Below are 71,123 nucleotides of genomic sequence, written 5' to 3'. Positions count from 1 at the left end.
GGACATAAACCCCTCTAGTCTCTGAGCCACACAGCCACGAAGATGTGTGGTTTTTTCTGCATACCAATTCAAGGTCCCCCAGTCACCGATGGCGACATAAAAACGGCACTCAAATTCCGTCATTCACTTGGCAATGCGGCGATCCAGGCCAAACAAAATGTAACTGTCGACTCGCTCATATCTGGCGTTTGTGAGCACGATTTCCAGATGCAATGGCCGTCAACTGGCTTTCCATCGATGTTGTGAAGGCTCGATGATGCAATCAAACAATGACATAGTGAGGTGACGATATTTACGATGACGACTCATAAGGTGATGAACATGCAACAAATAGAGAAATTGTGCGGTCTGGAGCAGTCTTTTCCACTTGAAAGTACACCAACGGTGATAAATGACGGCCGAGTGTAACGGCCGTCATATGGCTCTCAGTCAAGTTGCGCAAGGTTCGATGATATAATAAAACAATGACTTATCGAGGTGACGATATTTACGATGGCGACGCACGAGATGATGCAGATTTACTTAATAAAGAAATGGTGCTGTCTGGATCAGTCTTTTTCACTTCAAAGTATACCAATAGTTATAAGTGAGCTTACTTCATCATATCTTATGCACGCTTCAATGCCCTCAAACGTTGTACTCTCTCAGTAGGTACCAGGACATGTGGAAATGGTATCAGGAAAAGCGATAAGGGGAGCCAATGCGGCCATCGGATTGCCGTCAAGACAGAACAATTACATCTTTTTAGCGCCAATGCCTCTTGCTTTTATCGCTTTCATCAATTATCATCGACTGTCATCATATTTTCATCTCATCGCTTTTCAATCAATTTTACATCAGCAACATTCGGTGCTCTATACACTATCAGGTAAGAGAATGTAAAGTAGTGGACGAGCCAGTGCCTAGGCTACGCGCTCGTGGCAAAAACTAAACTCGTCTTGTGCATGTCAGTCAGCTGATCAGTGCAAGTTCCTCGACGGATTGATGTGAACTGCGGCCTCTTGGAACAGGCCCTCTGACGGTGGGTTTTCAGTGCCGGTGGTTTGGAGGGCGGGGTGGGGATGGGGTGCTATGCCCCGTTTGGAAAAACGATGATGCAAAACGAGTTCAACAGATGACGTAGTTTCGATAGCTGTAGCCTGACTCGGGGAACTACAGAAGTCCTATTCCTAACGTCCACATGACGTAACTTTCAGCAAACAAACCATTGGACTTCAAATGGCACGCCTGAGAGATACCACCCCGTTATTTGATACTTTTATCATTTCTAGACCGTCAGTCATATATTTACGGGGCATGTTTGACACCAGCTGGTAGATTGCTCACTTTCCCGCATAGTTGGTTCGTTGTTTGGATTAGAGCTCTTTCGACCAGAAACGATCATTTCAGAGCTATGGGATTAAGAAAATGGTAAGCGTTAGGGCAGGCGTGCATACGCCTGGGGGGACAATCGCTGAGCTTAAACCCACGCATGTGCGCTGAGCACCCGATCGGGGTCCCCTTACCACGGGACTCTCGACTCACTCGTGGCTGCCGCATACAGCCTGCAGCGGAAAAGCGGGGCTTCGCGAGGATGCAGGACGAAACCAGATAGAGGTAAGAAGGTCGAATTTCCCGCATGGACTGTACACAATATAACTGCTGGCACTTGCTGGACTTGGACCTTTCTTCATTTCCTGTAAAACACGACTTACCAGTTCCAAATGAGCTCAGTGGTGTGCGGCTGGAAGGTGGCGGGCCAACTCACAACTCCCGTATATAGTGTAAGACTGTGCAAAGTAGAGCTGGAGCACGCGCTGAAGGGTTCTTTATCAGTCCTCCTGCAGTGTTATTTCCCGGTTCTCCGTACTTGCCCATGCTGCCATAACTTCAGTTAAGCTCATAATGATGCCTGTGAAGAGGAGATCAGTGGAAAGGCCGGCACGCCCGCCATATCTTCATTGGGTGTGTGCATAAAAGCCAGCCGTGCTTTCCACCAGCAACCAGTCCTCCACCCCGCCCTACAACATCAGGTGGGTGTTTGGAGCAGCGTCGCTGGCAGGCCTGGACGGCCTGTACAGTTATGAGTAGCTGAAAGACGAAAGTAGTTGCTCAAGTTTTGTTGCCAGCACTGGAAGAAGATTTTTTGTTTTTTTCTTGTCTGAGTTCATGCTCGGTTCCTGATGTCTTAAGGCTCCTAAAGTAGGGCAAATTAAACATTTTGGGCAGTATGTTTTAAATGCGTGAGGCCACGCCGACCATTTGTATTACGCAGTTGTACAAACAACTTTTTTAACGCATTTATGGATTACTAGCGCAGGCAAAATATTGGATATTTCATGCTTGTGATAATACAACTAGCGTGCATTCCCAGCTGGGCATAAGGGGAAATCTTGCGATCACCGTCTCCTGTGCTTATAGAGTCTGAGCTGTGTTTGCCATGTCATGCCACGCCGATGCAAGAGTTTTTCCTGTTATCACGCTGCGGTAGCCTTTGGTTGTTTCTTAGTCCACCCATGCGGAAAATTTTTGCCATTTTTCCAAACCGTTTCAGTTGCAGACGTTTTTACACTTATGCACTATTCCCAAAAATCAATTTCACGCAAAGTGTCAAGATTGGACGCTTTTACTGCTCAGAGGCGCTATAGCATGAATTTAATGAGCCGTGTCGGGTCGAATTACGGCATATTTAGGCGAACGCGTCGTCCATCGATCACTGTTGATAACCCACCATTGATTCAACTGAGGTGTCTTCTACTAAAGCTTTTTCCTTTTTTGCTGGGTTTGATCACACAGCAGCACAGTAATGTGATACATGATGCATTTGATGCATGACGATAAATCTAAGATTAACTCGACTAGGTCTACACATGTTGTGGCGACTTTGGGCGCCTCCATGCCGACTCAGCCAGGCTAGATGACAAAGTGAAGGGAATAAGTAAGCTGAGTATTCAAGGTTATTTAAAGCTTCCGACAATAGAAATACTGGAGGGTAACACATGTCACGTAAACACATGGCGGGATTACACCCGCACGAGCCCTTCAGACAATTAGACGAATGGGAGTGATCAGGTAGATTTAAATGGTACTTATTTCCAGATTAATAATGAGCTATACGCCTATAGTTTTATATCACGTGTGCGGCTATGATTTCCAAATTACGCGTGCATTGACACTAAAGATGCTTCAAAGGCATACACAGCTACAGGGATGGGTTCGCATCAGATGAATTTGAACAGAATATGAGAGGGGGCGGCCCCTATGGCCTGGTTAGAACTCCATTGTTTCTTTTCAGGTGGTCAAACTAGTCCGTGCGGGCATAACGAGAGGGAGTCCAAATTCGTACGTGGATCTTAGATGACATTCTTGGATTGTCAATACCAGATTTGTACTTCTTGTTCGAGAATTTGACTCTTGGGAGTTGGTTTTAAAGACGCCTAGCAATGTAAGACATTTGGTTTGCATCATTAATGAAAGGTTTGAGAAATGTGCTAACGTAAAGTGCATCTGTTCTCTTCCAATGTGTTTGGGCAGAATAAAATGCCTAACAGCCACACACTAAGAACACACTAGCCGTGGCTAATTCACCCATGCATTTACGCACTGGTTATGATGATTTGATTTGCAATTCGCTTCATGTTATTCGTTTGACACCTACATGATCTCTGAACCGATGTGCGCGTTACGTGTTTTTGATCTCAGCGTTTGGGGCCGTCCCATAATGAGAATGATGCTTGCGCCCATCGCTGTCACAAAGACGACTGACTTGCCCGTCCTGCTGACGTCTCGCCTGTCCTGCCACTCAGATCACCATGAAGCGGTTCGTCATCCTGCTGAGCGCGGTCTGCGCCGTCAGCTGCAGCAACAGCTACGGCAGCGGCAGCGGCTTCGGCAGCGGCAGCGGCCTCGGCAGCGGTGGCGGAGGTGGCGGCGGAGGAGGAGGCGGCGGTAGTACTGGTGGCGGTGGTGGCGGCGGTGGCGGCGGCGGCGGCGGCAGTGTCGGCAGCGGCGGTGGTGGCGGCGGCGGTAGTGGAGGTGGAGGTGGAGGTGGCACTTTCGGAGGGGCCTGCTGCGGAAATGAACATCTGGGAGGAGGAAGCTTCGGAGGTGGACATACTGGAGGAGGAAGTTTTGGTGGTGGACCTGTTGGAGGAGGGAGCGTCGTAGGTAGACCTGTAGGAGGAGGAGGTTTTGTAGGTAAACCTGTTGGAGGAGGAGGCTTCGTAGGTAGACCTGTGGGAGGAGGAGGCGTGGTAGGTAGACCCGTCGGAGGAGGGGGCTTCGTAGGTAGACCTGTTGGAGGAGGAGGCTTCGTAGGTAAACCTGTTGGGGGAGGATTTGTGGAAAGTGGAAGTCTTGGAGGAGGCAGTTTCGGAGGCGGAAGCCACGGAAGTGGGATCGTCGGTGGAGGCACTGGTCTCGTGGGCGGAGGAGGTCTCCTCGGAGGCGGCCACCACGGTGACGTGGGCGGCTCCGGCGGAGGTCTGCTCGGCGGGTCAGGAGGGTTCGGCGGCGGCTCTTCGCTGGGTGGAACGGGAGCCACCAGCCATCAGTTCGGAGGCTTCGGAATACCCGGCACGGCCACGGGATCTGCCGGCGGAAACGTCGTTTCGGGTGAAACGACAGGCCCGGGTGGCTCGACATCAATCACAAGCACAAGTGCCAAGGCGGAGGTCTTCGGCGGAGTCTTCGCTGGGCGTGATCTGGGGACTTGTGACGGAAACCGTTAAAGGCTCGGGCATTGCGTTTGAGATTGATGATCTTTAACGAGCAAATACTTCGAATGCGCGGCAATTCAGCAACAGCTCAATGCAACACGACTTTCATCAAGCCGTTATATGGAGATTCTTCATGTTATCAAAGGCTTCATACCACGTAACTTTTTTGACGTTATTACTCAGAGCCTGTTCTGAGACCATAGCTCACTCAGAGCTTTACCCTGTTCCACCGTCCGAAGAATAACCTTCACGTCCTCCGTTGGCAGGGCTCCGCCTTCGGCGGCGGCAGCAGCTTCAACGTGGGGAAGGCCAGCAGTGCCAAGGGCAGTGGCATCCTGGGGCAGTTCTCGACCTCCGACACTGGAGCTGTCTCCGTTCAGAGAGGTGGGGGAGGATACTACTAAACTTCTGACGCGGGAACCAGCACAGTAGTGGTGCACGGTGCTACCAGCAAGCAGCAAATCAAGACCTCGGTCAGCGACGTGGAGGGTAGTGTTAAGAAAAGGTGCATCGTTTTGAAACCAAACTGTCCAAACTAATCCTCAAAAGATGTAGCATAAGATTCCTCCAAACATAAGACAAACTACATGAGAATGTTCTAACCCCTGCCCTTGTGCCATTGCATTGGATTGTGGAGGAATACAAACTGGATGGCGGCAGCGGTTTTGTTGACACCTGTCGGACTGGTGACGCCTCGTTCTTCGCGGCATCCCAGTGAGACTCTGGCTGTACGAGTGTTGCGGTGCGCAGTCGGGCCGTACATGCCAGTGCCGTCACGAAAATACTTGCTTGGCGTTTGGAACAAGTTCGGATTATCCGACCTCTAATTACGAAAGCACCGATGCCGTGGTTATGGGTCTTGCTCAATGGCTGCTAGAGCAGTAGGGCCCCTATAAAGATCACTTCGCTCAACCAGGTACTGAAAACGGTTCCACACAAAGGCTATTTATTTTGTCAAGTTGTAAATGGTAGTCTTATTTTGTTTGCAAAGCGCGTGCAGATTATCTGAAATTGAGTTAAAAACGAACAGCAGACACAGTGTTACCCCGGCTATTGCGCACCTTGCTACAGGGCTTTCTCGGCTCAGTGGTTCGCTAAGCCCATGACACCTACGCAGGCTATCCTGCAGGCGGCGTGTCGATTCCGCCTTAGTATAATCATCTTTTGACTTTTTTTGTCCTGTCATCCTACCGCGCACGGCACCGAGTACTCAGTACTGAAGTACTGAGGTACATGGTACCGAGTTCATATCCATCCCACAGCATTCGCACGCGTACCTCTGAGCCGGTACGATTTTTTCTGGCAATTCGTTTCTTTTGGTTCTGCCTGTATTGGTCGGGTGTGTTTCCCAGGTACTCAGCCACCGTCTGAGTGATGTCGGACGCCGCTCCCCGCTGTGAGCGCACCAGTTTGCCTGACGTCAGCAGCTGGTCACTATAGCAGCAGCTGTACACAATGGCGGCCTTTGGTCACAATTGAGGGACACTATTCAACGCGACAGCACTCTTCATAATCTTGTGAGGTCTCCATCACGGCTAGCCTGTTGAGCATGGCGACAGCTGGTAACAGTTGTAGCAGCTTTCCAGTTATAACCATAGCGGCAGCTAGTTAACACGGCAGCACCATGATGGCAGATGTTCTAGCCGATCAAATGTCAAATATCATGATAGCTACCAAATTTATGTGATGAAACCATGATGGAATGTCCGGGTTTTCTGAGCATCAGGTAATGCAATACTTCCAAATCGTCTTATGACGTCAGAGGATCACGGCGCTGGCTGAGACTGCAGTGCCGGCAGAGGTCCACACGCTCGTGGCTGCTGAGCCCGGTGACTGCAGCCAAGGTCAGTATGACCGGATGCCGTGGAGGCATGGTGCATCCGGCCACGATGGGTCTGCGTGCATCCGGCTACAATGGCAACAGCCGCCCAAATTAACATGTGCGTGGATAAGGTAGTCGTTGGCAGCGTGATGAATCGACTTCTATCAGCGTATGAATAGAGCTAATTATAAATGACACTCACTGTAAAGCCCTTAACTTGGAGGTGACAGAACTAGCTGATTGTGGGAAAGAGGGAGGCACAATTGCAGGTATGGGATCATTTTTGGGTCCATTCTTTCCATTGGATGTTACATGTGTGATACCACTCTTAACCGCGCGTTCGGATGGGGCATGGGGGCTGGTCAACGTGACGTTCCCGAAGTTTTGTTCCAGGATAATCAGCGACCGGCGCGGCGTAACCGCGACAAATTTTAAGCAGGTGGAGGTAGCTAAATGGTAGAACTTTCGGCATACAAATTAGATGTGCCCTGAAATGTAACTTACGGCAGGTCAAAGTCAGACCATGGCTGCCAGCGTACGCAACTCCTGGGGAATCGTTCGATATGATTTGGCAACAGAGTTTTACATGAAGCCACACATTTTTGAGACTTTTTCGTAGACAATTAGCCCATTAAACGCAAGCTTACGTCTTATTTCATTGACTCTGGGTCAGGTATGAAGGTCAGAGTGATGTCAAACAGAACTGCTCTTTCACTGGAGAACCTGCTACATGGGATAGTTTATATGTTCATCTCATATTCTTACATTACTGGGACTTCAAAAGATATCCTTTTTTAATCACTATGTGTCGGAGATTACTAAACTTCAATGACTCGTTTGACCTTTTGCTTTTAGAAACATATCGTCTAACGCAATCGTTGCTCATCTCAACTAAAAAATCAAAGCAGCCGTGTACATTATCGGTCACCGTGACTTCCAACGACATTGCATAATATGAACAATGTAGGGGGCAATACAGCACAAGAAAGCAACTTCAAAACGGCCCTGTTATTGTCACAAACTGTGTTTTCACTTGCATTATGACATTTTTGACTTCCACACCTTTTTTAACGACGTCCTTTTCACCACAAATGCGCCACAGGTGAAGCGTGCAGCTGCCCAGCACCGACACGTTTCCAGAGATAGTTTTCGTTGCATAAGTGCAGAGCGACCGCCCTCCATGGATAAGATGCCATGTTAGGTTCATACACAAAATCGATCCAAATACTATCAGCAGACTGGTCTCAAGCGCAAGATGCTGCCAAGAAAACATTTTCGCTGGCGTGTGTGGGTGGGGTGCGGATAGCGGTGACCGGTGAGTGATGGAAACTTCCCCGCTCCCATCTGGCGTGGTAAAATGGGCTTTGTTTCAGTGGGTTGTCCGGGCGGACCCCAGCGGTGGGAGTGCCCAGTTAACAAATTGGACCGGAGGCGTCGAAACCCGCACCGCTGTTAAGACCGGTCTTCGTAATTCGTAATGGGAACGACACGGTTGTGTCGTCCGCGGCTGGCTCTGTGAGTGGACGCTGGGCACACCTTTATCAGTAATATTCATCTGAGAGGTGTCACCCGGCTATGCAGATGGCAAAACTGACGGAAACTTCCCGTACAGGTGACACTAGTGGCATCCACCTCCTTGCGTCGGTGTTCTCAGGACAGGGCAGCAAACTTGTGCATTGCGGACCACGTTTTGCGGAGCGGCTGCGCATCTTGCCGTGTTTTGGAAGTTTTTGGTTCGAGAAGCTCTAAATCGCTACTATAAAACAACTACCGTTGGTGGCGCTGCCGTGCCGTTCGGGGCAGCAGATCTCATCGGTGGTTTTGTGATGGTGTTCCCACCGCGCGCGGCACGTGATGGTCAGCATAACCACCTGTGCTGGACTCGGCGCTCACGTCCTCTGTCCTGTAGATTGTGTGTGTGTGTGTGTGTGTGTGTGTGTGTGTGTGTGTGTGTGTGTGTGTGTGTGTGTGTGTGTGTGTGTGTGTGTGTGTGTGTGTGTGTGTGTGTGTGTGTGTGCGTGTGTGGTGTGTGTGTGTGTGTGTGTGTGTGTGTGTGTGTGTGTGTGTGTGTGTGTGTGTGTGTGTGTGTGTGTGTGTGTGTGTGTGTGTGTGTGTGTGTGTGTGTGTGTGTGTGTGTGTGTGTGTGTATGTTCAAGCGCTTATGATGAGGTGCTCGAAGCGTGCGCAAACATCACCGCGCATTTTTAACGCGACTCAGTGTTTCTCTGTTCGAAAAGTGGATGGGATGCGTTTCTGTGCTCATATTTAATAGCATCGACTTGCCGGAGTAGAAAAGTGTTTTTTTTTTCGCCCGCTGACCCCTGAAAACTTACGTTTGCGGCACACTACCTTCCTCTATGTTCCCCCCCCCCCATGCGTTTTACATACTGCGCTAGAACGAACAGCTTATATGCGTGGACTCCATAACACACAAAATTCATAGATGCTGGGATTTTACATCTGTGGGCGAAACCACCCACTTTCGCAGCGCTTTTTTCATGATATAGTTGAAGGCTGAAGAATGGAGCAGCGTGCTTGACGGACTAGGTATATCATTAGATCTGTCCGCTATTATATTTGCTGGGTTGTTTCGTTACTGAAGACTGTGCACTCATCGGCCGTGGGTTTGGTACGCCGGACGGCTCCCAAGAGATCATACATCAGTACATTTATGCAATTGTTCTGACCGCCACTTTGACCCACCTTCCTGGAGCTATAAAGAAGCCATCAAAGGGAGTGTGGAAAGAAAATGGCGAATTCCAAAGCTGTAACTGTTTCTCACGGCAAATATCATCGTTTTCAGTAAAATAATGAGCCAGGTCTCATGCATCATTCCGCATTGGGTGGAGTCAACTGAAACAAAAATCATTAAAAAACACGTCGCAGGCGCGTGAGAATTTCGTGCATGACGTATGACAACATCGCATCTTCCGAATTTCAACAGCTTGTCTATCTAGAACTGTGTATTGTTAATATGTATTCACCCACACATTCATACCCACTCCTCATACTTTTAGTTAGGGGAAGGTGCATGCTCGCTGAAGCCACTACGTGCGCACTGCTCGATTTTGATGGTATTTTGGTCACGATTCAAACAAAAGGTGGCTACATTTGCGTGGGAGCATCCCAAAAGACTCCTCGTAATCGTCCGATTCACACCGCGACCGCATTCTCACCTCCTCAGCTTTCTACGATGGAGCTCAAAGCTGAGATTCGCCGTCATGGATGTAAGAGGAAGGGTATTCGAGAGTCTTGTGATATATTTCAATGGGCCAAACACCCGACAAAGTTTTACATTGAAGGCTTCCCGGTGTCAGGTTAATGTACTAGAAGCGCGTGTTTACCCAGAAAAATTATAAATCATGTGTTTTTCACAGTCTAGGCAAATTCATTTGCGAGTATGCTTCGGCTGCGGATCATCTTCAGCTGTACCACAACAGCAGCTGATATGACACTAGGTGAACAACATACAGATCGAACATGGTGTAAATAATGGACGCTGCGGTGAGTATGGGTGGCATTAGCCGTCGCAATAAAACCTATCTGTTGTAAACATTTTCACCCGTCGCGGTGCAGCGCTCGCTGCCGTTCTGGGATCGACATGGTGCAGGCGCTTGGAAGGGCAGATGGGCACCGTTCTTGGTGCATGGCGCGCAGTGTCCTAGAACTGCCGACTTTGAGTGTAAAGCAACACCCTATGAGGAGGAATTTTTCACTCCTCTTCCCCATATTTTATGTGAATTTCCCGCTCCTGCCTGACATTGTCTAATTGCACATGCCAAACGCGTATTTCCCTTTCTGAGGTTTTCAGATGTCATCCAAAACCGAGCTCACTTGAAACCACCAAGCCTAAACGAGGCTCCGCAGAACCTGGACACCCATGGCTATGTCCTGCCTCACCTACATCTGAGTCATGTCTATGTATGCACAGAGATATGGCGCCAGGTACCTCCAAGCCCAGAACCCCAGCGACCCAAGCCGCTTGCACGCATTAAGTTTGGTTTGTTTGCAAAATGCATCACATTCTGCAGTTATTCGCTAAATGCAAGGTTTTCACGCATCCCCTATTTTTTTGGTATCACCGCCCCACCACGAAAGCAGAGCCTGGTGCAAACACCAGCAAGGCCTGGTAGAGAATTTTACTCCACGCATTTCTTTTTTCCCGAAGAAACTTGACCACTAAATTGCATCACTCCCGAAATGCATAAGTGAAATGTTCAAGAAAAGTCCCCTAAATTAAACTTACAAGATGAATATCACCACTTGAGCACTTATGTTAACAGATTTTAGGTCAAATCAGCTTATTACAAAAATTTTCGAGAAATGTACCAGTTTTTCTATTTACTTGCTACTTTTGTTTTTCTTGGTATCCTACCAGTGTAACACCACTTTATTCTTTCCTTCTTTTCGATTGTCTTTAGAGGTACCATCTGCTGCCTAAGATTTTGACCAATTTCTCTGCAAGATGCTCCAACTGCAAACTTGGACGTATTTTATACATAATCGGATTAATTCGCCAGCCGCCCAAACATGTTTGGTATGCACCCAAGCGTCAACAATTCACAGGAAATGAATGAGACAATTGGAAGCACGGAACTTATTTTTACCACCATTTTTGCCCTCTTAAACCTTCGGTTAAACATTTTCTTGGTTCATGGCGGTGCTCAATAATGATAAATCGAAGCCTTTCGAGTGTCTGACTGAGCAAAAATGCAAGTTGAAACCAGCCAAAAACTTGCTTTAAATATCATCTTTTAATCACAAGTGCTGCTGTCAACAGATGGGTGAGTTGAGATGATGTTCATCATATGGGCTACTCTAAGTTAGGTTAAGTTGGTCAAGTGCATGGCAAGTAGCACTAAGAATTGTGCAACAATCCGTAACTCACAACTGCTGCCGTGATACAAACAGGTTACACAGGATGAAATGATGTAAGGCCTCTTTAAGTTAGGCATAGGCTACTTTCATGGAAATAAGCATCGGTATTTTGTAAGAAAGTGACAAAATGTTTGTTTTCCCTGATCCCATCTTAACAGAAGCCAGGAGTATGTCCATTGTGTTCGGCTTGGTGATGGGCTGATGCGTAGGAGTCCAAAGTTTTTTTTGTTAAAGTGTTTTATGTTTGTTGAACTTTCTGCTGTTTTGTATTATTGAATTCCTTTGCTTTGTTTTGTTTTAAAAGCGCTGTGGAAAGGAATTGAAAAGTGCAGCATCAGATTATTGGTGTTAATAATTTGTTATGCTCATAATGCTGTCATGAAATTACTATGCTTTAACACGCGCCTGGTTGGCCGGCTAGATACCCTTCGCTCGGGTGGGGAGGGTCAACTTGACCCCCCCCCTCTGAGATCTCGGGAACTAAGAAAGCTAGAGACACCAAATTTACAGGGGGGTGTCTTAACCTTGTGTGAACTCACTTAGGTTAAGGTTTTGGCTTCCTAGATCATGACTTTCAGGTAGAATAAGGTCAAACAAGGTCAAATTCCAGGTTGGTCTCCAAAGCACCCACAGAACTTAGGCAATTGTCTCCAAGCAAAAGGTCACAAGCGCATTTGAGGTCATTGACCTTGTGTGACCCATTGAAGGTCATGGTGACCAAAATGATACAAGACTGCTCTGCGTTTTGCAGTTGAATAAGCGACAAAGATTCGCTAGGCAGTATGTTCGCAAAACAAAACGCTCAACCCGGGTCATTTTAGGTCAATGGCCTGTTCTGACCTCCAAGAAGTGAACTGAAGATGTATAATGCGGTTCCTGCTGCCAATAAATTCGAAATGAACACCAGAAACTACCCCATACAGCAAGCCCTAGGGTAAGAAATCAGGTTGGCGTTGACCTTATTCTGACCATCATGCCGGAACTTAGGTCAACATAATTTGCTCATTCAATATTTGTGATGCCTAAGAAAGCATCTCAGAGATGTATGTCCTCGTCAAACACTCCGTTGTTGTATCAGATTGAACGATTCCCTAGAAATCGCCTTCGCTGAAACCATGGGCTGACTTTGAATTGTCATAGGTCAGCGACCTTGAAAGGTACATGTAAAATTTGTATGCCAAGCGATCCGCTATGTAATTTTCTACAGCTATGCAAAATTTGGTGCGGCTACGCCGCGCCGTTCAGAAACCATTCGGGAAAAGCCCTCGAGGGGGAGTCAAGTTTGCCCCCCCCCCCCACACCCGAGCCCGTGTTACTGTATTCTGTTTCACTTTAATGGCCTAAGATGTTAAAAAACGAAATGGTTTTGTCAGGCTTCCTGATATTACGTCCATGCCAACTTGAAGTAGATGTCTGTTTGCTGAAGCATCAGTCACGAGCTCATAAGTTCCATCTTTTGAGAATTGATTTTTCACTCCCGCACGGTCATTTTGCGATGGGATCTTTCACTCCTACCCTTGTTCAAAAACGATTCTAGCTCCATGCTGGCACGTGTCTCGGCAGCAGACGGCGCCAAGGTTCACCTGATTCGGAGGTCTCTCGCTAGATGGCAGGTGGCGGCAGCGCTGGCTCGGGAAGCGGAGGCCAACCGCCGAACGATGGAAAGAGCGCCGAATCGGGTGTTCCAGCGGGCATGCTGGGTGGTGCGCATGCGCAAGGGTAATGCTTACATCAGTCCGGCGCAAACCCTATGTAAGCCGTGGATGTCGGCTACTTGGGATACTCTACACCGTGGGCCCTCTGGGGTAGGTTCCTTGGGACGGGCTAAAGGGGGCGGGACCCTGCGACCTTTACGGGGTGGGGGTTCTTCATGTGTTTGTAAATAACTGTACGCGAAAAGCTGACTTGTGTAAATTGTTCGATTGATCTTGATTTATTAATCAGGCTACTTCCAACGCGAGTGGCTATGTTGGGAACTGGAGAGCAACGGATAAATAAGTTTGACAAGCATTCGAGCTAGGGTATGGATAATGATAAAATCCACATGTGCAGTGAGCATATCTTTCCCTTCCCGGTGTACCGTGCCTATGAAAAAACGATTCATCTCGAGCATGCCATTTTCAGACCGGGCAGGTTGAGACAGCAGCTTCAGACAAAGCAGTTTCAGCCAAAATAGTTTTAGGTACAGTAGGGTCAGACATAGCAGTCTCAGACATAGCATAGGCCCTTGCTATAATCTTAAAGGAAAAGTTTTGCATTGGAAGATATTGAGAGAAGCATCAGATATCATGTAGCAAGCCCACGTATAAGCACTGGCATGTTTTTTAAATGGAAAAAATGCTTTAGAAAACACAATTATCTTTTCAGTGAATGCGCTCTCGAACGCGTCGTGATTAGATTACCTCATCGTACCTTGCACAACATTGATTGAGGGCCAATTGGCAGTCATCGCATCTGGAAATGGCGCTAACTAACAACAGATATGAACGCCTCGACAATCAGATTTTGATTGGCCTTGATTGCCGTATGGCTCATGGAATGACAGGATTTGAATGACGTTCTTATGGCGTCATGATTGCCAAGCTGGCTTTGAAATGCTCTTCCCGGTATCTCTTTCCACATTTCCACGGGCGTACAGCTAAAAAACTAGAGAGGCTTAGATCTTAAGAAGGGCAGGATTTTCATCAGCACCGAAAGGAACCCCACATAAATGTGGAACACTCCCATTAAATAATGCAGCAATGCTTAGCTTAACACATGTAGTTTATCACATAGAGAACCGTAAACAACCGGACGGCACAGCCGTGGAGCGTGATATTCTTTTGTAGATGGATAAACCCTGCAAGAGGTCTTTCTCAAAACCTGGTATTGCCCCTGTACGTCATGAAATAGTGTGTAGGGTTTGTTACCTGCCATTTGGGGTCCTAACACTGCCACTCGCGCACTGACACCTATGTGCTAACCGCCAGAACTTGTGGCATGGCCAGGAAATGAAATATGTATGTAAATGAACAGTCCGAAACGACCAAAATCCCATTTTTAATGTTTGTGACGTTCATACGCCTTGCAATTCCTTTCATGCTTGCGTTGCATGCTTTATCGCCTTTAAAGTTATTTTAAACCGGTTACAAATATAGTTGGTGCCCGGTGAAAATGTCGGCTGTTCCAAATTTCTTCTTTAACAGAAAAGGGACTCTCGCCGGCTTGTTGTAGGCTGCCGCTACGTTGATGTCCGCTTTGACCGTCCACCACGGCACCGGCGCCGGGACGGCCCGGGCCCAAGAGCACCTTGCATTCTAACGGGTAGTCCGGCGTCGAGGAGGCGTTGGCACCTCGCCAGTCCAGCACCAGTGCTGCCACCAATGCACCGGTCACGACATGCGGTGGCGTTGGCCGAATCGTGAAGGATTTCGCGGGAGCGACACTTGCTTGAAAGGCGTGTTCCACATTTGCATGGGGTTTAACTGGCAAAGCCATTTTGAGCATCACTTGGTGCAGCTCACAGCCCGGCTCCCATTCAAATGGCATTGCGCCGATCCAGGCCAAACAAAATGATAATTGCCGACTCGCTCATATCTGGCGTTCGCGAGCACGATTTCCAGCTATAACGGCCGTCAATTAGCTCTCAATGAATGTTGTGAACGGCTCGATGACGTATCGAAACATAAAATTATTGAGGCGACGATATTTACGATGATGACTTACAAGATGATGCATGTTTATTTAACAAAAAAAAAAACGGCGCTGTCTGGTGCAGTCTCTCCCACTCGAAAGTATGTTAACAGCTATAAGTAAGCATATTCGTCATATCTTATGCTCGCTTCAATGTCCTCAAACGTTGAACTCCCTCAGTAGGTACCAGGACATGTGAGGGTATCAGGAAAAGCGATAAGAGGAGCCAATGCGGCCATCGGATGGCGGTCAAGACAGAACCCTAACATTCGTCTTGTGCATGTTAGTCAGGTGATCAGTGCGAGCTCCTCCACCCATAACTGTGAAAATACGGCCTCTTGGAACAGGGCTTCTGCCGGTGAGTTTTCAGTGCAGGTGGTTCGGAGGGCGGGGTGGGGATGGGGAGGTGCCATCCAGGATAATTCCCCCGAAAACAAAACTACCCGCAGTATCAATTTTGTATTTGATTTGGGTCAGGTATTTTCGTCTTTACAGGCCTCTGGTGATATATGGCCGTTATATATAGCGCTTGCAACGGAGTAAGTGGAACAGGTGTAAACATAAGCATTAAAAATCAAATGATAACTGTTGCAGCATACAAAGAAAATGCTAACGTCGCTTGACTGCGTGCAAGTTATATACTATAGAAGAAAACTTGTAAATCCTATTTTCCGTTGCATAGTTGTTTGGTTCGATGTTAATGATAGCAATAATTCCAAGTTCAGAAAAGCCTAGCCCTAACATTGGTAATGGTGGTTGGTTCTCCCCGAGTAGCTCTCATCGACAGAATACGTTGGATTGCAGCCAATGTGAACATTGCCGGCTGATTACACCAGCAATGGAAGTCTTACTAGTCGCGAGGTTTGGAAAACAGACGATACACAATGAGTTCAATAGACTTTAAACAAACACAACTTACCAATTCCACATGAGCTCAGCGATGTACGGTTGGACGGTGGCGCGCCAACTCACGACAACTCCCGTTTATCGTGTAAGACTGTCTGTGCAAAGCGGAGCTGCAGCGCACGCTGCATTGCTATTTCTCAGTTCTCCTGTGGTGTTATTTCCCGGTTTTCTGTACGTCCTCATGCTGCCATAACTTCAGTTAAGCTGATAATGATGCCCGTGAAGAGGAGATCAGTGGAAAGGCCGGCACGCCCGCCATATCTCCATTGGGTGTGTGTATAAAAGCCAGCCGTGCTTTCCACCAGCAACCAGTACTCCACCCCGCCCTACATCAGGTGAGTGTTTGGAGCAGCGTCGCTGGCAGGCCTGGACTGCCTGTACAGTTATATGAGTAGCTGAAAGACGAAAGCAGTTGCTCAAGTTTTGTTACCAGCACTGGAAGACGATTTTTTGTTTTTTTCTTGTCTGAGTTCATGCTCGGTTCCTGATGTCTTAAGGCTCCTAAAGTAGGGCAAATTAATCATTTTGGGCAGTATGTTTTAAATGCGTGAGGCCAAGCCGACCATTTGTATTACGCAGTTGTACACAAAACGTTTTTTAACGCATTTATGGATTACTAGCGCAGGCAAAATATTGGATATTTCATGCTTGTGATAATACAACTAGCGTGCATTCTCAGCTGGGCATAAGGGGAAATCTTGCGATCACCGTCTCCTGTGCTTATAGAGTCTGAACTGTGTTTGCCATGTCATGCCACGCCGATGCAAGAGTTTTTCCTGTTATCACGCTGCGGTAGTCTTTGGTTGTTTCTTAGTCCACGCATGCGAAAATTGTTGCCATTCCAAACCGTTTCAGTTGCAGACGTTTTAACACTTATGCACTATTCCCAAAAATCAGTTTCACGCAATGTGTCAAAATTGGACGCTTTTGCTGCTCAGAGGCGCTTTAGCATGAATTTAATGAGCCGTGTCAGGTCGAATTACGGCATATTTAGGCGAACGTGTCGTCCATCGGTCTCTGTTGATAACCCACCATTGTTCTACTGAGGTGTCTTCTACTAAAGTCTTTTCCTTTTTGCTGGGTTTGATCACACAGCAGCACAGTAATGTGATACATGATGCATTTGAGGCATGACGATAAATCTAAGATTAACACGACTAGGTCTACACATGCTGTGGCGACATTGGGCGCCTCCATGTCGACTCAGCCAGGCTAGGTGACAAAGTGAAGGGAATAAGCAAGCTGAGTAGCCGAGGTCATTTAAAGCTTCTGACAGTAGAAATACTGGAAGGTAACACATGTCACGTAAACACATGGCGGGCTTACACCCGCTCGGGCCCTTCAGACAGTTAGACGAATGGGAGTGATCGGGTAGATTGAAGTGATACTTAGTTCCAGATTAATAATGAGCTATACGCTGGTAGTTTTACATCACGTGTGCGGCTATGATTTCCAAATTACGTGTGCGTTGACACTAACGATGCTTCAAAGGCATACACAGCTACAAGGACTGACGTCTCGCCTCTGTCCTGCCTCTCAGACCACCATGAAGCGGTTCGTCATCCTGCTGAGCGTCGTCTGCGCCGTCAGCTGCAGCACAGGCTACGGCAGCGGCAGCGGCTTCGGCAGCGGCAGCGGCTTCGGCAGCGGTGGCGGAGGTGGCGGCGGCGGAGGAGGCGGCGGTAGTATTGGTGGTGGTGGTGGCGGCGGCGGCGGCGGCGGCGGCGGCGGCGGAATCGGCAGTGGGGGCGGAGGTGGAGGTGGAGGTGGAGGTGGAGGTGGAGGTGGCACTCTCGAAGGTGCGTGCTGCGGAGGTGGACCCCTGGGAGGAGGAAGCTTTAGTGGTGTACCTATTGGAGGAGGAGGCGGCTTCGTAGGCAAACCCGTTGGAGGAGGAGGAAGCTTCGTAGGTAGACCTATTGGAGGAGGAGGCATAGTAGGTGGACCTATTGGGGGAGGAGGCTTCGTAGGCAAACCTGTTGGAGGAGGAAACTTCGGAAGAGGAGGAGGAGGAAGCTTCGTAGGGAGACCTGTTGGAGGAGGAGGCTTTGTAGGTAAACCTGCTGGAGGAGGATTTGTGGGAAGTGGAGGTCTTGGAGGAGGCAGTTTCGGAGGCGGAAGCCACGGAAGTGGGATCGTCGGTGGAGGCACTGGTCTCGTGGGCGGAGGAGGTCTCCTCGGAGGCGGCCACCACGGTGGCGTGGGCGGTTTGGGCGGAGGTCTGCTCGGCGGGTCAGGAGGGTTCGGCGGCGGCTCTTCGCTGGGTGGAACGGGAGCCACCAGCCATCAGTTCGGAGGCTTCGGAATACCCGGCACGGCCACGGGATCTGCCGGCGGAAACGTCGTCTCGGGTGAAACCATAGGCCCGGCTGGCGTAACTTCAATCACCAGCACGAGTGCCAAGGCGGAGGTGAGTTTTCGCTGACCGTGATCCGGGGGCCTATGAAAAGAACCATTTTTAAGGTCCGAGCATTGGGTTTAAATCTGACAGCCTTTAACGATCAAATGCTCCGAATGTGCAGCACTTCAGCAACAGTTCGATGCAACACGACTTTCATCATAGCCGTCGCATGGAGATTCTTTTATCTTATCAAAGATTCACAGTGTCTAATTCTTTGACGTTATTACTCAGAGTCTTTTTTGAGGCCATAGCTCACTCAGAGCTTTACCCTGTTCCACCGTCCGAAGAATAACCTTCACGTCCTCCGTTGCCAGGGCTCAGCCTCGGGCGGCGGCAGCAGCTTCAACGTGGGGAAGGCCAGCAGTGCCAAGGGCAGTGGCATCCTGGGGCAGTTCTCGACCTCCGACACTGGAGCTGTCTCCGTTCAGAGAGGTGGGGGAGGATACTACTAAACTTCTGACGTGGGAACCAGCACAGGAGTGGTGCACGGTGCTACCAGCAAGCAGCAAATCAAGACCTCGGTCAGCGACGTGGAGGGTAGTGTTAAGAAAAGGTGCATCGTTTTGAAACCAAACTGTCCAAACTAATCCTCAAAAGCTATAGCATACGATTCCTCCAAACATAAGACAAACTATATGAGAATGTTCTAACCCCAGCCCTTGTGCCATTGCATTGGATTGTGGAGGAATACAAGCTGGATGGCGGCAGCGGTTTTGTTGACACCTGTCGGACTGGTGACGCCTCGTTCTTCGCGGCATCCCAGTGAGACTCTGGCTGTACGAGTGTTGCGGTGCGCAGTCGGGCCGTACATGCCAGTGCCGTCACGGAAAATACTTGCTTGGCGTTTGGAACATGCTCGGATAATCCGACTTCTAATTATGAAAACACCGATGCTGTGGTTATGGGTCTTGCTCAGTGGCTGCTAGAGCAGCAGGGCCCCTATAAAGATCACTTCGCTCAACCAGGTACTGAAAACGGTTCCACACAAAGGCTATTTCTTTTGTCAATTTGTAAATGGTAGTCTTATTTTGTTTGCAAAACGCGGGCAGATTTTCTGAAATTAAGTTAAAAACGAACAGCAGACACAGGATTACCCTGGCTATTGCGCACTTTGCTACAGGGCTTTCTCGGCTCAGTGGTTCGTTAAGCCCATGACACCTACGCAGGCTAACCTGCAGCCGGTGTGTCGATTCCGCCTTAGTATAATCCCCTTTTGACTATTTTTGTCCTGTCATCCTACCGCGCACGGCACCGAGTACTCAGTACTGAAGTACTGAGGTACATGGTACCGAGTTCATATCCATCCCACAGCATTCGCACGCGTACCTCTAAGACGGTACGATTTTTTCTGGCAATTCGTTTCTTTTAGGTCTGCCTGTATTGGGTCGGGTGTGTTTCCCAGGTACTCAGCCACCGTCTGAGTGATGTCGGGCCCCGCTCCCAGTTGGGAGCGCACCAGCTCTCCTGACGTCAGCAGCTGGTCACCACAGTAGCATCTGTACACAGTGGCGGCCTCTGGTCACAATTGAGGGACACTATTCAACGCGACAGCACTCTTCATAATCTTGTGAGGTTTCCATCACGGCTAGCCTGTTGAGCATGGCGACAGCTGGTAACAGTTGTAGCAGCTTTCCAGTTATCACCATAGCGGCAGCTAGTTAACACGTCAGCACCATGATGGCAGATGTTCTAGCCGATCAAATGTCAAATATCATGATAGCTACCAAATTTATGTGATGAAACCAATAAACGCCGATGCAATGTCCGGGTTTTCTGAGCATCAGGTAATGCTATATTTCCAAATCGTCTTATGACGTCAGAGGATCACGGCGCTGGCTGAGACTGCAGTGCCGGCAGAAGCCCACACGCTCGTGGCTGCTGAGCCCAGTGACTGCATGCCAAGGTCAGTATAACCGGATGCAGTGGCGGCATGGTGCACCCCGCCACATTAGCAAGAGCCCCTCACACAGCAGCGTGTAGATGCATGCATGCATGCATGCATTTGGTAGACGTTGGCAGGGCGGTGAATGGATTTATATCAATGCATGAACGAAGAAAGTTGCAGATAACACTCGCTCTAAAGTCCGGCACCTAGAGATGACACAATCAGCTGATTTTGGAAAAGAAAGAGGCACAACTGGAGGTAAGGGAAGCATTTCTGGGTTCGTCCCTTTCATGGGATGTTGCATATGCAATACCAATGTTTAACACGAGCTCGGTCGGAAGGGGGAGGGATGGTCAACTTGACGATCCCCGAAGTTTTGTTTGGTGTGGCGTAACCGCGACAAACTTTGCACGGCTGGAGATAATTGAATAGCAAAACTTTCGACGTACAAATGAGATGTACCTTGAAAGGTAACTTACGGCAGGTCAAAGTCTGACTATGACTGTCAGTGTAAGCAACTCTGGGCAATTGTTGGATCTGAATAAACGGTAGAGTTTTAGACGAAGCCATACATCTTTGACTGTCTCTCGACAATAAGCCCATTAAATGTATGAAAGCGTCTAGTTTCATTGACCCTAGGTCAAGGAACCTGGCCTTTATTACTAAGGTAATTGTCACTTTTCTCGCCCGTTGAATCGTTTGTTATTAAACATGAGTACAGAAGCGCATCTTATCTACTTTTGAGCCGGAGGATCACTGAGTCACGTTAAAAATACACGGTGACGTCTACACATACTTCGAACAGCTTGTCATAAGCGCTCGCACACATACACACACACACACACACACACACACACACACACACACACACACACACACACACACACACACACACACACACACACACACACACACACACACACACACACACACACACACACACACACACACACACACACACACGCACACACACACACACACACACACACACGCACGCACACACACACACGCACACACACACACACACGCACACACACACACACACACACACACACACACACACACACACACACACACGATCTACAGGGCAAAGAAAGCCAGTGTAGAATCCAGTACAACTGGTTGTGCTGACCACCGCGTGCCGTGCGCTGTGGAAACATCACCACAAAACCACCGATGGGATCTGCAGCCCCCGAACGGCGCAGCAGCGCCTCCAACGGCAGCTGGTTAGTTGCGGTTCAGAACTTCTCGAACCGAAAACTTTCAAAACTCCAGTCCGCTGGAAGCGCAGCCACGCCGCAAATTGTGGTCTACAATGCACACGTTCGCCACCCTACCCCTGTGAACGACGCAGCGCCAGTGGACGCCACTGCTGCCACTTATACTGGAAGTGTTCCGCCAGTGCTGCCACCTACACAACCGGGTGCCGCGTGTCAGATGAGCATCGCCGGTGGAGGTGGGCCCGACGACCGCACAGAGCCAGCCGCGGGTGACGCAACCGTTACGTTGTAATTACGAAGACCGGGTGATCCGGCGGTGCAGGTTGCCACTCCTCCGATCCAAGCTATCAAATGGATGCTCCCACCGCTTGGACAACCCACTGAAACAAAGCCCATTTTACCACGCCAGCTGGCAGCGAGGAGGTCTCCAGCACTCACCAGTCACCGCTCATACCCCCGCAGTAAACAGCACAATGGAGGCCAAAAATGCCACAGTGCAGGTGGAAATAGAGTTTACGCCGATAACAGCACTGCTTAAAAGTTGTTTCTTATGCTGTATTACACCTATAGTTTTCATTTTTCTACAATACCTTTAGAAGGTAACGATGACCAATAATCCACAAGACTATTTTGATTTTTGAGTTGAGATCAGCAAGAGGGATTACGTTAAACGGTATGTTTCTAGAAACAAAAGGCTGACGGGTCATTGCACTTCAGTGACCTCCGACCTACAAGAATTCCTAATGGTTCTGCTATTCAATTACCTCGAGCAAAGTTTGTCGCGGTTGCGCCGCGCCAAACAAAACTTCGGGGAACGTCAAGTTGACCAAATCCCCCCCCCCCGCCCTTCCAACCGAGCGCGTGTTAAACATTGATATTGCATATACAGCATCCCATGAAAAGGATCAACCCAGAAATGCCTCCCTTACCTGCAATCGTGCCTCTTTCTTTTCCAAAATCAGCTGATTGACTCTGGCCTTTGTTGTAATTGCCCTCTAAAATTCCCTCCATGTTTTCCTCAACGCGTTTTGCATACTGCGCTAGAACGAACGAGTTATTTCCTTAAACTGCGCGTAAGCAGTTTATATATGCCGGATTTTACACCTACGGACGAAACCACCCTGTTACGCGCCGCATTCCAGTCATGACATAGTTGGATGCCGGACGATAGAGCAGCATGTCTCATGGACTGGGTATGTCATTACATCTGTCTGTGATTAGATTTGTTGGGCTGTTCTGTTGTTGGGGACTGTGAAATCATCGGCCATGGGTGTGGAACGCCGGATAGCTCAAAAGAAATCATATGACAATACATCTATGCAATTGTTTTGAACGCCACTTTTATCCACTTTCCTCGACTTGTCAGGAGGCTCTCGCCTGGATTCTAAAAAGAAAATGTTGAAATCCAAACCTGTAACTATTTCTGGCAGCCAATGTCATCGCTTTCAGTAAAATGCTTAGGCCGGGGTAATGCAGGATTTAACAATAGGTGCACAAAACTAAAAAAAAACCCATACTTAAAACGCAGGTCGCAGGTGTGCGATAATTTTGTGCACGACGCATGACCAAACCGCAAGGTTTCGATTTGAGCAACTTGTGTATCTAGAATTGTATACTGTTAGAATGCATTCACGCACATTTTAAGAAACACCCGTCGTACATTTTACATGCGACCGGGTGGCCTGCTGAATACCCAAACCGGCTAACCCCAAATCACTCAACTCAACAATACTCAACAATCGTCGGATTCACACCGCAATTGCATTCTCACCTTTTTAGCTCTCTGCAATGTACTACAAGGCTCAGATTCGCATCGTGGCTATGAGAATAACAATTCAAGAGCCTTGTGATATGGTTCAATGGGCCAAACACAGGACGCAGTTACACATTGAAGGCTTATCCGGTGCCAGTTTAACTTATTAGAAGCACTTAGATAAAACAGCAGTAATAGCGTTATTCCTTGTAGAAAGGAGGACAATGGGGATTTAGGTGCGCTGATATTTCGGCAACATGTCTTTATCAGAACGAATAAGAGGAGCCCTCCGCTACCCGTTTCGACAAATACATTTTGCCGAAATATCAACGCATCTCTACCTCCACTCTCCTGGTTCTCCGCGAGCAATAGAGCTATTAGTATTGTTTTTTTCTATGTGCATTATGTTCCTCACAAATGCACTTAACAACTCACGTAATAGAGGCACTTCTTCAATCAATAAAGTTATAAATGATGTGTTTTTCACATGTTAGACAGCCTCATTGCAATTACGCTTCGGCTCTGGATAACACCAGGCGAACAACATACAGGTCAAAGATAGTACATAGGATGGATGCTGCCGTGGGTATGGGTGGTATTAGCCGTCGCAGTGAAACGCATCTGTTCAGATCTGGCCTGTGGTGATGAATGACAGGGATTCAGCTATCTGAAGCTCAGACACATCTTTGCAAGCGCTTCATGTATATAAGATGCATGTGGCTAAATATCAATAATTAAGGAATGAAATATCGAAGCATCTTAGGCGTGTGCAAGTGAGTAAATTGAAAAAATCTTAGTCGCGATCAACCATGCACAACCAACTTTTAAGAAATCAGCAAATTTGGAATTGTGTTCCCCCTCCATTACGAAGCACTGCATACTTCCCTAGGGGCAAGGGCAGATAGGACGAGCTGGTCATTCATCATGCGTCCGTTTTTCCAAACCACTCGAACGTAGAAATATGTTTCTGACCTCCCATTTTCGGGCCTTTCATTCAGATGGAAGCTTTCCCCCTAATTTGCTTTTCACCGATATGCGTTTTGAGTCACTAACTGTGGTGGGAGCTTCAAAAAGATATGTCTTGTTTGTTTCCTGCACGAAAGATCGTCGTACTGTTATAGAGAAACCATCGCAGCTGATTGCTCTGAAATGACCCGATTCAGTACAAGGTCTTAAGTGACAGGAGTTTGAAGCCTGCGATACATCTTTTGCCATCCCAGTCAGCCATACTGAAAAATGAAATAGAGTTAGTCTGCGGGTATGACTGGTTTTAGTCGATTAAGAAGCAGTCTCTCGTCATAATAATCATGCATGACATATGTTTGCCGGGCTGGCCTTGTATTGTGAATACCTGCGCAGCGTAGTATAACATTTTATCGACGGGTAGGATTGTTTTATTTCATCACCCGCTGCCCATCGAGTTGCGCCCACATCAATCTGCTAGTCATTCAAATTAGTTATACCTATCTATCATCCAACCCTTTCCATTTTTCAAGCATTTGCATTCTAAAGGAGGGAAGACTTTCGCGAAAGCTTAAACCAGGTTTGCAAGGTTATAGCCACCAACGTTTAAGTTGGTGGTTTTAAAAAATAGTGTGCATGGAGTTAAGTATGGAAAAAATAAGCACAGAAGATGGGATTGTGTAACATTTCTTGAAGTATCAAACAAACCCTGCGTAAACATCTTACCGTATCCTGTATCGATGTCTGTGCTTTTCCCAAAATTTGCGCCCAGCTCAACCCGTTACCTAATTTATATTGGAGTATGACGGACAACATACAACAACATGTCTTGGAACATATTGAGCGGCATACGTCAAATCCATGGCTTTACGTAATCCATGTAGTCTTCCGGTTTGAAGCATCTCGTCTAACAGAATATTTTTCAACCGAAGCAAACTTTTTGAAGGACTGCCATTGGCCGGCTTCTTTAGGGGTTCCCTAACGCATGCCATTTCTTTCCGTGTACGACGATTCAATCATGTCGATAACCGTGGAGATGAACCGACGCACTCTGACCGATTCTGACCACGCAACCGACGAACGGCGGCGTCGTGATCGACGCATGCGCAGTCGGGTCGGCCGTAGCAGAAGAGCGGGAGCGTCGGTTTCGACGCTGGCACGCCCAGGAACGTCGGAGTACGGTCCCGCGTCCATTAGCTGTCCATAACCCGCCGACCTGCCTCGGGCACCGTGCCGGGGTCGAGGACAGGCAATCGATAGGGCTTGCGGAACATTCAGACAGTCAGACACCGCAGTAACAGTCAGATTGGCGTGACGTTTAGACACCGTTGCCATCTCCCTCCCACTGTTTGACTAGGTGAGACAGCTTACGGGCTGAGGCACCATGCACAGACAAGATTTATAAGATCGCCACGCATCTGATAAATTTTTCGTACCGATGCAAGGTCAAAGGTGTCTGTCTTAGAACGATTTCATGCAAATGACGTGCTTCATGCATACCTACAATGGGGGGGGGGGGGGGGGGCAGCGCCACAGTTTATAATATGAAACAAAAACAACTGAAGATAAATGCCGCAGCAAGTAAGCATCTCGCGGATTGTCTTACCAACAGCTGGCACGAATGTGAAAAGTTTCAGAGTGGTTATGATATTCCTAAACTACGACTAATGCAGAAATAAACGACGTTGCAAAACCGCTCAGTCTTCCAGTCATCTGGCAACACTATTCAGAACTGCACCTTACGCAAGGGTCATTGAATTCATGGCTCTGTTCGACACCATTAAGATGCTAGAGCAGGTGAAGGCTTTGGGTGAGCTGTCATGCGTTATAATGTTCTGTGCAATTGCCGCCGCTCTTTTTCCTTTCTTCTTTCTTATTTTGCTATGTCTTATAAATTCATTTATGTATAGTTTCTTTTCTTTGTTTAGGCTTGGCAATTTTTCTTTGATTGTTTATTAATCAGAACGGAATGGATGCGAGCCATGTCATTCTCCGTTTCGCAGGGATATCCCAAGCACATTTATGTGCTTAGCAAGTTGCATAATATGCCGATTCCATCCCCAGTGACCATTTGCTTGGGCTTAAAATGAAAAACTATGTGTGACCTACCATTTATATTGACATCCTTCTTAGAACAGGCAGAAGCCGCGGCAGCTGTTACGTCATAGGTCTACTTATCGTAGGTTGGTTTATCAAAGATGTATGAATATCTCATAGATACGTTTTTCACGTCATTGTGCCATCGATTTGTCATGGCAAAACGTTATCAGAGGCACTCCGAGCGAATGACTTCAGACGTTGAATGCGTTTAGATATAACATCCCCGCTGCGGCATTAACCGCGGTATTCTCTCAAAACATACCATAGGGATCCAGAAGAAAACAGACAAGGCATCCGAAATAGCAGCCCGCTAGTGTTCACCAACCTTAGAGCTGGCAAGGTACGATTCAAACACGTTTACTTATGTCGAAGGCGTCTGTCCCTGTCAGCTGTCACGTGGCGATATGGCCATATAAGTCATCTTTGCAACCACTCTATGCTGACCTTCCTCAGCTGCTGTGAATATCTGGGAACTCCAGGAGCTTGGCAGGATACATGGTCTGATGATTATCAGCCATGCTATGCGAACATCCACAGCAGTTTGTCAGGAGTATGAATGCGAGCTGTCACCGATGTCTATAACAGACGCCCAGAGCCAGATCGATTATTTGCATGCCATCATCATCGTCATCATCAGCATCCGCACACTGTGCTCACCGTCCAGTCGAACAATGAAAGAAGATGCAGCTTTGAGCAACTATATGGCGTCTTATCAATCCGCACACATAATGAGCACCGGGCTTTTATCGTCTTGGTCGGTCTCGTCAAGAACTGATGGGTAATTATGACACGGCTCTAATATTACCGGATATCACACTGCGTTTTATTAATCTCAATGAGACCTATCAATTGCTCAAACATTTAATTGGCCTCATACGCCATGAATTATACTATGCATATTTGACAACAAAAAAGTTTTCAGTAATCCGGCCTCTTTGGGCCTAACGGATCAGTTTGCGCGCAGAACTCACCATGCGTCCGTGATGTTAGAGAGGCATTTAGCGATTTATTTAGCGATGTGTTCACATTTCGATGGAACTTCGTCAGATGAGCAATTACGGCACTCGTAAAAGTCGCCAACTTTACGAACGTAATCCTGAATATATTAGATAGAGTATTCGAGCGATGAATTTCGGCCAGTCGGCGTTGTTATTTCTTAACCCTCTCCCTGATTTGCCGTTTTTCATAACGCAGACTTAAAGGAGCCGATGCGCCCCTCCCCCTCCCCGCTGTTTCAGAACTGTATTAGGTTGAATCGCTTAGCTGATATTAGTTTTCCAAACTTTGTTAGTTTAGAAACACTTAACCATTATTATTAGATAGAGCCCAGTACAAAAAAAAATCAGTGGATTGTTCTCAACAAGGTTCCGCGCTTGGTAATAGTTCCTACGCTGACAGGTTAATAATTGACCACATCATGCCAGGCCAAAAGCCAAGATACAAAACCTTGAGCAGGCGTGTTTCTTATTAAATTTTGCAGACGATGATGCATATTTTCAAGTGTTTTGAGCATGCATTTGTGATATATGGCTCCGCCGTCAATGTCACAATGTCGGCCTGCCACGCGCGTTCCACGGCACAGTCGATTGCCGCCCGCGCCGGCCGTAGATTGCAGCAGTGTTACTAAAACACCGCCGCTACCCCGAAACCACAAAAGGTAGAAACACGTTTTGGTGCCACTTCAACACGTGCAATAAATGTTCCAAAGATTATTGAACATGTGGGCGTGATTATACAGCATGTCGGAGAGCTTTCCTAAAAAATCTTAGGTCGGGTTATGTCAGCTTGCAGCAAAGAAACACTTAAAACTCGAACAGCAGCGCCCATATCAATGTCTGCGACGCGTACCCGGAGTCGCGCATGGATCTCTATGTTAAGTGCTTTCAAAAGCGAACCTAGCCGCTACGCTCGGCAGGCACAGCTTATCTAGTATGCGGACAGGTACTGGTAGCAGGATGCACACGGGGTCTAGATGAGCTTGTATGGTTGTGGAGAAAGCCCCAGAATCACTGTGTAAGTAGTCCGTACACAATGGGATCAGGAGAGGCCACCTGAGACAAAGGTAAGCCTACGCAGAACTAGATAGACTTGTATACACGTTTGTGGACCTGCATAAGGCCAAGACCTACATCTTTGGAACAGGTCAGTGCGTCAGAAGCCTTCACTCCACGCAGCTCCGCCCTGATGAATAAGTCATCACCGCAGGGAGGAGGTGAAAAACCTGACTGTTATTCTTGATGAAAGCTTGTCTTACAAGTCACACATCAAAAGATTTAATATGTGCTGTTACACAATCGTGTCATATATATATATATATATATATATATATATATATATATATATATATATATATATACCTACTTTGCCTTAGAGCCTTGTGAATGATGATGCATGCGATTGTCTGCATCAATGTTGTAGGCGCAGCGATTGCTGCAAAGGCAATGCGCTTGGAACGTGCTTTTCCCACAGGACGATTGCTGACCTTCTAAAATACGATCAGTGCCGCCCGGGGGTAGCTAGTCTGAGCGTTAGTGGCCTAACTGAACACTGAGTATGTTGCACAGGTGGTAAAATGGCATGGCAACAGGCGGCGACGGGAGTTTTGTTTATCGGCGACGGGAGTTTTGTTTACCGGCGACGGGAGTTTTGTGTCCAAAATAGAGCAGGTGAGCATAGCATTTGGCTCAAAGGCTTGGAAGCAGATCAGAACTCCGAGCTCCCTAACTGCTTCTGAAATCCCCGAAAGTGCAGTTGGCTCGCAGTGCGGGTTCTCACTTGATGAGTGCTGATCAAAGCATTCTCGGTAAGGGAACATCTGTTTCACCGTCTTTGGAGAAGAGTGCCATATATTGTGATTTTACTATGATTTTCTGAGATCATAAGTGAGGAGCATGATATGTTTTTTACATTATTTAGATACGTATGCTTTTCCGGTGAAGAATTTAACTGCACGGGGAATGTGAGTGAAAATGGTCAAGAAATATTATAAAGAAGACACGATCGGAAGAAATCCGATCGCTTTTCTAACTCGCACACTTTCTGTGACTTCCAAGACTCTGACTCCATGCAATCATTTGGAAAAATCCATACTCATGCGTCTGCGCATGGCTGAAGGCACCATGACTTTGGTACCACTGGTGCCGATATTGACATTTCAAAATGATATTTATCGGCATTTCTCCGGACCCGTTCCAGAGCACCGTGACGCTCTGCTCATGCACCTAGCCACGCGCTCCCGTAACAGCAGCTGTGGCCCAGGTCGCTGTCCTCGATCTAGAATAGGACGGCCAGCGAGTGGCCACTCGCCGGCCTCCAGCTCGTCCGCTTGGCTTCCCAATACGCCCTAAAAGTCATTCACGGCGCTCTCCACGCTAGCGGCGTCACACGGGGCGTCCGCCATTCCGGCGGCGTCACACGGGGCGTCCTCCATCCCGGTGGCGCCACACGGGGCGTCCTCCATCCCGGCGGCGTCACACGGGGTGTCCTCCATCCCGGTGGCGCCACACGGGGTGTCCTCCATCCCGGTGGCGCCACACGGGGTGTCCTCCATCCCGGTGGCGCCACACGGGGCGTCCCCCACGCCAGCGGCGTCACACGGGGCGTCCTCCATCCCGGTGGCGTCACGCGGGGTGTCCCCCATGCCAGCGGCGTCACGCGGGGTGTCCCAGCCAGCACGCGGAACCGCAGGAATCGCTACAGGGAGGAGCAGCTGCAGCTGCCGGCGTTATTGATCGCTCGCGCCGGCTGCGTCCAGGCGAGCCACACCGCTGGCGGCGCGGCTGCTCGGTCCGAGCCGTCAGTCGAATAGCACCACCTGCTCCTGCACACACGCCCTCCCTCGCTCCCCTTCCCGGCTCACTAGCGTGGACAGCCGGCAGCAATGGGGGGGGGGGGGGGTAGTGGCACGCGCGTGCCCTTACAGGTCTTTGCCGTGTCCCCCTCGGGGGACAGGGGAACCGGGGGGAAGTCACTGGAGGTAGGGGACCTAGCCAGGGGTGTCCGGATAAATTATCGAAATGCGTTTAGCCCATTGTCTTGTTACCGAATGCAGTAAGCCGAATGCTATGTTTTCGACGAGTTGCTTTGCCGCTGTGTCAATAAGGCAACATGCTGAATTTCGAATAACGACTTGTGAACTTGCCTTTGCACCGACGTGTCAAATTGACAGAATGTCACGCCGAAACGCCAAGTCAGTGACTGAGCTCATTTACCGAAATATATTTAAGTCGAATGGCAATGTACCGTAATGGTCTTTATTCGAATACTAATTGCCGTAATTGTCTTTTGTCAAATGATAGTTGGCCGAAACGTTCTTTAGTTAAATGCCAACTACTGAAGTATGTTTGGTCGAATGCGAATTTACCGAAACGTTGTTCGGTCAACTCCAAACTAGCTCAATATTTTTCAGTCGAAATCTTGATAAAGGGGTAAAGACGGGGGCCCCTTAACCCTTACTCTGCGCACGTTCTTTTTTTTCACTACCACCTCACGAGGGGAGGCTTCAGCAACGCCCTTAAGATCTCAAAAGCCCAGCAAGCCAGAGTCACAGAAAAGACAACATTGGAAAACCTCGGTGAAACCGTATCATAGAGTGTTAGTAAACAACGGCGCATGTGATTTTTGACAGCTTTATCAGATCCGCCCCCTGTTATTGCAATAACTAAGCATGCTTCGACGGGAGAAAACGGTGTTGAATAGCATTCAAAATCCATATCGGATGGGCTTAACGGGACACCAGTACATGTCATCTAGAATGTATCAATTCAGATTAAAGGGGCGAAGGCTGTTGTTCCACTGCATGCGTTCTTTTGGGGTACCATCAGCCAAGGGTATGATCAGCTGCCATGAGAGTTTACAGTGGCCCTAACGTAGTTTCATTGTATCAGGAGTCTGCAATCTCTCATGTAAGAACACTTGCACTTGTAAACCACCTGATTGCGTTTCAAAACGTCGCATTTGTTTGTGAGGTTATTTCTCATGATGAATTGGGTGATGATCTTGCCAATTTTGCTAACATCTTATCAGCGTTGTCTTGTCCTAGCTGAGTAATTTGACGTTGTCAGAGATTATTTTGTTCATGATGCGTTCGTTTGTCTTACAGAGCTATCAGACATTTGATGCTGATAGAAGAGCTTGATTTGAGTGCGTTGATGTTGGCTGTTGCCTGTTTTTGTTTGATGTGAAATGAAGCTGGTGATTCCATGATCGATGACTTCGTTGGAGTAGCTATTATTTACGAGGCCTTGTTTGATGCACTGCAGTGCTCTGTCTAGACGCGACCAATCAGAGCAGAGCTTGAAGGCTCTTCCGTGGCAAGAGCGCGCTACACTGATCTTGTTTGGACATGTCTGAAGTCTCGTTCGTTGAATTTAGACCACATTTCACAGGAATATACGATGTGATAATGTAGTTGGGCTGCTCTCCTTATGTAAGCGCTGGACAATGAAATGATCGGGTGCAGAGGATTTTCATTTTACGAACTTCGACACTATCGTAAGCGTAGCCGAGTTGGTACCTATTCTCCAATAAACTTCTGAAAGCGAGCGTCGTCCCTGACAGCATGACCACCGTTGATTAGTCCGTAGATTAGTTATTACCTATGTTTTTCAAGCCGGATTTATGGTCTCCCTTGATAGGTTCAAGCTTGTCTTTATCTGAAAGCGCGCCGTTCGTCTTTTTAAAGTAGTCAGTCTCGTCAAAAATCACGTATAGCGACGTTTTATCGGCTCTCCTTACCGTGATGCCGGCGTTCTCTGTGTAGCTTTTCGCGTTGCCGCAGGTTCCTTGGTCAGGATTTATTTTTAATTGCTTCGTCTGATCTCACTTTCTCCAGTGAGCCAATTCCGTAGCTCCATGTTCACCTCAACTTTACTGTTATTGCGTAGTTTTGAATTGAGTGTAATAATTATCGGAATAAATGAATGAATGAATATATATATATATATATATATATATATATATATATATATACAGGGCAGGGGTCCTCTTTGGCGGTATACGACAGCTCGCCGCTGGGGGCCAAACTGTAAAATGCAGCGGAGTGCAACCGGACCTATGCCATGTGTTTTAGGCAAATGTGTGCATATGTATATTTCATTGCGCTTTAAATGCGTCTTCTGAATGACAGTATCCTTTTTGATCAGTGCGAGGCCTTATTTGCAAACATGCACCCAGATATCATTATTTGTGTGCCTCGCAATGTGAATTGAAAAGACTGAATCAGCTTTTATTGTGACTGATGTCGGTTTGACTGGTTGCTCTAGAGGCGGATGTTCTCAGAGGCCGAGTGTTCTAGGCTATGGCGTTCGCCAAACACTTGGTGCGCTCCGTCCTGCGCAACTGCTTGTGGCAAAGCATGGTTCTGGTTTCATCTCACCATCGAGGGGTGGATTGAGGCGTCTACCTATATTGGAGGTGTGTTATGTGCATGTCCACAATATATGTTGTTGTATTATATGTTATCTGACAGGACATTAGTTAAATGATGACGACGACAATGATGGTTATATATATTATTATATATATTATATACAATATACATAATAATGATATATTATACATGTATATTATATATATATATATATATATATATATATATATATATATATATATATATATATATATATATATATAATAAACCTGACGGCTCTTCACGGTTGTTTTTTAGACGTCCTAGTTGGTCGATGTCCCTAGCTTCCTTAACGAAATCGTCTACGTAACGGCATCTGATGCGGCACAGCGGCACCTGAGTGAATCACCAACTACAGCGAAAGAAGACGGCCTGCGGAATCCTAAAGAGAAAGAGAAAAGTTTTAGAAGAGCTACAGGTATGTTGCCCTGAACATGAACTAAGACAAAAAGTACTTTACGAACTCGACGTGATCGAATATGATACTAGGCGTCTTACTAGAAACAGAATATTGCTAAAAGCTCTCAAGGCTCCATGGTGGGCATATAATGTTGCCGGAAACTGCCAATGGTTACATCAATTTATCTCATCATGATCTTACTGAGGAGCAAGAGGTGCTTTTTTTGGACTTAATTGCCATGTGTTGTCGAAATATGATAAACTTAAGAAGAAGGTATAACTAGAAATTATTGACCAGGATATCTTGAATTTGGAAAAAGAGGACAAGATTACCATAGAGAAGGATCTAAAGAACAGCTTACTGGGAGAGAGCACGAAAAAAACGTGGAAATTATAGGAGCAAGATATTCACAAAAGAACTCAGGACGGCGGCAAAAAACTTAGAGGAAAAGACGACATCATCATTCGGCGAGCGGACAAATCATCACTCTACGTAATACTTGGCAAAAGGGAATATCATGAGAAATAAAACTTCATCTTGAACGACGACAAGAAGTTCCGGCGCATCACAAAAGATCCAACAGACAAACTCAATACCAAAACTTAACAAACGAATCACTGCTGCCTATGCCGCCGTTGATGGCACACACTTTTCCAAGAAAACGGGTGAATTTGCGCCTGGTTATACTTACAGGTCTGTAAAAACTCACAAAAATGGCAACCCCCTTCGTCCAATAATGTCACAGATCCGTTCACCAACCTATAAAACTGCAAAACGTCTTAATGATATTCTGTTCCCATACTTTCCCATGTCCCACAGTTTGTCGTCAACGGATGAGCTTATTGATATAGTGCGATCTCGTCAACCTAACGGTCTACTAGCCTCTCTAGATGTTGAAAATCTATCTACGAACTTGCCCACTGAAAGAGCCATATCCATGTTCTTTGACCGCGTTTACAATCATTCCGAGATTTCTCCTCTCAAAATATTAAGCGTCTTCTTAAACAAGTACTAGAAGCCTGTTCCTTGGAAGTTCCTTTCCGCGGTCCTGATCGACGAAATGTATTGCCAAACTGAGGGTGTTGCGACGGGTTCACCTCTAGGATCTCTATTCGCTAAGCTCTAAATGGAGCACGTAGAAACCGACATACTACAAAATGACGACATAAGACCGGACATTTACTGCTGCCCACGTATACGAGAGAGAGAGAGAGAGAGAAGAGAGAGAGAGAGAGAGGAGATATATATATATATATATATATATATATATATATATATATATATATATAGCAGTTGGTGTCATAGCATTTCAATCGATTATAACAGGCGGAAAAAATTTACTTTGCAAAATAGTTGCGCGAAGGGTAAGTACAAGAACACTATGGGAATCTCTCAAAGTTGGGAAGAGGGGAGGGGACAGGGGCGACCGTTCATCCAGCCTTTGCTATGCGACGCCATGGGAACCGCGTGCTTTGACATGTTCTATATCAAATCAACCTTTATACCAATCAAACGGGCTATCTCATAAACTGTTGGTGTTGGATTCAACTGCACTGTACTCGCTTTCGCATCGTAACTGGACCCTTACGTGGGAACTGGATTCGACCCAACAGTGTGCTAATTGTCGGTCAGAGACGGCATCAGTGAGCACCCAGCGGGCCTCAATCGGAAGGGATTGCGCTGAAGCAATCTGTTGACTGAAAAGGAATCAAGGAACCTCCGAAGGAATCAAACTCTGATTGGTGGGTGCCCGGCGCGGTGCGGCCGCCATAGATTGCCCGTCAGATGCGTTAATAGAGGATTAAAAACGTCGATTCGATGGTCATTGCTCAGCGCGCTGCTGAGGAAAAGTGCGCAGCTGCGCTTAGATGCCGCGGAATCTTCCAAAAGTTGGGCGGAGGGGGGCGACGGGGGGGGGAGGGGGCAGGAGTTAATCTGCGTCCAGCTCTTACCACGCCACGCCATGGAAACCGTGTCAAACTAACCCAAAGATGGACATGGCTGTTCCCGTGTCCTTAATGCTCTCGCTACCAGGCCTGTACTGCATGTTTTGGACACGATCATAAGGCCCAGCACCAACTTTCGCCCATGATCCTCTCCCAAGGCCCTGGTCTCATTAAGTATGTTGGTGGCCGTTCTCGCGGGGCCGATTACAATTCAGCGACCGCCCCTCCCCCGGCTGTCACCATTTTATATCGTTTTCTTCTGCTCGCGACATCATTTTTGGCGAAAAAACGCGTTGGCACGTGAGGTAGATGCCGGAAGAGGAAGCCCCTGGCCTCTGGACGTAAATACGGGGAACTAACCCTGTGTGATGAGGCGTAGACAGACATTAACTCCAACATTCGTCACCCTCCCATTTTTGGGGACATTCCATTCCGCTAAGATGACTACCACAGACGCTGAGCCCTGAGCCTAGCCCAAAAACGGCCGCCATAAAATACCGCATCCAACACGCGCAAAGGGAAAAGCGGGCAAACCAGGTGCAGAGGTGGATTCAGCGGTCGTCTGTGGGGGTCCAGGAATCTAGTGGGAAACGTGGGGATGGGTCAAGGCAGCACCCACGCGGCCAATGTGAAGTTTCTGATTGCGGAGCTGAGGACTAGAATAGCACCATTTTGTTACATCCTTGTCGTCGTTGGGGCTTTTTGACACACTCAGCTGATGAGGCTTTATGTCGTCGCCTGTCCCTCACTCCGGCAGGAAAGGCGGGCACCGCGGGGAATCTAACCCTCGCCGCCTTTTCTCAGTACGTGCAGCGCCTTACGCAGACGCGTTAACCACCGCCCTATCGGCACCCGTTTTGCTGCACCCCGCACGGACACCAGTGCCGCGGGCTTCGTTTTCTCTGAACCTGACATTTACGATTCCTCGCATTGTCTTCGCGCCAACCGCACTGCGCTGCCTTTTGACTGGCCTGCAGCGGCTCGGTGTCAACAGCTCCCGACCCCGGCAGCAGCAGCCCAGCCGCCGGCCGACTGAACGAACACGCTGACGCCCAGTCCGCACATGTGTCTCCCCGCCCCCGCGGCCACATCTGGCCCCCAAATGTCAGACCGCCAGCGGCCGAGCGCCGCCGGCCGGGGTATCGATTTTCTGTCCCCCGCTGCCGTCGACGCGGGGTTATGTGCAGCTGCTGGAGAACGTCGGCTCTGGCGCCCGATCTGACGTGTGATGAGCCTCTGACGGCGCGCCGACGACGCCGGAGGCCAGCGGCGACGGTGGCGCCGCGCGCGGCCGTCGCGACAAACTGCCCGGGCAACTGAAGGGGAAGCGGCGAGATGCTCAGCAGGTTGGTGAGGGCGCTGAGTGCTGCTGGCGGAGTGCGGTGGGGCTGAGAAGAGTTCGGAAGTGGGAATGACCGCAGGATGGGGTAGATGGCAGAGGATCGAAGCAATCCAAGATGGCGGCCTAACGAAGTGTCACAAGGATAGCCGGGAGGCTTTGCAGCACATCCGATCCCACCTTTTGGTGTGGGTGACGCGGGAAAGGAAGCCTTTAATGGAGCAATGAAACGTGTGTTGTCAGTTTGATAATAATGCAACTAACGGCATAGCTAGAGGTGCGCGTACCTCTCCTAGGCTATACAGACACCTTTGATTGCGCCTTCTACGCATACCACCGACCTGCGAGCTGGCGCCATCACGATTCGCTTAACTTATCCAGACCTGGAGAGAACCCAACATTAAGCTTCAGGCACCAATTCAGCAAGTGAAAATGTTCTTGATAGGTAAGGTTCATACGCGGGTGTTGGGGGATGGGGGGGGGGGGGGGCTCACCTTTTAAGTTACCACTTTCAGGCGACCCCTTGAAAACACATTGACAGACAATAACGCAGCCCCTCGGCAGCAGCTGTGTCACAGTCGCAGTTGGGATGAGTGCACTAGAGCGGCACGTGGGCCTAAACCCCCCGCTACAGTCAGCAAACGTCAGCGAACACTGGATACTCTCCTCCGACCTGATACTGCCGGCGCAGCTCAGTCTCAGCGCGCCTAGTTTCCTCAGTCCCCAGTTGCGCCAATTGAGGTCCCAGGGACAAGTATTTCCCAGACCTAACATGACATATGCTGTTTTTACTGCTTATGGACACTTTAGTGCGCTTGCGATGGTGTGCGGGGGGGGGGGGGGTTGGCGGGTGGGGGATAACATAGCAGAGGAGACCTCTAACGGAGCTAACCCAGAGCTCCACTCGTGTGCTTTGCAGATTATCAGGGGCGCGCGCCTCCGCTACTACCAGGTGGAATCGGCTCATATGCATAAGTCGGTGGTGTATTTGAGCGTTTAAATCGGCCGAAATAGTCGATTTCACGATCCAACAGCGACCGACGAGTGAAGGATCAGCATAGACGGAGACACAAAAAAACCTGGGACACCCGAATGATAATCACTAAACACATCAGCATAAGCTCTGGCCCTTCATAGCACGCAAACCACGCACACGAGCACTGAGATTATCACAGTGAATAAAACCGTCGCTCATCTCACCAATCAACTCAACATCACGGCATCGTAGGCCCACAGCTCCCTCGACGCTGCCACGAGCGGGGCAAAAGACATCTACCGACTGTCCGTCCAACCTGACCCTTTACAACCAACTCAAAACAGGTGAACGCCGGCGATTGGCCTGCACATCTTCCGTGACGTCACGCCATCGCTGGCAAGCGCCACGACTGGAGGCGGCCGCGGGCCGACGCCGTGCTTCCGGGGCCAAGGCGGAGGGCTCTGAGCACAGCTCGTGCACGCTGGGAGACGACGGGACCCGCATGACGCCGGGAGAGCCGCAGCGAGCGGGCCCCACAGCCCGGCGCACCCTGGAGCATAACACTCCGTGTCACTCCGCGTCACGGAGCATCACAGCGCGTCACACCCCGACGACAGCATGACGCGCCACCCCGCCACCGCCCATCGCCGGTACCACAGACCCGCTCAGAGTCCGCGGGCACGTGCCCCGGCGCTGCCACCGTCGCTCCCACGGTAGGCGCCGACGACTCTCGGCCCGACCCTGGCCTCTCCGCTGACTCGGAGTCCTCGGAGCGAGCCGCGCGCCGCCTGGGCCTGCGCCACCCGGGCCTGCGCCGGCCGCGCCGTTCAGCCCCATGCCTGCGTGCGGCAGTAGTGCAGCACGAGCTTGCCCTCCGAGCCGAAGCTCTCCAGCAGGTTACCGATGGTCTGGTCGGGTGACGGCGAGAACGCCTGGCTGACGTACACAAACTGCCGGCACGTACGCGCACCGGGTCACTGACTGCCGGGGTGGGGACTGGGAGGGAGAGACGGGGGGGGGGGGGGGGGGGGAGTATCGGGGGAGGGCACGTCAGAGGAGCAACGTGTGGCTGCTGGACAAGAGACAGCAGTCGGTGACGTCATTGATAGGCAAGAGGCGGGCGCCGCCTGTCGGACGTTTTACAAAACAACGCGAGCAGCGGTGCTCGGAGCGAGATCGACGCCATCTTGCACACGAATTGACGCGGTGAAACGAGAAAGCGGACGGCAGGTGCCTCGAACCCAGAAGCTCCGGCCATGAGCGCAGGGTGCGGTGTTGCGGCCGCTGATGGCAAGTGGTTGAGGCAACACAGAAGGTGCTATGTCTCCAAGACAAGGAAGATGTAAAGGTCGAGAGATAGACCGGAAAAGCTTCAAACGAATTGCACGACACTGTTCATCGACATCATAAAACATACCTAAAAAAGAACACAACAGAAGATCTCACCATCTAAATCGACAAACAGTTGGCAGCAGAAGGTGACCTAAAGTGCCAAGGCATGGCATTGGAGCACATTATGGAGCACACCTGGCCATCAGGACACTCACCAGGCAACCATGGCACTCACCAGGGACTCTGACGGGTCCATCCGGATGTAGCGCCGGATGAACTGCACCACCCACGTCACCTGCTTCTTGGGATCAACCATCCAGAACTTCTGCTTCATGATGGGTGCATCTCCAGCTGCCTTCAGCAGCAGGCCAACTGTGCCACAGTCAGTGGCAGGCTCAAGCAACATTACCACATCCATGCTGTTCCCAAACCCTATGCCTGCACCTTATGACAGCCAGCAATAGCAATCCCTGCACACTACTACAACATTGCAAGCTGGGTATGATTACAAAGATATGAAATGAACTGAGATCTGTTTTATTGAGATATCAGTCGCTGGTGTTGGGAAGCACCCACACCCAATAGCATTTTAAAACCAGTTTGCAAGGATTGGCATGTGCAAACATGTTCTGGTCAACAGTTGCAACATGCTGTCAATAAACAAATCACTACTGAGCACAAGTGAAGGTCACAGCTACCTTTGCTGTTGGTCTTTGTTTCCAGTTCTGACTCAGGGGCATCCTGTATCTCTTCAGTTGGGGAGGGTGGCTGCACTGGACTTTCAGGGCCCTCAGCCCCCTCTGAGTCAGCCATCCTGCTAGAGGCTCTGAAAATAGTGAGGCAACAGATCAGATTAATGATCAATTCAGATCAGACCAATCAGTGGCAATAGCACAGATCAAGATCAGATCAATAACAACAGATCCATCATGCAGCATATACAAGGTGAACATGTGTGTAGCTGGGTTTATCACTGAGAAATCATAGCAGGCTCATGACCACCACAGTACATTTATAACCACTGAAATCCTTTGCCTAATAAATGACAAAGAGTGGTATGTACCTGCCATCTATGCTCTGGCCATGTGCAACATGTGCAACACAGAGCAAGGTGAGCACAATACCCTAGGTTCATTCAGTGAATACTAAGTAATGGAACTGGAGCAAGCAGCCTTGCAAAGAACAAGAAGTAGTCATATAAAATTACTGCTAACTTTGGAGAGGCATACTGGTTGGCTATATACAACTGTTGCCTGGAGGGTAGCTGCAGGTACCTCAACAAAGGCCTAGTCATGAGAACCAAAATTCTACACCAACTGAGAGCTAGTGTGTGTGTCATTGGGGCTTTATGACACACTCAGCTGCTGAGGCAATATGGTGTTGCCTGCCTCTCACCCCGGCAGGAAGGGCGGGCACTGCAGTGAATTGTACCCTGTACCTCTGGTTTCCCAGGTGCGCAGTAGTTAACGCAGACACAATAACACTACACTACTGGCACCCCAACTGAGAGCCAGGATATTGAAGAAAAAATGAAGTCTCACAGCATAAGTTAGGAACATGACACCAGTTCTTACCATAACATAACACCAGTAATTTAGGAATGGAACAATCTGTCCAGACTAACCACAAAACTCTGCTTTGAAAATGGTCTCCCAGCTTTGTGGCATAATCCAGAGGGCGGCATGCTCATGAACAGACCCAAGTCAATCTCAGTCCCACAGCAATACAGTGCATGGACATGCAGAAGCCGTGCATCCTGACGTTCCCTGTCTTCATGAATGACTTGCTGCCGCATATGAGGAGGATGTAAAACTCAATGCTGATGCTACTAAACCTTACTGCAATATAGCTGGCCTCACTCACACCAGAAGCAGTATGTGAATGTCTACACAGCAAGTTGGCTCTTTCCTTTCAATGCAGTCAGATACTAGAGTCTAGCATTGCATCTCAGTCCCTACTAACTGTGACATAGGCATATGTCATATTCACAATACTCCTGTGCCAAAGATTTTTGTGGAGATGCACATGTATGTTTGCACCAAATAAAGTGCAGGCATCCCTGACCTTGAATGTGTTATGTTCACTTCCATTTCAAGATTTGTTTGATTAGTCTTCATGTTACTTCCAACTAGGTGCTTTCCCAATATAGGCATTTTATTTGGGTTGGTTATGTCACATATCCTGCAGATTATAGCTAAATTTGTGCTCATTAACTCTTTTTGTCACTTTATTTTAATCACAGCATGTCATAAAACCTCCATAGACCTGGGCAGATACATTTGAAGTAGATATTGGGGTTAAGCTGCATGCAAGCAAAGAAACAGGACCATGAATGAAACTGCAATTGCAAAAGATGTTGAATGTCCATGTAAGCTATGAAACATCACTGCGATGTTTATCGTGAGACAAGACAGGGGCGGGAACACGCACACAAATCACAAATTGCGGGAGGAAAAGCTTTTCGCTGTTTTTTTTCTCTACCTGATGGCCTGTCGGCCTCTCTTCTTCAAAGTGAAGGCAATATAAACACTTCCACGCTGTCTTTGACGGTGTCAATCCTCTGTGAACGTTCGTATCTCCCTATGCGATACACGCACTTTCTTTGCATTGGGCGATACGTCTCGCCTCACACCAGTCATTACGGCGCACCTGTGTCAAGTCTCTTTTGTTTATGTCTCAGTTCACAAGTCTTTCATTTATGTTTAAAAGTTGTTAGATGTTGGGATGGTTTCTTAGTTAAGCTGATGCCTTGTATTAGTATTTTCCTGATTTATGCTTTTTTCACCGTCTGTAACACTTATTATAGTTTTCTGACTGCTTGCTATGCGCCGAAAAATAATTATATAGAGCAGAGTAAGTTGTCGATTTATGGTGCGAGTATTCGACTGGGATTGTCAAAGAAACCAGCTGAAAATTTTAGGTAGACTTCTACTATTTAGGATGATTTAGTGCAACTAATCATAATAAAAATACCGAACATCAATTTCCGATGATTTATTCCGAAACTACACAAAACTAGTAAGAAGCATACGGGGCTCGGTGCAAGTCCACATTTTTGTGTCTGTATCACTATCAAATGCTTGACTCTTTCAGCTCAGATGCGCCACATGAGCCTCCGCTGGGATACGGCCAAAAGTGGGGCAGGTTTGGGTGTGACAGGTTAACAAAACATTATTATTTGAGTGTGCGATGGCAAATGGTGAACATTTTAGGCATATTACGGAAAGAATGAATACATTTTAATTTTGGGTGCGCGTAACTGTGGATGAGCGGTAGGCCCGAGCGCGAAATGCGGTTAACTGATCATTGCAAATAATCGTCCCCTGTCATGGTAGTGTGTAATGCGTGAACTTAAACAGCGTAAACTTTTGCTGGGTAAGGCTGTCGTGCAGAATTGACTGGGAACTGTATGAGCTGGGAGTTGGTTATGCGTTCTGGATGTGGGGCACATGTCAGGTTTTTGGGTTACACTGATGATCAATCAGAACACAACTTGAATGGAAAATGAGTACAAGTTTTGGGGATAGGCACTCATTTTCATTTCAGGTCAAAGGAATATATGCCTTAGCTATTAAACATTAAGGTTTGATGATTTTCAGGGCATTAGCAGTGAAGAGTAAAGTTGTCACAGTGTTTGTCAGTGGGGGTGTACAGGAAGTTTTGAGCTCATTTCTGGTTGTCAGTAGCATCTTGTGTTGCCATCCAGATGTTAGTGTGAGCTATTTTGATGCCAAGCAGTCAAATAGGTACATTTTCTATTTAAAATTATCCATAACTATGTACCAAATTCCACCAATGTGTCCCAGACTTAAACTAAATGCAATTAAATGAGATGTGTGTTCAAGTTTGCACTGAATATTTACATGCAAGTATATCTTACCATCACTGTTGAGGTGAACCAGCAGTCAAAATTCAAGTTGTTTGTGCCTTGTTTGTGGATGATGAATTTGGGAAAACTGTGATCAGGTAGACAAGTTGGGGCATTTTATTTTGATGATAAGTGATTGGAGATTTCAACATAGATGTGACCAGTATTGTGTATCAGGTGTTAAGTCACATGGTCTAGGTGTCAGGTTAGGTTATGGCTTATCCTGATAAGCCATTACATTACAGTCAGATAGCATGTACAATTAAAACACTGTAATTGAGATACCTAAGGCAGTTTGATGGCAGGGTAATGGTCTGGTCCTATTCCAATGTCACCAGCATGATCTCTAATGCCAGGCCATAAAACATAACTTGGTATTATATGAGCAGTAATACCACAGCTGTCAATTTGACTTATCAGCACATGTTGAATGGAAGGTCATGCCTGTGTGATATCTGTCTGTGACACTGCAGTGTTTTGCTTGCAGGGGTGGTTACAGGGTATCATTAGTGAGATGCCCATCTGTGCAGCACTAACTGTTGGGAAGAATGTCTCCCCCTAGTGGGCACAGGAGGAATGGCACCTCCAAGATTCGACTGACAAGTGAGAGATACTTGCTGCATAATTGAGTGCACAGTGGTCTTAAGCTAAAGACTCATAGGAAGCATTGAACAGGGCTATATTATCTGTTTTTATTATACATGATGTGATTGTTTCCTCCTGGCACTTTGCCACATGCTTGATGTATTGTCAAGATTTGTGACATATGTGTATGCATTAGGACATGCCAACTATTACACTGGAAATATCTGATTGGTAAGCAAGTATGGTTAAGTTGGGACAAGGCCAGAAGTGCTGCCTTCTGTCTATCACCCATGTCATGTAACTGTAAACCTGTGTTCCAGTCCTGTGTGCCAAGGATCTGTCACGGAAGGACTTCTTTAGTAAGTATGCATGTTCTGGTGTGAAACCTTATGTGTAGCCTTGTTTTGCTCCTATCTTTTTGGCACTGGTACCACTGCTATATATGTTCTCTCTTGATGTGGCACTCAGGATGTGCCAGACACATGTCCTATGCCAAAGTCATGGGGTGAACACCATTTTGCATCTGATTAAAAGATCTCCATTTGAGAATGTCATAGTTTTAAACCCCATTTGCATGGGTTCCCTTGTCACATGCTAAGCAACAAAGTTCTTCTCTAACCATACACAAAGTCATCCACATTTGTGCAGCTCTCTTGGGAGGCAACCAGTAAGCACCATATAACCAGAACAGCAGGTGTGCCTTGAAACCAAATTGCCATCATTATCATCAGCATCAGCATCAGCATCAGCATCAGCATCAGCCAGCCAGCGAACGCCAACGGCGCCGCCACGCGGCCACGCGTGTGCTGACGGCACGCGCCTCGTGCTCGGCAGGGCTGCCGGACCCATTCGCCAAGATCAGCGTCGATGGCTCGGGCCAGTGCCACTGCACGGAGCCGTGCCACGCCACCCTCAGCCCCAAGTGGAACAAGCACTTCGACCTGTGAGTGTGCTTTGCTCGGCCGGGCGCGGCTGGGGCAACTGTCGTCGCTCTGCTCGGGGAGGTGGACGTGGGGCAGGGGTGAGGTTCGCTGTGTGGCATCCTGCTGCTGCGGGAATGTCGATGGAGGCCCGTCCATGCTCTTGTTCGTGTGGCCTCCAGGCTTCGTCAAGCGCTGCTCGGTGGATGCTCAAGCCCCTTGATCGATGCGTTTCGTACCGTGATCGCCGAACATGCTGCGGACTCCTCAGTGGATGTGTTCTCAGTCAGAAGGTGATGGTTGCCAAATCTGTATCAGTGGCCACTGGAAACGGCCGCGATAGACGATGGGGTACGATCGGAGACCACGGCTTTCGCACTCGGCCGTGACATGTCCGCTTTGTCCGTCCCCATTGTCGGGGACACCGCGCTGTTGCGCTTGGGCAGTCGCTTAGTTTTGAACCGTCAGATTCATAGCAATTTACTGGCCCTCGGCCCAGCTGCCCAGATGCTTGGGGTCGTCACCCGCGCTCCAAAGCGGCCGGTGTGGGCACTGGCAATGCACGGCACGGGATGGCACTGGTCCCCTCGGTCCCCGCAGCCACTCCGCATCCCCGCGTGCCTGTATGTGTGTGTGTCCAGCTGTCAGCGCGTAGCTGGGTTGGCGGCAAATCAGCGTCCCTCCGACCCGGGAGCCCGGAGGTGGCGGCGGCGGAAGCCCCGTCCGTGTCAACGCGCCGCCCGGCCGCCAGAGACGGGCCTCCGGTCATCTCTGGCGGCGCCGGCCCGTGCTCTGGCTGGATTGCATCAGCGCCCTTGGCTTATCCCAGTGGGCAGCGGTTAGCCGGCTGAAGCGGCTCGCCGTGCGGGGCCGGGGCCGGGGCGCGCCGTTATCGGACGGCGCCGAGGGCGTTTGGCTGCCTCCGCGGCCACCGAGGCGTTTGTCGGCGCGACCGCCGCACAATGACTCAGCACGTGACATCGTTTTGTCGGCAGCAGGCGCCTCCCCCCCCCCCCCCCCCCCCCCGATGTCCCATGGCTGGAAGTGCGCTTCCGCTGCTGATGAGACCTTGGCCCAATGTCGCGTGCGACAAGCTAGAAGGTTAAGTGCCAAGTGTAGTTATTTTGTTTGCGGTTGTCTTTGCCTGCCGTACAATACGTCAATGCGCACGTTTCAAATTAATCAGAAACGTCTCAAAATTAATCCCGGTAGGGTGTGCAGGATGTAGATATGAAATCGTGCCACCAGAAGCGCGTGTCTCCCGCGGCCTCCGCACGCAATTGGTTGGGCTAATCCGTTGCCCTTTGACCCCGAACCCAGACATCTGATCTGCCCCGCCCATTGTCAAGTCCTGCCGCCCGGTTCGATGCTGACTGGCCGATTGTAGCGGGAGGGGGGTGGCAGGAAGCAGTGATTCCCCAAACAGGAGGTGAAATAGCATAGCACAAATATCGGCATCCTTACCACCCAAGTGGCCGAATACAAATACGAAATAACTGCCACCCAAGTGGCCAAATTCTGAATGCTAATACGGAATACTGCTCATGCTTGACGCGGGCAGCGACGCCACATCCCCCGAGCGGCGATTATCGTGACATCGCCGGAGAAACATGTGCCGGTCCTAGGGACTCGTGGCTCGTGCGCATCGGGCGCTCTCCCTGCTGCGGCGTCCAGCGCCGGAAACGGGCGGCGGGAGGCGGCCGCCTGACCGGCACCGCGCCCCCTGAAGCGGCGACGGGCGTCGCTCTGACCCGGCCGGCGCCGCCCGTCTGGGCTGCGGTCGGGGCCGCCCCCACCGCCGCCGCCGCCGGCGCTGGCGCGGCTGGCCGGCCGGCAGCGAGCCGCCCGCCGGGCTGGCGGCTGCCCATCTCCCCTGACGCGACGGCGGCGGCGCGGGACGAGCCGCCCGGGGGCGTCCCGCGGCACTCGGACCGAGCTCGGTGCCGGCGCGGCGGTGGCGAAGCGCCGGTTCGGCCCGAGCGAGTCAGACGAGCCGCCGCAGGAGAGGACAGGCTCTATGCGGTGATGACACTGCCGTGCCGCTGGGCGCCTGCGTCGCTCGCATGGGCCCGTTGGGCCAGCGGCCGGGTCATGATGATCGCCCTGGTGCCGTTGCGGGGGGGGGGGGGGGGGGTTCTTTTGAGGGTGATGGCAACCTGGTTGAAGCTTCAACGCTTGAAAGACCTTTGGTTGTTGCTGATTCCCTAACCGTAACGATGCTGTGCGTGGCAGTTTGGTGTGTTCGACCACACATATACACACACACACACTATATATTAATATATATATATATATTATATATAATATATATATATATATATATATATTTATATATATATATATATCTATGTATATATATATTTATATATATATGTATAATATATATATATATATATATATATATATATATATATATATATATATATATATAGTATTTGCTGGGCAGTCTCAGGACGTGGGCTCCGTGCTAGGTTGGCATGCTTTGTTCCCAAGGCCCAAGCCCACGGCCCCGCTGAAGCAATTCCGGTCCAATGTACGGTTACGGCCGAGAAAGAAATTAACGTACAACGAACTCTCATGACGCGGCTTGCTCCGAGCCAGCGTGACCCTCCCGGCCAGCTACCAGCCGACACGTCACGGACGAATCATATGAGCGGTCTTAACGTGACCCTGAGCCGAGGTGCCTCCTGCGCGGCGTACAGCATACTCCTACGCAGTGTCGTGCGCTGCCCGGATTAGGCCGCCAGGGTGACGCCCTTGTCGCACCGCCGCAGCCGTGTGCGGCGGGTCGAGGGCAGCGAAAGACACGGGTTGTAGGCGAAGGCCGCGGCATGCAGCCGGTAGACCACCGGACGTGGTACGCCCGACTCCAGAACTTGGCCGCGGCCGTGGGCCTGTGTAGATGGCCTCGCCGCCGCCGGGCGCGGCGGTTGCTGTTCTTGTTCTCAGCGCGCGCCGGCGGTTACTGTTCTTGTTCTCAGCGCGAGCCGGCGGCGCACCGTTGCACCGTTATTCTCAGAACGCTGCAAAGCGCCGTAGGTGGCTGCACTTGCAGATCGCTGCCTGCGTCGGCCCGACGGGCGATGCAAACTGGTGGCAGGCATGCATGACGCCCGCCGGACCGTGCTGGCCTGTGTGGACGGCTGGCCGGTGGCTCGCTGGGACCTGTTGACGTGGCGCGCCGCCGTCCCTCCTGTGTGCGCCGTGCGGCTCCTGAAGCCGGCTCGTCATGACCTGTACCGCGGCGGCGGCTGCGGGAGGCGCGCGTGAACGGCCCCTGGAACGGGCGATGGACGCCGCCGCCCCCCCCCCCCCCCCTGGCTGGTGACGCCCGTGACCGCGTGCTCGCGCCGCCCTCGCTGGCGACGCCGCTGGCCGACGGTTGATACGACGTGGAATGCGCGCCCGACGAGACGAATAAAGGGGGGGGGGGGGTAGGGGACGATATCAGCGGCGGCTGACGATCGGCTGACCGCCGCTGACCCCCTGCCGTTGACGGCCGCCAGCGGCTGAGCCGGGGGCGTTCGCTGCGGGGGGTGACCCTGGTCCCGGCCCGCCGTCGGTCACCTGTGTAGATCGCCGACGCGCCGCGAGCGTCCGGGACGGGCGGCGGAGCCGGTCTCACGCCACGGCGGCCGGTGACGCGCCATCAAGCGCAGACGCTCGGCGGCGGTGGCGGACGGTGTGGGTGTTACCGGTGGGGCGGGGCTCACCGGCGTCGACGCGGTGGGTTTGAGCGGGTGGGGCGTGGAGCCGGGCCATCGCGGCGATGCTCGTCTTGTGAGCTGTCGCCCAGAGCGGGGGAATCACCTGCCGCCGTGGACTGGGTCTGAGACCGTCTAACCCGGGATGCGTCGGCGATCTCAGGCTGAGGGACGGCGTCCTGTCGGGGCACCGCGGCAGCGCCCTGTCGTCGGTTCAGGTCTTCAGCATTTGTGTGGCCGTGTATCGCGCGCGCCATCGTCTGCTCCGCCCGGACGCAGCACCCATAATCTGAGCCGCTTTTATGCGCTGAACGGCGGTCCGTCAGCGCGCTGCCAGCATCTTGTTCGCGTGTGGCGCCACGCCGAATACTCGACCGTATCCAGCCAGGTCGACCTTGCGCCCCGTGTAGACGGCGCTATCGATGCGCCTGGCCGATCGGGGCAGACAAGGCCTCGTCACATCGCGGCTCTGACGTTAGCTCGCTCGCTGTCTGTCGCGCTGTTATGGCGGCCGGCCGTTTTCCCCCCCCCCCCTTCCCCCACCACCCCCGTCGCCATGTCCCTTCGTGTGACGTCATCATCCCCGTCGGGCGCGCTCTCAGATAGGTCCGCGGCGGCTCGTCTCCGTCCCCCGTTCCCCCGTCCCCGCCCCCGTCCCCGTCCCCGTCCCCGTCCCCGTCCCCGTCCCCGTCCCCGTCCCCATCTCCCCATCCCCATCCCTATCCCCGTCCCCATCCCCTTCCCCTCCCCATCCCCATCCCCACCCATCCCCATCCCCATCCCCATCTCCATCCCCATCCGTGTCCTCCGTCCCGTGCGTGGGCGTAGCGGAGGCGCCGGCTGTTCCCACCATTGAGCACCGTAAGTACGTTGGCCATTTTAACCCGGCCCGCTCGGCGCCGGGAAGCACCGTCAGCCGTTTTACCAGCGTCGCGTCACGTCACGGTAGGTGCGCGCGGTGTCCCGCCTGCGGGTGACGCCTTGTGCCAGTGGGGGCATGCTCACAGTCGCCTGTGGAGAGGGGCGGGGGGGGGGGGGGAGAGGAACGGCCGGGCAGCCGGCGGCTTCGCCGGAATGCTCGTGCGGACAGCTGGGGCCGCCCGCACCGGAAGCGCCGGCACGTGGGGGGCCGCGGCGGCGCCGGCGAGCCGCCTCGGCTGCGTGACCGAGCTCTGACCGGGAGGGCTGCTCAGGCTGCGCCCGGGCCGCTCGGGGGCGGGCCAACGCATCGTCTGGGTGATGGAGACGCCGCAGGGTTCGTGACGTGTCGCCGGCAGTGTCCACCCCCACCTTCGTTGGTGCCGTGCGCTACACTCTACCCGTAGTGTAGTGGGTAGGATGTAGCGTGTAGCAGGAGGTTGTCGTGGTGTCTTCGGTTATCGGCACGAGTGCGAGGAGTGCTTTGAGCGCTCAGCCCGTCACCCGCCGCTTGAACGGTGGTTTGCTTGCTCGTGGGCTGCCTTCCCGCGGCCGCCGCGTCGGGGCCCATGTCCCCGTCTTCCTCATTATTTCGAGCTTTCTCTTTGATTGTCGGTGATTCAAGCCGCTCTAATTGTCGGCTTCTGTGTACAAGCCTCCGGCAATTACACAGGGTATGCTGATAGCCCGGTTGTTCACCCCGTCGATTTCGAGCCGGAAGTGGCAGAGGCGAATGCTATCGGCAGGATGTCAAGACGCTGCCGACCACCACACACGTGACAGGGAATTTATAGCGACCGGTTATCGTCAGGAGATCCGTTTCGCGCATTAGGAGCTCGTGGTGACACGGACCGCGTGCCGGCCGGGACCAGTGACCGGCTCTGGGCGGTCGCGGCGGCTGCGTCGGCCTGGCCCGGGACGAGCGGCCGGGGCCGACGCAGCTCGCGCCGATGTTGCTGCGGACGGGAGCAGAGCGGGTGCGGCTGGTCGGCACGCCGAGCTCGGGGCTAGTAACTGCACGCGTGGGTAGTCTCGGGCTCAGACCCTTTGCCAAGCAGGACATGCTCCGTGTTCCATTAACCGCCAACCGGTTTCATTTCGCCGAATGATTTTGCGGGCGGCATTTTTGTATGGTAGGGCTGCGGCGTGCTGGACGTGCCGTGCAATGCTGCAGCGCGGCCGCCCCGGGGGTGGAGTGGTGCGTGGCGCTCTCCGACCACTAACCAGTGGACATCCCCATGTCGCTCTGGCCGCACACTGACTAATACAGGGACTCGTGGCACGCGCCGATGGACGATGAGTCCAGGGTCGCTCCACCGATCACGGAGGCGGCGGCAGGAGCTGGAAGCACGGTGAACACTTCCGAACGGCTGGCGTGGCCGGGCTCCGTACTGAGTGGAGGGGCAGGATACCCGGGTTCCTGGGCCTGCTGCTGCGGCCTGGGCTTCAGACAGTCGTGATGCTACGGCCGTTCCGCAGTTTCCCTTCTCCTGTTGACGTTTCTAACAGTGTCCTTCCGTTCCAGGTACATCGGCAAGAATGACACCATTGTCATCTCGGTGTGGAACAACCGCAAGGTGCACAAGCGGCAGGGCGGCGGCTTCCTGGGCTGCGTCCGCATCCGCTCCAACGTCATCCAGCAGCTCAAGGACACAGGATGTACGTCGCGTCCAGCCCGCTCCTGCCGGAGGGCCGCGGCTAGTGTCTAGATTATGGCGCTATTAGATCGAAATGGGGGTTTGGTCGGACGTTGGGTTAGGGTAAATGTTGGGTTAGTTGAAAGGATCATTAAAAGGGTCATGCATTGTTGGATTTCCAGCCACTTCGGGATCTGTGGGAATGAGCTAGCTGAAGCTGTTAAACGGACGACAAAATGCGCGTGACCACTTTCTCTCCGTGCTGGGCTAGTATCCGTGTGCAGACAATGGAATTCACACATATGCGAGGCGACAGCGCAGTTGGACTCCATCGTCAGATAGCAAGCTGCGGGAGGTGAAGCCAAGGTTACACACATGACCTTCGTCTTCCCTTAGAGCGGGACGAGAAGTGACGCTTGCGCGGGGCCAAGGCCAGGTCACGCACAAGCGACGCACGGGCACCGGCTCTGTAGAGAGGGGGTCAGGGTGCACATCGTGCTTCTTCTCCGAGTTCCTACAGGTTAACGTGTGATCCAGCCATTCCCGTCCTTAAAGATGAACTTTGCCGTTAATTGGGGCGGCCTTCGATAAGTGGTCGCGACGGGTCGGGTCGAGACGACGCCTGAGAGAGTCGAACTTTTTGGATTGTCCACGGCGGTAGGATCCACGGTGGTGTGTTATCCGCACCGAGTGGATGACAGCTAGCTGTAGACGCAAATTGACCTTACGGAGGCCCATGCGATTGCTTCTGAGATATCAGATAAGCGCCGGAGGCTGTGAGGAGCTACAAAACCTGGTCGCCAGCTTTGTGGCAAGGTCGTCTGACCGTTCGAACTGATAGGTTGGCTGCCATGCGTAAAGTGAAAGATTGCTGCTCACAGATTTGAGGAGACGTTCATTACGCAGCGTGCAATCAAATGAGCTACTTATGGCATGCATTGTATGGGCCAGGCACGCTTTTTGTCATGCATTAGGCCAATATCACTAGGCCAGCGGCCTGGCTGTCAAATATCTCCGAAACACTCACTCTCAATGCACACTCGGTTTTCTTAAATTCCGTTACGCTGACTTCGGGTTAGGTTGTCTGCGGGTGACATCAGGTGTCGGCTACGTTAGAGGCTACGCTGTGCCAGGGAGCGGGCATCGCGGTGGCTCGTTAGCGACCGCTGCGAGGCCGCCTGCCCCGGCCGGGCGCAGACGGGAGCGCGGCTGGCGCGGGCTCCACTCCTCCGGCCAAATGCCAATGACACGTGCTGACGCGCCTGAGGGTCTCGCCCGCGCGACCCCTGCAACGCGGCTGTCGATCGTCGCTACGCGGCGCCGGCCCGGGATGAGCCGGCTGGCCCTGCGTGTCCACGACACGGTGGCGGTAGGATATGGCGTAGTAGGGCGGGGCCAGCGCGCACCCGCACGCTGACGCTCCAGCGGACCGACGCTGTGGACACCGATCGTTGCCGGCGCTCGAGCTCCGTCCTTACCGCGGACTCGTTCTGACGCGATGGCCGGCGCTGCCGCCCGGCTGGATCCGCCGCGCGCTGTGCTGAGACCCCAGGCAACGGCGCGCGCAGACGATCAAGCAGAGCTCGCTGTGCTGACTGACACCCCATAGATTGTGCGGTACCGGCACTACTGACGGCGGTGGCGCCGAAATAGCACTGACGCTATCACTGACCCCTGCGCGCGGCCTGCTTACGGAACTTGACCGGCTTAACCAGCTTAGCTCCCACTGGGCCGACACAGCTTCCAAGAAGCCGGTTCAGAGAGGGTTAAAAGCGATTTTGAGCTGGGTTTTTGCCGCTCGGCCTCTTTCGCTGTCATAACTTTCTACCGCGCTTGAGCTGGTCGTGCATGCGCAGTCTCCCAGCGGCAGGGGCGGCAGCGGCGGCGCTGTGCCTGTGCCTTGGACGGGGGCGATGCTGTGCGACGCGGCGATCCGGTGTGGTCTCCCGCGAGTTCTCGCTCCGTGGCGTCCGCCATTCACCGGCGGTGTGTTCGGCCTGTGTTGCTCGCGTGGCGCCGGACGCGACGCCGGCGCCGTCCCGAACATTATCCGGCGCCGTGTGGCTGTTTTAATATCCAGCATTAGCCGCGGGGAGACGGCCGTCACGCGCTCGCTCGCGCTGAGCGGTGCCGGGCGCCGGGCGGTCCCGGTGTAACCGCCAGCACGTGTGATGCCGATCCGACGGGGGCGACGGCCGCGGGCGGGTGAGTACGTCATCGCCGGCGGCCGGCCCGCCGGCGGCGCCGCGCGCGCGCGCCTGCACAGCCGCTTGCGAGCGCCGCCGCTCAGCCACGCCCGCTGCGGGCGCCCGGCGTGGTTTTCCCGACGTGGCGCGCGATGCGGGCGGCGGAGGCCCATCCTCCCTGGGTCCACAGTCCTGGCGGCGGGCTGGTGTGGGCGGGTGCTTGCGTGGCCGGTGCGGGGCGTGTGAAGTATGCGCTGCGCTGTGTGACCAACAGCTAGACTCCTGATGTCTGCCGTGTCCCTCAGACCACCAGCTGGACTCTTGACCTCCGCCGTGTCCTTCAGACCACCAACTGGACTTTTGACCTTTGCCGTGTCCCACAGACTACCAGCTGGGACTTCTGACTTCTGCCGTGACCCACAGACCAGCAGCTGGACCTGTGCAAGTCGAGCGCGATGGACGCCGAGTTCGTGCGCGGCAAGATCATCCTGTCGCTGCTTTCCCGCGATGGCCACGGCGGCAACGGCAGCAGTCACAACGTGGTGGTCAACACGCAGGCATGATCAGCGCCCTCTCCGTGCAGGTGGGGCGCGGCGCGACGATGAGCGGGGCCGGCCCTGGCGCCTCCGCCGCCGCTGGAGATAGCACCTGGTCGGGAGGGTTCTTTGCTCTTTATCCGAACCGGGGGCTTGTTTTTACGTTCCCTGACCTGTGCCGTGCCTTTTGTTTCTGGCTCCTTTTGTTTTGACATGTTCCTTTTGTTTGAAATTGCAAATTTATCGGGTGGGTCGCCTTGTTCCACGTGTTGCGCGTTGCGTATAGACTGGGTTGGTTGTGAAGCGTTGCAGTTGCAAGGTGCACTTGCTTACAGAGCTCATGTCTGACTGGTGGTTGTAAGTGTTCCCACTTAAAGTGACCTTGTGTTGGTGTCGGATGCCTTCTTTGTGAGTTGTTGTTCGGGGACCGCTCTGGCGTGTGCTGCTCCCGTTGATCGCCCTGGCGTGTTAAGTCCGGCCCGCTCCCGTGGGATAAACAGCCGACCGCTCCCACCGCGTGGCTGTCGTTCTGGGACAGCACGGCCGGGCGCCTATGCCGGCCGACCGCCTCACCGGCGCCTCCCTCCTCCCCCCCTCGCAGGACGAGCTGGCCGAGGGCTGGGAGGAGCGCTGCGCCCCCAACGGCCCGGCTCTACTACGTCAACCACGTGACGCGCAGCACGCAGTGGGAGCGGCCCCGAGCGGCCGGCGCTGGACGCGGCGCTGCTGCCGGCGCCCGCTGCCGGCGGCGGCGGCGGCGGCGGTTGACGGTGGCTGGCGAGGACGCCGAGCCGGCCGGCCCCGCTGGAGGGAGAGGGCGAGTGCCCGCCGCGTCGGCCGGCGGAGAGCGGCGCTCGCAGCGCCGTCGCCACCAGCTCTACCTGAGCCGCAACCAGCTGCACCAGCCCGACGACCTACCCGACGGGTGAGGAGCGGCGCGGCCGCCCGGGGCGCCGGCGGCGGCGAGGCAGGGCACGCGCGAAGGGAGTGAGGCCAGCGCTTCTCCTCTTTCCATTCTCCGGGTTGTCGCCTGGAAATGGGAAGAAGGATGGTGAGCACATATGGCCAGGGGTGGGGAGGAGGCCGGTGGTTTTGTCGGGCGATGTCTGCGTGCGCTGGGGCGACGGAGATTGAAATGATACGGTTTCGTACCTCGGAGGTAAAGTGTGGAACTGATGGCTGCAAGGTCACGACTTCGTTGCTCACAGCCTACAGTGCTCACGCATCTCACGCTACAGCTGGTCGCGTGAGTGCACATAACAGTCACGTGCTCGATGAAAAAGTCAGAATATCGCCCGAGGTTTAACCATTTCATTGCGATCTCCCCACCGCAATGACTCACGCTGTCTCAGCGTCTGACCGCGCGCCAGTGCCGAGATACGCGCCCGCCGCCGCTGCACCTCCGTCAGCGCTGCCCCCGCCCACGCCCACCCACCTGACGGCCGGCCGGCTGGCCGCTGGCGGCAGGTACGAGATCCGCACCACGTCACGCGGCCAGGTGTACTACTGGCACGTGCCGTCGGGCCGCGCCACGTGGCACGACCCGCGCCTGCCGCGCGACGCCCAGCCGCCGCCGGCCGAGCCCAGCCCGCTGCCGGCCGGCTGGGAGATGCGGCTCACCGACTCCGGCCGCGTCTACTTCGTCGATCACGTCAACAGGGGGTGGACCACGATCACGATCACGTCAACAGGTGGGTGGATCACGATCGCGATCACAACGGGTGGGTGGATCACGATCATGATCACGTCAACAGGTGGGTGGATCACAATCACGATCACGTCAAACAGGTGGGTGGATCACGATCACGATCACGTCAACAGGTGGGTGGATCACGATCATGATCACGTCAACAGGTAGGTGGATCACGATCATGATCACGTCAACAGGGTGGGTGGATCACGATCACGATCACGTCAACAGGTGGGTGGATCACGATCATGATCACGTCAACAGGTGGATGGATCACGATCACGTCAACAGGTGGGTGGATCACGATCATATCAACAGATGGGTGGATCACGATCATGATCACGTCGACAGGTGGGTGGATCACGATCACGTCAACAGGTGGTGGATCACGATCACGATCACGTCAACGGATGGGTGGACCACGATCATGATCACGTCAACGGGTGAGCGGATCACGATCACGTCAACAGGTGAGCGGATCACGATCACGTCAACAGGTGAGCGGATCACGATCACGTCAACAGGTGGGTGGATCACGATCACGATCACGTCAACAGGTGGGTGGATCACGATCACGATCACGTCAGCAGGTGGGCGCCGGTGGTGGAGCGGGGGCTGGCCACGTGCGGGGGAAGTCGTCGCGTTCGCCGGCCGTCTGTTCGCTGGCAAAGCCGACGAGGTGGTCGAGTGTGGCTCCCCATGTGGGAAGCTAGATGTTGTGAAGCGTGGTGACTGCGGTGCGTGCAGTGGGCGGTGGTTGCACAGATAGGCTGATGTTTTTCCCATGGGTTGCGCACGATACCGACAGTGCCCGGGCCGCACCTAACGACTGCTTACGCGTTGCGGCGAGCGGGGCCGACCACTGGTGTGTGGCTGGGGCGGTGCGCACGTTACGATGACTGGGGTGCTCGCTCAGTGAGATTCGTGGCTAACCACAACCAGCTCCTGCGGTGCTCGCGTGCAGAGAACTGAAGAATCTTTTCTGGGACGAGCTTTTTCCCGCTACATTGCTCTGCTGCTTCACTGGATATTGCGGACCGATGTTCGCGCCCGTCCCGCCTGCGTCCGACCGTGCGTGTCCACCATTTCACAGCAGGCTTTCCTGGTCAACGCATGGTGACCTCGTGTTGCCAATGGCACGGAAAAACCGGTCAAACGCTTTCACGTGGCGGCGCTGAGCGAGTCCAGATCGAATCATATGGGCGAGATTCTCACCGGCGCCAGACCTCACGCCCCACCGTTGGCGCCATGACGTTGGCGCCAACGGCTTCAGGCATTACCACGCGCGTCGCTAACTCACCGAGCAGCGCGGCCTGTCGCGGCTGGCGCGCCACCACCGGCGGCCGGCGGTGGTGGCGCGTCAGCCGTCGCCGACCGCCGCGCCTCCCTGCTGAGCGTGCGGCCGTTCCCACAGGACGACCCAGTTCGCCGACCCTCGCCTCACCTCCGCCCGGCACTCGCGCGTGATCGAGGACCCGGCCGCGCAGGTGGGTCACACGGCCGCCGGCCCCGGTGCGGCGCTCGGACGGGCGTGGCACGCGCGCGCTCGACAGTCGCGCACGCGCTCGCGGTCTGATGGTCGCTCTCAGGTGGTTTGTTTGTGTTTTTTGTGACCGAGTGCGGAAGACGGACGGTGCTCGCGTGCGGTGGGAGGGTACTTGTTGCGCTGCTGGTGTTTGCGGGAATGCTGTGCGATTCTCGCCTTCCAAGGTGACGACGGTGTAAACGGGCTTGTGTGTGGGAACAGGCTCGGGTCTCGGCGACGGCGGACCGCGCCCGGTCTCGCCTCGACCGCCGTGGCTGCTGTGTGGACGTGTGCCCCGCCCGGCCTGACGCCGTCTCGCCGCCGCCCGCAGGACGCTTCGGCCGACCCTTCGGCCGTCTCGCCGCCGTACTCCACGCTGCCGAGCGGGCCGGCCGGGCGCGCGTCGCCGGCCGCGGCCAGTCCGGCGCCGGCGCCGCCGCCGCTGCCGGCGCGCAACCCGCCGCCGGCGCCGGCGGCCGCGCCGGCGCAGTCCGGGCCGGCCGCCGGCGGCGCGGCGGGACTCGACACGGGAGCGGCGCAGGTGAGCAGGGCCGGGAGAGGTGGGCCGGGCGGCGCAGGTGAGCAGGGCGGGAGGGTGGGCCGGGCGCGCAGGTGAGCAGGGCCGGGAGAGGTGGGCCGGGCGGCGGGCAGGGAGCGGGGGGAGAGGTGGGCCGGCGGCGCAGGTGAGCAGGGCCGGGAGAGGTGGGCTGGGCGGCGCAGGTGAGCAGGGCCGGAGAGGTGGGCTGGGCGGCGCAGGTGAGCAGGGCCGGAGAGGTGGGCCGGGCGGCGCAGGTGAGCAGGGCCGGGAGAGGGGGGCTGGGCGGCGCAGGTGAGCAGGGCGGGAGAGGTGGGCTGGGCGGCGCGGTGAGCAGGGCCGGGAGAGGTGGGCTGGGCGGCGCAGGTGAGCAGGCCGGGAGATGGGCCGGGCGGCGCAGGTGAGCAGGGCCGGGAGAGGTGGGCGGGCGGCGCGATGAGCAGGGCCGGGAGAGGTGGGCTGGGCGGCGCAGGTGAGCAGGGCCGGGAGAGGTGGGCTGGGCGGCGCAGGTGAGCAGGGCCGGGAGAGGTGGGCTGGGCGGCGCAGGTGAGCAGGGCCGGCGGCGCTGGCGGACGCCCGGCGGCGGACGGCGGCTGCTCGGGGTCTGCTGGACTGTGTGTGTCCGAGGGAGGGAACGCGTCGGCGGTGTCAGCGTCCCAGTGGCACAGTGCAGGGTCGGTCCGATGGATGTGCAGCCGGTACGGACACACGCCGACGAGTCCCCGTTGTTGACGTTTGCGGTGGGCCATGACCTGACCGCGCCCAAAAAGCCCAGCCAACAACAGCGGCATGTGGGAAGTGATCCCCGCATGTTGCGAGGATGCTTGGGGATCATTGCTGGCCAGATGTAGCCGCGTTCAGATATGCTCAAGCCGCGATCTGGTTCGGGCCGGTGAGCGCTCGTCGCGTTCTGGGTGCCTCGGCGCGTCGCTGTATCCTGCGCCGGCCGAGTGACAGCCGGCGGTCGGCGCCTGTCCCGGACCGTGTCCTTCGGCCGGGCACTGATGCTGACCGCGCCGTCGACAGGAGATCTTGCCCAAGTACCGGCGCGACCTGGTGGCCAAGATGAAGGTGCTGCGGGCCGAGCTGGGCACGCTGCAGCCCCAGTCGGGCCATTGCCGGCTCGAGGTCGGCCGCGACGAGGTGTTCGAGGTGAGTCGGGTGTCCGGCTGCCGGCGGCGGCGCCGATCAGGACGCCGTGCCGTGCCGTGCCGTGCAGAGCCGTGCCGTGCCGTGCCGTGCCGTGCCGAGCCGAGCCGTACCGTGCCATGCTGTGCTGTGCCGTGCCGTGTCGTGCCGTGTCGTGCCGTGCTGTGCCGAGCCCTGCCGTGCCGTGCCGAGCCGTGCCGTGCCGCGCCATGCCGCGCCGTGCGGTGCCGTGCTGTGCCGTGCGGTGCCGGCTGGTTTCTTGGGGCTGCGGCGCAGGTCTGGCGATTGCGGTTGGGGAGAGGTGTTGGCGACTGGAGATGTCGGGGCGTACCTCGTCACCCACCCGGCGATGCGCAGTATTGTGTGCTCCGCACCGGCGCCGGTTGCCATGCCTTTCGGAGCGTCGGCTCCGGTGGGATTGCGTTGGCAAGCGGGGTTCGGAGTTGGTGCGGGGTTTGGGGCGGTGCGCAACAGATGCTTGGTGCGCTTTTTGAGCGATGGGGCGCTCACGCGTGCCAGCTCGGTGGCTGCCATGACCCACCGCCGTCCGCCACGCGCTGACCCCGCCCACCGCTCCCGGTCTCGCAGGAGTCGTACCGTCTGGTGATGAAGAAGTCACCGAAGGACCTGCGGAAGCGGCTGATGGTGAAGTTCCGCGGCGAGGAGGGTCTCGACTACGGCGGCGTGGCGCGCGAGTGGCTGTACTTGCTCTCGCACGAGATGCTCAACCCCCTACTACGGCCTGTTCCAGTACAGTCGTGACGACATCTACACGCTGCAGATCAACGCCAACTCCGATGTGAACCCGGTGAGGGCGGCGCGGCGTCGGGGAGAGAGCGGCGAGGGATGGGGGTGGGGGGAGCGGCAAGGGCCGGGGAGAGAGCGGCGAAGGTCGAGGAAAGAGTCCGGCGCGATGTGGCGTGTTCCGCGAGGTGCTGTCCCCTGCCGTCGAGGAGGCCCGGCTCTCCGGCTTATGGCGCGGCTCGCCCCGGTGCTGCAGTGTCTCGACCTCGCTGGCCTCCGGGGGACGGTCCCGGCGGTGGTCTTGGGCGTGGGTCCGCACGGTGCCGGTCCCCTGTGGTCCCAAGGTCCCCGGCCGGCTCGTGTTCAGCGCCAGGACCGTGTCCATACAAGAGCGTGAGCGCGGCTTACGCCGACAGTCGCCCCCTCAGCGCTCACCACGTACGCGGAGACTTGTTGCTGACAGAGCTAGAGGCGCGGTAGTGTCCCGCGCGCTAGACGCGCCGGTCCAAGTCCACGAGGGTAGTGGCACTGTCCACAGGGGTGGTGGCACTGCTTGGAATGCTGTCTGTTTAGCGCCACCTGGCCGGGCCGCGCTGGACGAGCGCGCCGCTGATGGTCGCACGCGCCATCCGCCCGCAGGAGCACCTCTCGTACTTCCACTTCGTGGGCCGCGTGATCGGCATGGCGGTGTTCCACGGCCACTACATCGACGGCGGCTTCGCCATGCCCTTCTACAAGATGCTGCTCAACAAGCCCATCTCGCTGCCGGACATCGAGCTGGTCGATCCGGACCTGCACCGCAGTCTCACCTGGATTCTGTGAGTTCGGAGGGCGGCGCTGCAGATGCGGTCGGGTCTGCGCTCGGTGACGTGCTGTGCTGTGGGCAAGGCTCCCATCGGGGCGCCGATGGTGTGGTGTTTGAGCCGTGCTTCTGGAGAACCAGCCTGCTGCCAGAACGAGGGGAGGGCGATGCTGTGCAGTCCTAGCTGCTGAGTGTGTTGTAAAGCCCGATGACGATGAAGGCTCCCAGTGGCCGTCCGTACGGACGTGTTCTGGCGCTTCCTGAGTGGTATCGATCCAGCCGCGTGGCGTTTAGCTGCGTGTCCTGCGGAAGCTCGCGCGTAGGGTCTAACTTGACCTGTTGACTGTGGTCACACGTGGCCTTTACTAGCCCAGACTCATGAAACAGACGTCACAACAGGCTGTACGAACCTCAGACGAGAGCGGTCATCCCAGCTGGATGCCGTCAGCGTAGGCCGGCAGAGTTCGCTCCCAGCTGGATGCCGTCAGCGTAGGCCGGCAGAGTTCGCTCCCAGCTGGATGCCGTCAGCGTAGGCCGGCAGAGTTCGCTCCCAGCTGGATGCCGTCAGCGTAGGCCGGCAGAGTTCGCTCCCAGCTGGATGCCGTCAGCGTAGGCCGGCAGAGTTCGCTCCCAGCTGGATGCCGTCAGCGTAGACCGGCAGAGTTCGCTCCCAGCTGGATGCCGTCAGCGTAGGCCGGCAGAGTTCGCTCCCAGCTGGATGCCGTCAGCGTAGACCGGCAGAGTTCGCTCCCAGCTGGATGCCGTCAGCGTAGGCCGGCAGAGTTCGCTCCCAGCTGGATGCCGTCAGCGTAGGCTGTCAGAGTTCGCTCCCAGCTGGATGCCGTCAGCGTAGGCCGGCAGAGTTCGCTCCCAGCTGGATGCCGTCAGCGTAGACCGGCAGAGTTCGCTCCCAGCTGGATGCCGTCAGCGTAGGCCGGCAGAGTTCGCTCCCAGCTGGATGCCGTGGGCGCGGCCGGGCTGCGGTGCCTCCAGTGGAGGTCCGTGAACTCCGCCGCGCGCCGCTGCGGTGCGACGCCGCTGATCTGTTTGCGGCGCCTCCGATGGGCTTGCTCTGACCGGCTCCGGTGTCCGCGCAGGGAGAACGACATCGAGGGCGTCATCGACACAACGTTCAGCGTGGAGCACGACAACTACGGCCACATCACCGTGCGCGATCTCAAGCCCGGTGAGGCAGCGGCCAGGGTTGGGTCAGGGACTGGTGGAGACAGCGGCTGGGGTCGGGTCAGGGACTGGTGGAGACAGCGGCAGCGGTCGGGGCAGGGACTGGTGGACACAGCGGCAGCGGTCGGGTCAGGGACTGGCGAACACAGCGGCAGGGGTCTGGTCAGGGACTGGTGGAGACAGCGGCAGGGGTCGGGTCAGGGACTGGTGGAGACAGTGGCAGGGGTTGGGTCAGGGACTGGTGGAGACAGCGGCAGGGGTCGGGTCAGGGACTGGTGGAGACAGTGGCAGGGGTCGGGTCAGGGACTGGTGGACACCGCGGCAGGGGTTGGGTCAGGGATTGGTGGTCACAGCGGCAGGGGTTGGGTCAGGGACTAGTGGACACAGCGGCAGGGATTGGGTCAGGGACTGGTGGACACAGCGGCAGGGGTCGGGTCAGGGACTGGTGGACACAGCGGCAGGGGCTGACCTGCATCGTTGTGCCGTCCTCTGCCTTGTCTTCCCGCTGACTTCCCGGGACCGGCCTCGTACCGCCCATATTCTGTCCTCCCGCTGTCTTCCCCTGAAGTGTCTCGTTGCTCCGTTCGCTGTATGTCTTTCCGCTGTCTTCCCCTGACCTTTCTCGTTGCGCCACACACTGTCTGTCTGCCCGCTCTATTCCCCTGTTCTGTCTCGCTGTGCCATGTACTGTCTGTGTGCCCGGCTGACCTGTCTCCGGGCGCCGGCCAGGCGGCCGGGAGCTGCACGTCACTGACGAGACGAAGCGCGAGTACGTCAAACTGTACGTCCAGCTGCGCTTCATGGAGGGCATCGAGCAGCAGTTCCTCAGTCTGCAGAAGGGCTTCACCGAGATCATCCCGCAGAGCCTGCTCAAGGTCAGGGCGGCGGCGAGCTGGCGCGAACGGCGCCGCCACGACAGACTGGGGTCAAATGTCATGATGGGTCTGCTCGAGGTCAGGGGATCGATTGTGGACCGCGCCGCGACGGCATGCGCGGGTCAAAGGTCATGATGGACCTGCTCAAGGTCAAGGAGTGGAGGTGTGAACCGCGCCACGACCGCAGACGTACGTCAAAGGTCATGATGGATCTGTTTTTGATCAGTGGGGAGGGTTAGGCGTAGGACCGGCCGCGGCTGGAAACTGTGGACGGCGAGCATGAGCGTGTGCAAAGTCAGTAAGCTGCGGCAAGAGCCGGAGGTGTCCGGAGGGTCGGGCGTGGCTCGCCCTGCCACGGCTTGGAAAGCCGGAGATGGCTGGCGTCTAGCCACGGCCTGCAGAACTCGCAAACGGAACTATGTGAAGTTGAGGTGCGAGGAAGGACGGCCACGACACTGGCAGGTTAACCAGCGAGGAAAGTGCCTTTGAGAGTGGCCAAGGATTGATTCCGTAGTCTGTTTTTTTTTGTAGAGCTCAACTCGACCGCCGCATCTCAACTTTTGGTTTTCTAAAATCGAAGTCTCATGCTCAACATTCTTCTTCTTTTTCTTTTGGTACGCCGAATGCAGTGAGATTTAACGATAGTGAACGAAACGCTACCATCAGACAATTTGGCTGACTTGTTCTCGAAGTGTAGGCGCCCAGCTGCACCCGGCGCGTCGTAATGCTAGGTGTTTTATCACTCTGGCGCCACACAGTCACCGAATGTCTCAAAAGGACGCGGCGTGTGCTCTTGCATGGAGCGGTTTTACAGTGGTGCACATCTGACACCACCACACATGGTCCCGACGACTATGGGCTGAACGTCGGAACGAACGACTGACAACTTGGCGTTCTGCTGGAGGCCACTGTTTGGGGGCCGCTGTGTGGGGGGGGGGGGGGCGTGCCCGTTTACCCGTGTTCGCCCGGGCCCGGTTTGTGGGCCCGCGGACAGCTGGCGTACCTGACCGCGCCGGCCGTCGCCAGACGTTCGACGAGAGGGAGCTGGAGCTGCTGATCGGCGGTCTGGGCAAGATCGACGTGGATGACTGGAAGCAGAACACGCGGCTCAAGGTGAGGGAGAGGTGGGGCCGGCGGCGGGCGCGGCGGCTTGTGGAGGTCTGTGTGGGCCCGCTCGTGTGAGGGGAACGGAACAAGGCGGTCACCTTCTGCAGTCCGTGCTGGGTGGAACGAGCGGACAGGGACTGGAGTGACATCTCTCGTGCTGGGCTGGTTCTCGGCGCGCGGGGCGCCGTGGCGCGTCAAGACGTGACGTGATGGCACCGGGTTGGGTGGCGTGCGTTACATGCCACGGTGCGGCCGCCGCGTGAGCTTGTGTGTGCACCGTGGGCGGGACGGTCCCCCAGAAGCGGACGCGGCCCTGGGCGCTGCGATCGAGCCGTTCGAGCTCACTGGGGAGGGGCACCGAAAGGTCGTCCTTGCCGGAGCTAACCGCCAGCCAGGGCTGACCGCTGTCCTGAGCCGGCCGGCCGCCTGCCGTAGCCTGACCTGACCTGACCTGACCTGACCTGATGCGACCTAGCAGGAGCTGCCGTGGCTTCACCTGACACGAACTGCCGTGGCCTGACGTGAACCGCTGTGACTCGACCTGACCTGACCTCCGCCGGCGTCGGCAGCACTGCACGGCCGAGGACGACGTGGTGCGGTGGTTCTGGCGGATCGTCGACTCGTACAGCGAGGAGATGCGCGCGCGCCTGCTACAGTTCGTCACCGGCAGCAGCCGCGTGCCACTACAGGGCTTCAAGGCGCTCCAGGTGAGCTGGCGCGCCGCCCAGTGCCGGCGCCTTGCGGAGGTAGCCCGCGCGGACGACCTGGGCGCGGGAGGGGTCGCTGACGAGCAGCGGGGAGCATGTGGTTTGGGGTGGCCTAGTAGGTAGCCGGTTGATCTATACTCGACTGGCGTCGTCTGTGGGGGATCTGACCGCCTTTGAGTGCTGTACGGGCGGGGTTTGCGTGGTTTGGTCCGTGTCGTCCTTAAGTCACTTTTTTCCCCTGTGATTGGTGGCCATAGCAATCTTTGTGTGTTGTTTATATCAAAAGCATATATATCGGACATCTGGCAAGCTCACCGTCACATTTAAATCTGACAAGATCACCGTCATTACGGGGAAAGATATGTGAGTGATATCAATGCCAGGATGGGACCAGGAGGCGGAGGGTGAATATGGCGCGTCTGCCGTGACCTCCGCGGCGGCGCGGGTTAAGGCTGGCCGGGACAATAGGTCGTAGTCACCAGGTACATCAACGCGTGTGGCGCAGAGGGGAACGGAAGAACGTCGTCGTCGCAGTGACAAACCCCATTTCGGTTTCTTTCGTGTGCGTTATCAGCCGAGTCAACATCAAAGAGTGACGTCAAGCAGGGTAGATGCCGACTGGGCGCCAAATTGAACGCTGCCATGGCTGATATATTTCTTCGCCCTGATGCTGTGGCAAATCAGTGTCACTTGGCACGTCATTCTGTAAACTTAATTGGCAACATCCGCGGAGAAACGTCTTCCCTGTATCCGCGACTGCAATCAACGTCTCAGTGCAGACGTGACAGTGTGAGCGGTCTCTGCTGTAATTAAGTCTCGATGCCGTCCGCCCTGCTAGCGCGTTTCCTTCCGTGCTCCCTAGCGGCCGTGTGCTAAGCTCTGCCTCCGTCGCCTGCCGCCAGGGCTCGACGGGTGCCGCTGGGCCGCGTCTCTTCACCATCCACGTGATCGACGCGCCGGTGGGCAACCTGCCCAAGGCGCACACGTGCTTCAACCGACTGGACGTGCCCAAGTACCCCAGCTACGAGGTCAGTGGGCGAGTGACCTGGGCGCCGGTCGTCGCTGGGTCGGGTCACCGTCGGGGGCTCGGTAGCGGGGGGCGCCGGCCGGGCGGGGCCGCTGCCGAGAGTGGGCTGCCCGGCGGCCGGCGCTCTCCGCGGGCTGCGGAGAGCGCCAGAGTGGGTGTGGCGTTTCGGTGCTTTGTGGAGCGATGACGTGGGCGATCGGTGCGAGCGTGGCGTGGCGATGGTCGCGTTGTTACGCGTGAACGGGCTGTTGGTGCGGATCGTGCTTCTTAGCTGATATTTCGTTGGACGTGTGTCGCGTTAGGCATCGCTTTACTGCCAGTGCTTGCGGGTTAGACGTTCCCGGCTCGTTTGCGCGGCCCTGTCACGTGGACATGGGCCGTGTCGGTGTACGTTTTGGTCCATTCTGAGCAGGATTTGGCAAGTCTTTGCCTCGGGCTTGCTTACTTCGCGCCCAGTGCATCGCCAACACCTGCTGCGGTGTATCCCACGTGTTCTGATGTGCTGCGCGCTCAATGGGTAGACCTCGCGTGGTGCACGTGGGTGGTCGGCGGGGCCTGCGCCGCCCGTCCTCTGACGGCCGAGGCCCTTGTACAGGCCCGCCCGTGGAGGGCCCGGCGCACGGCCGTGCCTGATGCCCCCGTCTCCTCCGCAGGTCATGTACGACAAGCTGACCCAAGCCGTGGAGGAGACGTGCGGGTTCGCCGTCGAGTAGCCGCTGTGATACCGGGACCAGCGCGCCGCCAGCGCGCAGAGCCTATCTATTTTTGTACCGTGTCTGGGCCGGCCGGGCCATGTCGGCGCCGGTCTGCGTGGATGGCCGGCGCTCGCGGGAGCTGCGGCCGCCGGCAGGCCTGTGGGATGTGCTGGCGTCTGTCGGGCCACCGCCGGCGTACCCGCTGTCAGGTGTCCCGCAAGACATTCCTCGGCCGCTGGCCGGACGCGCCGCCTTGCCACGGGGCGGGCGACCGGACGCCCTCCCCACCCCCGTCCCTGTATCCTCCCCCCCCCCTGAGGGTGGCCCCTGTCCTGGCCCCGCCCCGGCCGGCCAGGGTCCGGCGCTGGTCCGTCACTGGTCCGCCGTCGGCCCGCCGTCGGCCAGCAAGCGCTGGTTCGCAGGTCAGACTCGCTCAATAGGAGGACCTCGCTCTCTCGGCGTTCAGGGATGTCTGGGATGGGTGGGTGTCGGGCGGGACTGGGGTCTTTTCATGTCGCCTCAGATGGCGCCCGCTTGCGTGTTGGTGTGTCGTTTGACCAGTGCGGGAAGGCATTACGGTGGTGTGACATTCAGGCACAGTTTTTCTTCAGATGGTTGTTCTCGCGAAATTCAGCTCTGAAACGGCGTTACATCAGCATTTAAGTGTGTAGTTTAATTGTTACGTGTCTGCGTAATAGCTCATGGCCGCGGCTTTATTCAGTTTATGTGTGATGGACACAACGGCTGTCATCAATCTATCGGTGCGAGTCATACCGAATACCTGCCGTTTTATGTTGCGCACTCGCAATAATCGCATCTCTCCCCTGGGTGTTCGGGTTTGTGTGTTTAGCCGTTTCCCTGTGTATATTACAGTTCAGTGGGAGGCGCCCGTCGACCCCGGTGTTGTTTAGCGCACCGCGCCGGCGGCGCCGAGCCCACTAGTTCTGCATGTTCCGTGACGTCAGGTGCACAGACATGGAGCACGTTGTCTTGTTCATTTTTATACGATTCCGTTTGGTTGCAGAGCGAGTGAAGCAGCTATGGTAGCTCCCCTGTTCAGTTTGTTTTGCGCCAGCTGCGTTTATTTGCACGTGGGACGTACGTTTAAACTGGTTGCGCTGCGCCTCTCACATCCGATGTACGATATTATGTGCATGTGTTACCGTGGTTGCTGCTTTTCGGTGCAAACGCATCGCTGTCCTAGTTACATGATGGCGCGGAGATAAGGCATGGGTGGGACTTTGACGCTCGTGGAATGGAGTCAACTAGAGGTTGTTTGGTGTGATCCTAACTCAGTTTTATCCTGAATGCGTGGCGTGCTGGAGTACCGTCTGGCGCAGTTGTGGGCTGCCTCTCTGGTGCGAGCCAGTTTTATTCCGCGCGAATGGTCGTATAAAGGTGTTTTGTTACTGAGACTCGATATCCGTCACGTGACGTCGGACGTGATCCGGGGAGGCCGGGTGCCGGGAGTGCCCAGATTCGCCACGCCTTTCCACGAAAATCTGCCCCGTGCTTTTTTCATCTGAAAACACAGCACGTGACCTCACGGTGCAGCCTTCGCCACAAAAGGCTCTGTTACGACAACACGCATTTTAGCGGTGCTGATTGGCCGGACTGCATTCCCGCTCCTGGTGCCACCTCTCGGTGACCGTTGGGACTCACACTTCCAGCTGCTCCGCTGCCTGGCCGGTCGGTGTAGCCGCCGGTTTATCCACTGCCGTGGGCGCGATCCTGCCGCCCGAGAGGGTCCGGTCCGTCTTGGGCCAGACCCTCGTTAGTCCGCTCTGTTGGGTCTGACCGGGAGTAACCTTGATCCCGGGGGAGCCCGGCAGACCTCCTCGTCTGAGTGCTTGAGATGCGCGCTTGGTTTAAAATTTAGCCGGGGTGGTGGTCTATGGTTCTCTGCTACGCACGGCTTGGCTTTCGCTGCTCACCGATTTCACTTCGCTCACGTGTCTTATTTGTTCTAGCTACGCTTCCGTTCGGGGTGCTGACAGGGTTGATCCATGTGTACAGTTAGAACACGTGTGAACACGAATGCGAAATAGCCGGTGCTGCAACCTGACGTCACGAATCGTGCGTGTTCGCTTGCAATGAACACTGCAGTGTAGGTGAGTATGCTGCCTAGCGAAGCCTTCGTTCCGTACCTTTCTGTCCATGTACGAATACCGCGGATGAGACGAGCTGTTCCAGGGCTGCGCGCCTGCACCGACCGTTTCCTCCGCGCGCCAACCGCGCTGCTCGCGCGGCTCCGCCCTCTCCGCCTCGTGCGCTGGCCGCCTTGTTCCCCACCTACCCGCGTGGCGCTCTGTCTGCGCCTCGAGCGAAATCTTACGTGCGTTGGGAGCGGGGGGGGGGGGAGGGCACTGTTGTTGCTGTTGCGTGAGTGTCGTGTGGTTGACGAGAGCGACTGGAGGGGAGGGAGAGGGGTAGTAAGCGCGCGCGTGTTGATGTAGGTGTGGTTGCCGGACGTGGGACGGCCACGCTGTGCGTCGCGTGTGCTCGTGTGTGTCCGTGTGTTGCCGTCAGTCTTCCGCCGTCTAGACATATCCGAGACGTTCGGGTGGGTTATGTATAGCTACTGATGCCGGCGCAGCGGCTGACGCGTGTGTAGGACGACGCCTGATGAGGATGCGTGCTGCATGTCAGGTGTATTGCGTCACAATACATAGTGCATACGTACCGTCACTTTATGGCAAAGCGCCGACCGAGTGTCCTATTTGTAGTGTATAGTTAAGGTCATTGTTTTAATTGCTTCCTTATTTGAATTCCTACAAGCATTGTCCTGGACGTAGATCATAAAAGGGCTCCTATAATTGGCGTTAAAATTGAAGGTACTCATTCGGTAGGGCACCCACCAGTTTTGCTACCAAAAGCTAAACGTGCACGCTCCACGGTCCCTGGGAGCACCTGTGTCGATGCACGCGGCCGTAGGCTCGGCGGCCGCGGTCGCGCGCGACCTGTTTCTCGCTTCGCACCGCCGCCGGCGCCGAGTCCGGCTGTCTGGAGCGTCCGGCGGTCCGGTGAGCGGCCACTGCTCGTCTCTCGCGTCGGACCGCTGGTGCCGAGTCCGGCTGTCCGGAGCGTCCGGCGGTCCGGGGAGCGGCCGGCGGCCCGGGGAGCGGCCGCGGCTCGTCTCTCGCGTCGGACCGCTGGTGCCGAGTCCGGCTGTCCGGAGCGTCCGGCGGTCCGGGGAGCGGCCGGCGGCCCGGGGAGCGGCCGGCGGCCCGGGGAGCGGCCGCGGCTCGTCTCTCGCGTCGGACCGCTGGTGCCGAGTCCGGCTGTCCGGAGCGTCCGGCGGTCCGGGAAGCGGCCGGCGGCCCGGGGAGCGGCCGGCGGCCCGGGGAGCGGCCGCGGCTCGTCTCTCGCGTCGGACCGCTGGTGCCGAGTCCGGCTGTCCGGAGCGTCCGGCGGCCCGGGGGAGCGGCCACGGCCCTGGCCGCCAATCAATCCCGCCGGCCCGGACCGCCAATCCAGTCGGCGTTCGATACGCCGAGCGTCGCCGCCCCCCCCCCCTTTTTGTAGGGGGGGGGGGGCGCACGGGGTGCCTAGTGGGAGTCTGGTCCGTGTCTCCATCGGGCCGGCAGATGAAGCGGCGTAAATTGCGTCATGTCAACGCTTTCACGTGCACACCTACGTGTGTTCTCCGTTGTTGTTCCGTTGTTCTCCATGGTGTCCCTAGAATCCCCGTTGTGATGCACAATAATCGTTTTCCCATTGACCTCGAGACGCACCTTATAATTCAGGTCACCCACCTTACGCACCACCGTGGCTGCTATACGGGACCGCAGGAGCTTGTAATACTGGCCGGCGGGCACAACCGCCCTGTGCAAATGTACCGTATCGCCAGGGTGGAATGAAAACTCATTCAACTTGCTTTCAAATGTCCTGTTGCGACCATGCCTGCAATCGGATGCGGAGATGGCAAAGTGGTGCACCTGCCGCAAACTGGCGCAGAGATTGCCAACATAACCCGTTACGGTACGGCTGTTTGTTGCAACAGGGGCACCAAGGCTTACCTCTGCAGGAAGCTTCGACTCGCGTGCCAACATCAAATAGGGAGAGTGGCCTAGTGGTGAGTGAGCCTGGGGATAACTCAATGGATGGGGGTAACTCCCAATGGGGATAACTGGTTCCGGAGCCGGCTTTCAGCGGGCCCTGGAACCTATCACCATTAGCTTACTACAAATAGCATGGTACGCTTAACCTTACGGGGTTCGGCAACTCAATCAGCCCGACAGCAAAATCACTGATTGGCCCCTCACTCAGGGACGTAGTTGCATGAAATGAGCTTGGGGGAGGGGATTGAACAGTGATAAATGTTTCAACCTAACCCCACAATATGCCAATAAATAGGCTTCTCTCCAAATTTGACCCTCTTTCTTCCCAAAGTTCAGGTGGCTGAATCCACTCCCCTTCCCCACCCATTTTGAAAGGAAACTACACCGATGCCTCGATTTTTAGACAAGGCAGCGGGCTCACATCTGCCGCGCATTTCTTTTAACTGAAATCAGATATATATATACACGCCATAGAAATCAAGTAATCAGGTAATACAGTAGGCTTTGGCTTGTAGCTGACCACTAATTTGGGCCGTATAAAGTCATGCGGCACGCAGGAAGCCCACTGTTTTCCACGTTCAAATCGTTATTGCTGTTGAAGTCTCAGAGTCAGTGTTTGATCCAAAACACCACCATGGGGATACCACATCGGCTTAGAGGAAATTGTAAAAGTACGAACAGGTGCTTCGACTTTCCAAAACTTGTCGGATTCTGCTTTTTGTGTTTCAATGAGTGTTCTACAACAAACTACCTTGCAGTTAAACTTGTTAAGAACTTCTTTGAAGTGGAGCGATCCGTCATTTATTGGCCGGTTGGCCGTCTTGGGGTGCCACGGCCCCGTTGCCGCTCCTTTCCGCACCTGCTCTAGCGCAGTACGCAATCATTTTCTCACGATTGGTGAGGTTACCTGAGGTCATATCTCAAAAACTCAGAAATGGGCCCGGAACACCTAGACCAGTGCAGCACCGGCGCGCACGAATCGTTGCGCGCCGTAAAATAGCATCACATGGGCTTGGTTTTATTTTGGTGTGCCCATCTGGAAGCTTTACGTCAACGTCAAGTTACGTTGGCGAGTGGGGACATGTGCCCCCACGGTTTCAATGTGCTTACACCCCTGTCTCTGTGCACAGAAATTGGATCTTACTTTTAATTGTTTACGAGGCTAAAATCATGCCTCCGCTACCGACTCGGCCGCGGAAAAAGCGAGTCTACTCATCACTTGCCGAGAGCGTGTGGTGAATGGCAGGAGACGTCATAAGGGCACTTCCAAAGCCATGCAGTGCGGATTGGAAGCACTAGAAAGCACAGTAAACAAAACGAGCCGGACCTCTAATAGATAGGTCTTAATACTTCATAATAGGATAAATGCTTCATAGGTGGTACCAAGGTACCAATACCAATACCCACCAATGCCTTTCATAATACCAGTGAACTCGTGCGTCCAAGTGACGTCCTGTGCTCGGTTATCGGTTATCACCGCGCCTTTTCTTGGATGCCGGAAACTTCAAGCCAGCCATGTCGTCTCCAACTTTGTCGCCGCATTTATGACCATCTGACCACTGTCGCAACGCTTCGATATCGCACAGTTCCAGCCTGATCCGCAGCTTACGGTATGCTGGGTGCTCTTTGACGCGACATCTCCGATAGCGTCAAGTGGGGGAGAGTGGCATGAGTTGCATCACGTCCCAGTGGCATCACTGCGATTTACTCTAAAAGCGTGCGACAGGCGCCGTTCTTGACTCCAGAGCTTGAGTGAGGTGATAGTGACTTAGGAGTCACTTGGCTGGCGCACAGCTTGGCTGGCGTCACTTGGCTGTCACTTGGCTGGCGCACAGCATCCCTCTCTGGCGTTCAGTGTACTTTTGGCTGTATACGAGCACGTGTCTCGTGATAAGTTCCACAAATACATGTTTTGCATATCGCTAAGGCTCTAGCAACCGGTGGAAATGTGGTTAAGTTCTCACGGCATAG

At 53.9% G+C, this 71,123-nt stretch overlaps 2 protein-coding genes across 3 annotated transcripts; one reads left to right on the top strand and one right to left on the bottom strand.

Moving 5' to 3' along the window:
- Window positions 1–37,908: 37,908 nt before the first annotated feature.
- Window positions 37,909–41,518, bottom strand: LOC119095552 (autophagy protein 12-like). Of its 2 annotated transcripts, none has more exons than XM_037218403.1 (4): window positions 41,181–41,518; window positions 39,398–39,525; window positions 38,935–39,071; window positions 37,909–38,317 (listed from the first exon to the last, which is right to left on the bottom strand). In XM_037218403.1, exons 2-4 carry the CDS (start codon window positions 39,510–39,512, stop codon window positions 38,195–38,197), a joined length of 375 nt encoding a protein of 124 aa, XP_037074298.1. In that variant the 5' UTR covers window positions 39,513–39,525; window positions 41,181–41,518; the 3' UTR covers window positions 37,909–38,194. The 2 variants fall into 2 exon arrangements, with proteins under 2 accessions (XP_037074298.1, XP_037074299.1); XM_037218404.1 differs by having other exon boundaries at window positions 41,349–41,518.
- A 294-nt stretch (window positions 41,519–41,812) lies between these two features.
- Window positions 41,813–65,295, top strand: LOC119095280 (E3 ubiquitin-protein ligase SMURF1-like). Its single transcript, XM_037218138.1, is given in 21 exon segments — window positions 41,813–41,834; window positions 43,055–43,170; window positions 43,473–43,511; window positions 43,987–44,095; window positions 50,220–50,353; window positions 52,941–53,074; window positions 53,914–53,978; window positions 54,521–54,712; window positions 56,158–56,230; window positions 56,600–56,659; window positions 56,777–56,809; window positions 57,830–57,955; window positions 58,541–58,681; window positions 58,683–58,760; window positions 59,336–59,514; window positions 60,596–60,684; window positions 61,410–61,555; window positions 62,582–62,668; window positions 63,232–63,369; window positions 64,272–64,397; window positions 65,050–65,295. Coding segments are annotated over 20 exon segments (2,064 nt in total). The 5' UTR covers window positions 41,813–41,834; window positions 43,055–43,115; the 3' UTR covers window positions 65,110–65,295.
- Window positions 65,296–71,123: the final 5,828 nt, after the last annotated feature.

This window comes from Pollicipes pollicipes, unplaced genomic scaffold, assembly GCF_011947565.3.
Source record: "Pollicipes pollicipes isolate AB1234 unplaced genomic scaffold, Ppol_2.1 Scaffold_4219;HRSCAF=4965_pilon_pilon_pilon, whole genome shotgun sequence".
In the NCBI taxonomy this organism is placed as follows: Eukaryota; Metazoa; Arthropoda; class Thecostraca; order Pollicipedomorpha; family Pollicipedidae; genus Pollicipes; species Pollicipes pollicipes.
Note: the sequence above shows the minus strand (reverse complement) of the source record. Positions and strands in the feature narration are given on the sequence as shown.

Coding starts and splice junctions, on each gene's coding strand:
- LOC119095552 (XM_037218403.1), bottom strand. CDS start 39,512: ATGGCTGACTCAGAGGGGGCTGAGGGCCCTGAAAGTCCAGTGCAGCCA. Junction 39,072..39,397: donor AACAAAGACCAACAGCAAAG/GTAGCTGTGACC, acceptor ACTGTGGCACAG/TTGGCCTGCTGCTGAAGGCA. Junction 38,318..38,934: donor TGGACCCGTCAGAGTCCCTG/GTGAGTGCCATG, acceptor ACGTGCCGGCAG/TTTGTGTACGTCAGCCAGGC.